Consider the following 72089-nt stretch of genomic DNA (forward strand, 5'->3'; position numbering starts at 1 on the left):
GGATAACAGCTAGCATCAACTTCAACATAAATCATTGATATTAAGGAATTTAATATAATCTGTCACCATTTTTACAAAAGAAACTACTTAATGTTTTAGAGTTAACACCTTTCTGTACTAAGTCACATTGGCTGCATATATTTCATGCTATGTAATTCTTATAAAATATTTTGTCTATTAAGGATTTGTTTTGGGTTTTTTTGGCTTGAGTATGTGTATAAAATTCATATTAGGAAAAGAAATTTTATTATGCATATAAACAAGTTTACTTGCAGAAAAAGTGTTCCTGACACTCTGTGTTGGTATTGATTTGAGCTTGCTGCTTGTGTAATGCATTAAAGGTAAGCAAAGCAAGCAAATTATGTGCCATAAATAACTTGTCATATCATATACTACATTACCAAGTATTTCCAAGCAATCTGGACACAAAATGATGAGTCAACAGAAAATTTTAGAAGAAAAACTAGATTCCATTTACTTATGCTGAAGAAATTACTGGATAAAATAGAAAATAAAAGATAAACCCCCAAGTTAATATTTTTCACTGTAAAAACCAGAGATTTGATTAGCTCTAACTTTCAAAGATGCAAAAAACTCAAAGCTGCATGGGTTTTTTATAGCTAAAAATATATATTTAAACTGTATCACTTTTTAGAGTGATAGAAATCATAGAAAACATCAAATACATAGAAAATATCAAATCCCTAAATATATTTTATTAAATATTTCTTTTTCTTTACTAGAAATGAATGTGTTAGATGTAGTTTTGTAATGTGAAAAAACTTATAAATGTTTTACACATTATTGAAAAAAAAGAAAAGAAGGAGAAAATTATAAATTTGTTTGCTGTATTCTACCTTAAACCTGTAATTTGGGAACATGCAAAGATCTCTAGGACTGATTTTTCTGTACCTTATAATTTTGATGTATAATAAAAATTATTCTGCTATGATCTAAAACTGTGTGAGGTTAACTTGCCTCCATATTTATTATGTATTGGATTACACATTTTAAGGAAGATTTGAAAACAAATACAAATAAGCTTTGTCATAGTATTTCATATTCCAACAGAATAGCAATAGCAACTGAACACTGAAGGAAAGACAAACGGAAGTAATAAAGTGAGACAATAAATTCAGGCTTAATTATTGTCAATGTTTTCTGTATGTTTTGAGCAAAGCTTTGTTAATGTGAAATCACTCTAGATAAAGTCGTTGTTTGGCCTTTCAATGTGAATTGGGAGGTCACCTGCAGGACATTATTTCTCTTAGTCAAACCAGAAAGTCATAGGTACAGATACCATGTGGTCTGGAGTAAGTTCTTAGGCCATTTCTTTTTAACTGAATTTTATCATTGAAACATCTTTCTGGGCAATTGCGCCAACAAGGAAGATATCTTAGGTCTGTCAGGATTTGGGCATGCTCCCTGATATCCCAGTACACACCAAAACATACCTGTAGCTGTACACCATCAGAGGGCCATAGACATGCTATGCCACCACCAGCCACCTGCTTGTGGTGCCAGCTTTCTTTTTGACTCATGTAGGTAAAATGAGTGCCTGCTGTGTTAAACTTTGTGGGACCAAGAAAAGTGTGGTGGGACTAACACAGATTGTAAGGTATCCTGTACTCATGGACTTATCACCTCACTTGGCATTATCCATCTGTTTCTTAGTTGCATAAAAAACTACACTTAATTAATAATTAGTCTTTTCACCTTTCTTTTTCTTTGATTTGGGGTGTGTTTTTTGAATACTTATTGGAAACTTCTCAGACAGCCCAGGTACTACTGGATGCATTTGTCTGCATACCTAATGTTTCCTGGTAATAAATGGACGCCAAATTCATTTGACTATACTGGGATCAAGACAAAACTTTGGTTTTTATTTTTTTCCGTTTATCTATATTTTGCCCTAGAAGTGCAATATAGGTGAGGAACACTTTTTGATTTTGACTAACCAAATGAAACTGCTATAGATTCTGACATATACCATCCAGCCACACATACCATCAACAACATGCTGATTTGTCAACAGAAACTTCCTTTAGCTGTCATGAAGAAATATTATGGTGTAACCAATCACCAAAATCCTATAATGAAAGAAGGATCAGAGAATGTGATCACAGACAATGTGCTTGTGATACTCAGGGGAAAATACAGGGAGTGACAAGAGCTGTTTTAAGGGAAGCTGAACTTAAACCAAAAAAGAACAGATGGTCACCTTTGTTTTAGTAAAATGTTTGATCTGGTCAGCTCACTGTGTAAATTACCTTAATGGTTTAATGTCTTCCTGAGCCAGCTGGACCAGCATTGGGGAAGTGTATTTGTGGCTCAGCCTGACACAGACTATAAAAGCTGAGCAGCCAACAGGATAAACTTTGAAGACAGGAACAGACTTGAGCTCCCATGTACTCTTTCAGTGACTGAGGGTGCTCAGCACTGTCACAGCACACGTATAGAGGTTGATGATGGGAGTTATACTTGTAATAGGATCCAGGTGAATATTGCAGCTGCTATATGTGCTTGCGTTAGAACCTCAGTATGCTGCTGCAAACCCTGCTAAATTAAAGTACCATGTAATAACGTCCAATATCTTCAAAAAAGTAAATTTGGTATTAAAACTTTAAACCTGCCATGTTCAGAGCGTCATAAAGAGTCTGGTCAGAGTGTTGGATCCTGACACCAGAGTGAAACCATTGACATATTTGTCAGCTGTAGCATAGGAGGTCTACTTACAGGAATGGTCTTCTTATGAGGTTGCTGAGAATTAGTCTACTTTTAAAAAGTCAGAAGACGTGTTTGGTTGGCATAGACAGTATGTTATTTTCAATGATTTTCTCATGAAACTCCCTCTATAAAATTGTTAAAGTACTGGATTTTGCTGTGCCTCATCAGATTGGATTAAACCATATCTGTATTTCCATTTCACATTTTCACAGGTTATTAAAAGCTACTGGACTGACCTTGCTCATCTACTTTTTTGACAGCATTCACATCTACATGCTAGTATTTACTTCTGATGTTAAGAATAATGGAGGGGGGAGTGGGGGAGAATCAAATTATCCTCTTTGGATAAAAGATTTATTTAAAATATATTGCATATAAGGGGTTTTTTTTTGTTTTTTTTTTTACATTTTCAGAATAGCAATTCTCCTGCCTGAGACTCACTTTCTGAATGGACAGAAGTCATAATGATTTCATTGACTTTGTTGGTGCAGAATGCAGCTTAATTTCCTGTTCACAAGGAGTATTAATGTCTTGGCACCAATGACTTGGCCAGCTCTGCAAATCAGAGCCAATACATTAATACCCAGCATGATGCTGTGCCAGTTAGAAAATGCAGTACAGGATCTGAGCCCAGGTGGACAGTGCCCAAAAATGCCACCTGTTGGTGTTGCTAATTCTTGGCTATTCACAAACTGGAACACACTGCTGGTCCCTTCATTGCCAGTGTTCTACCTTAACATATTCCCACTACTGAGACTACGACAGGAGTCTTGGTTGTCTAGATGAGCTTAGTTCTGTCTTTCAGTAAGGCAAATTCTGGGGAATGTTACCCTGCAGAAAAAGGAATAGAGCAGAATATACACATTACAAAATTGATTTATGTGATATAAAAATTTTGAGTTTTGTCAAGATTTGATTTGATCAGATTTAATTTTTATTGTTACCACTCATCCCCACCACTGAAAACCTCCAAATAGTAGATGTCTATTTTTTGAAGTGTAAAGGCTATTTGTGTTTTTATATCCTGATGACTTAACTAAAGGTTTGTCTTTTTTTAATAAGAAAATTCTTCCTTATTTGTAGTACACAGAGATGTGTAGGACTAATAGGACCTAGTTCCATACTTTAAAATTTGTTAATATCCAATGATTTGTGAGGGATTTTTTGGGCAGTAGAAATATTCATAATTTGGCAAAAAAAAAAGGGGAAATTAAAAAAAAAAGACATATGAGTGATAAAAACAAAGTCACTTAAATTAAAACAATAGCTAAACTATCTGTGACTAGAATGCAAACAATTAGTCCTAGTACAGCTAGCCATTATATCAGAGCAAACTAATTTTACAAGACAATTTTTCTAATCATATTACAAGATTTAATCTGAAATATTCAGGAAGCAAAAATCATACAGTTCACAGTAATGATTATCTATTCTTCCAAATATGAAACAAAAATAGGCTGTAAAAACAGGTTTAAAAGAATCGGGATACATACAGGTTTTTGTTAATTATGGAATTCAGAAATAATTTTAAGTCTCAAAAGAATTTATTTTCTTTTCTAGACATTTCTGTGAAGAAAGTGACCTATTAGCTCGTCATGCAGATTTTTGTAGACATCAGAATGAATGCAAATACATAAATTATAGACTCACAGACATTCTGTGTTGTGGCATATATGTGCATAACAAGATACATAGTTTAATTGCCCGGAGACACCTGAAAATGTGATTTTCAAAGTAGGAGGAAGCAGATGCAACTGGACTGGTATTACAGAAAGTAGGGTCATAAGTTACCAGAAAAAAATCCTCCACCACCACCACCATCATTTGGGAACTTCTGTTAATCAAGACAGAAGGTTGGACAGCAGTACTGTATATTACATACTTCTAATATCTCTCTTGGAAAACAGGCAGCTGCCACAAATACGCAGTTTGAACACTAAAACTAGTTTGGGCCGGATGAGACCATGATGATACACACAGAGAAACATTAAATTCTGAGATCTTTTTCACTATGCAGTACTACATTTTTCACATGTTCCAGGAGGTCCATGTCCTTCATTCTGCTAGTTTTGATCAGATTTCCTATTAACTGGAAGCTGAAGAGGTGATTATTTGGCACTGGTTCTAGAGTTGTTGATGAGAGCTGGTATTTTCAGCATCCATTCTTTGCTTGACCTGTGTAGCCTGTATGATGCATATGCAGTACCAGTGTGATTTTTCAGAACCCCATAGTTGATTGTGAAATTGTAATCTACTTTAAACATATGACTTTCTCATAAAGGGACAATTTTTTAAAATGACTGCTAAAATAGTAATATAATAAATAATTAAAGATCTTTCTTGATATTCTACTAAATCTTGTTTATATATACTCAAGGAAATGAAAAATACATGACATTGTCTCACAGAATTTTGCAGAAAGAGGTAAGATCCTGCCTGTGCTTCACAGAAAAGCACAGAAGTAGTTCAAGAGGAGGAAGTGTGTTACTTGCGTGTAAAGTACATAAAATATGAAAACTAAGCCCTTTGAATAAAGGTCTTTGAAAGTCCGTGTCAGTTTTATGTGAAGTTAATGACTAAAACCAGCTGATTGGATGCAATTGAGGAGATAGGAGGGATGGAGTCCTTTCTTGAACCAGTACACATTCACAGATGAGCAGCAAAACTCCTGACTCAGAAGTAATAGAGATCAGAGAGAACTCATAATAAAATCAGAGTGGAGGAAGGCAGGCTTTGCTCTGTATTTTGCAGACTAAAGTAAATTAAATGCATTGAATAAATAAGAAGTAAACAATGACTGTAACGTTGCAGAACTTTTCTTTCTAACAACAAGCTAAAGATGACACAAAAATAATTAAGTCATGAAGAAAAGAATATCAAATTACATTCCTTTCCATCAATATTTTTAAAGCAAACAAAGAATTCTGAGGGCTACATCCAGTGAGCATCTAAAGTCTGCAGACATCAAATGGATGGCAAAAGCAAAAAAAAAAAAAATTCCTAGTTGTGCCTTGCTCATTGCTTGAGGTAATCTGGTTAATGAAAGAATGCTACTAAAGTTCTGTGTAGAAATCAGCACTTCTTAGAGTAGAAATGACCTTTAACATGTATTTTTTGTCTCTAGGAGAAATGCTTAATTTAATACAGGAATATTTTAGTAACAAGAAAAGCTATCACTAGAAATAGATGTGTTTTTGTTGTGTTTGGTGTAATTACTGTGATATGCTTGCAAAGCAAATTTGAGAACTAAACATGCACTCAGGCATTCTAATGAGGATGTTAGTCTTTTTATTTAGGTACTGTAAAAACATACTGAGTCATCTAGCCAGAGAACCTGGCTAGTCTGCATCAGGTAAACCTGATTTTTTTCTTCTGTTTTAGGCTGAGGATTTGCTTTCCTATTTAGATTTTGCTTCAAAGTTATTTTTCCATAACAAGACAAAATCAGAGCAAGAATGGCAACAGGTAAACTTAGCATAGTGTTACCTCTGGTGGCAAGAAGCTTTGGTAAACAAACTTTGTTACAAAAACAATTGTATTTTTGTCTAAGACTATCTAATTGCCTATTTTTTTGCTCAGCATTAGAAATGATGCTTCTCTCTTTGTATATTAAAGAAACTGTAGTGATAATGTGCCCTACATGCCTAGGTGTTTCATCTCAGTTAATAATGTCTATATTCCTGCTGTGTCACAATTTGAGTAATAGTCAAGAAACCCAGATCTCTTAATTTTGTATTCACAATATTGTTACGGAAAAAAAAGAAACCAAAATATATATTGTCAGTAACAAAAACAGTTAAAATCATTATGCATACATGTTTATGTGTACCCTTGTAAAGCCATGTTACATTTTCATCTGTATTTTGTATTTTTCATGTACATCAGAAAATTGGTTTTTGTTTCTTGCCCAGGTCCCAAGGCTGCATTTCTCTAACCGAGCAGTTGGGAGCTATTTATAGTCCCAAGGTTGCCTGTGACAACCTGTGCCTTTGTCTGGGTTTTTTTTTTTTTTTTGTTGTTTGCTGTTTGTCAGTTTTCTTCTTCTTTATTCATCCCATGTTTACAGTTCTCTGCAATATGCAGAGAAACATATCTGTCTGTATATGCAATAAAAGCTGAGATAATTTCTCTACAACCAGGTCACTTGAAGGAGCAATTAGTAGATGAAAATATAACGATATATTTTACAGTCTCTCAGGACATCAGGGAAACTCGCACTGCAGCTTAAATACTGTCACAGCAAAGCTGCTATAACCTTTACAGTGACCTTTCTCTGTTGCTTAATAAAAAGCAACTATAACTGGATAGAAAACAACATTAGCATGCACATAATAATAAGCAGTATAATGACTCTTTAGTTGCATAGGCTACATTAATATCTTGCAAGAAGATTTAACTTACATTTAAATTTCACAACTGATGCAGAAGCCAATGTCATTACCACAAAGCCAGACACAAGGAAGCACAAACATATTGGAGTTTATATTTTCAGTATAGCTCACTAACATACATTGAACAGGAGTTCATAGAAGTCTATTGGAGGGCTATAAAAGAGAACCTATGCAAATACTATGTATTTTCACTTGAATTTAAGGCATATGTTTTCACAAAAAATGCATTTTATCCATTGATTTGCAACTTTTTCTTTGACGAATACAAAATGCTCACTAAATGAGAAAAAAAAGCCTGGTTGATGTGGTTGAGCTGAGTACTTATATGTTTGTGTGACAAGTACAAGTAAGCCTCTAATATTTCTCTTATTGATGGGACTCAATGCATCTGAAACTAAACTAGATATTTGTTAACGGGAGAGTCTACAGAGGCATCACGACTTCAGATAGTATTTTAGCTTATTTCTTTCCAATTCTTTTATTTCTACTCTTCCCACAGCCTTCTGTATTCAAATTGCACACTACAGAGCTAATGGGAAAAATCAAAATACTACACTTTCATAATTTTCACAGACAGTAAGCCAGTAAGCACAGAGTTATATGTCTCAGTCCTTAGAAACAAATTTTTGCAAAATTTGTGGCCTTGTAGTGGTACCCAGGTGTCAAATAACTAGTAACATTGCAGTCAAATGCACGGTAACAAGTAACCAGGCAGTTTTCTTCAGAAGTTCCTTCTGCCTGCATTTGTGATTTATCCAGAAAAGAAAAAGAATAGATTTTTTTACTTCTGGATGACAAAAGTACCTATTTCACTGTTCATGACACCTTGTTTTAGAGGTAATTAAGCCTGATCAGTCAAGTGAACTTTTCATCTTCAAGTAAAAAATTGCAACAGACTCACAGCTGTTCAGATATATATTTGCTAATATTTTGGACAAAAGGCCATCTGAGGAAACTAACATTTGTCACCATAAGCTATAAGAATATGTTACAGGTGCTGTAGTAAAGGAAAATATTTCCTTCTTGTTTTGTTTCTGAATATATGTTAGTATTCAAAAAGTCAATGTATTTCTTAAATTTCATCAGAGAGAACCTGATCCTCACACACTCATTGGGCAGACTTCCTGCTGTCCTTTTGTTCCACTTACCTCTACAACCCTTCTAGGGGAAGAGACCATCTTGCTACAAAGACATTAATTCTTCAAGTTAAAATTTTCACTGAGGAGATGGAAATTCACTTTTCTGACAGAGGGCATAAGGATGGATTATTCAAGATGATGGGCTTGTCATAAATGGGACAGAAGACATGAAAAATTACCATGGTTTAACTGATAAGGTAATGTTAGGTCACAGGTTGGACTCCATCATCTCAAAGGTCTTTTCCAGCCTAGTTTATTCTGTGACTCTGCAGAAATGAAAACAAAGAGGAAATCTTTATTGAAACCCTTAGATCAGAAGAAGGTAATGGTGTTTCTGAGAAAAATGATGACCTAAAAAAGGAAGGAGACTTCAAGAAAAAGGAATTTTGAAAGGTGACATAATCTTGTACATATATTTGGGGTAGATTTTGGTGTATATAATATCATCAGAAATATTGAAAATACAAATGGAATCATCTTGTATCAGAAGCAAACAGGTAATGTAGCCTTTATCCATTTCAGCTTCATAGCTCTTCTTAACTGATACAGGGAGAAAATCTGCTCCTGCACATGACCTATCATCTGCATTAAAATGGCATTACTGTACCATGCCTCCACATTGATATTTCTCATTGGCAATTCTTATTTAAGAAAAATAGTGTTTACTCCACTTCTGCCTCTTGTTTGTTTCTGACTTATGTTCCCCACTCAATTGCTTTGAATTGTGAGATGTGTGTGATTAACAAAAGAATAGAATAGAATAGAATAGAATAGAATAGAATAGAATAGAATAGATTGTTTCAGTTGGAAGTGATGTTATAATGATCATCTAGTCCAGCTGCTTGACTAATTTGGGGCTGACCATAAGTTAAAGCATGTTGTTAAGGGCCTTGTTCAAATGTCTCAGACACTGATAAGTTTGAGACATCAACTACCACTCTAGGAAGTCTCTAACCAATATTTGACTACCCTCTCAGTAAAGAAATGTTTCATAATGTCAACTCTGAACCTCCCCCAAAGCATTTTTGAGTTCTTGAACTCAAATAGAAGAGTTCAGCACCTCCTTCTCCACCTCCCCTTCTCAGAAATTTTTATTGAGCAATGATGTTTCTAGAAAACAGTTTCCTTATAAAATGGCTCTGCATCTGGAAAATTGTATTTTATGCCAAAATGCATGCAGAAGAATGTTTCTGTGAGAGTATGAGACTGATGTGCAGCTCATGAGAGATCCTGACCTGCAATTAAATGCAGTGGGAAGCAACTGGTTTGAGTGATATGCAGATGAGCGAAGTTTGTTTTTATAGACACTGCCACACTGTTCATTTTACAATTTGAGCATAATTTCATCATAGAGCAGCTAACAAAAGGTTGCTGTAGAGAATCATTACTATCCCAGCTGTGTTGCAGAACAGTATGCTATGCCAGCTTTGCAAATGCTTACACAGGAATATATCTTTGATAACATAAAAGTGGTCTTGTCGCCTTGTCTTGTCACAGATTGCATGAGATCTCATAAACCAATATTTATATAGCTGGAGGCAGAAAATGAAATTTTCCCATACATAATTGCAGAAGGGTTTGAGGAGCTGCAGTGCTGTTCAAAATTTCATATACTATCCACTGCCTTTGCAGTGGTAATATGTGGACCAGAAACTCTTCTATAATATTTTGGACTGATTTTAGACACAATTATTTTAATCCCCCTCTTCCCCAGCACTGTGAAAAAACCCCAAAAAAACCTCAGCAAATTGTGTAACTGCCAAGCATATCGTGTAATCTGCAGGCTCATTTACTGTAACCAATACTTTTACACTGTCTAGCTAGAAAAGTCACAGGTGCAGTGATTTAATTACTGGTCAGTCATTTTGCATTGATTCAGTCAGCAACAACATGTCCTTTCCAGGAACTGCTTCAGAATTATTTTAAAGCCATTGTTCCAGCTGCCCTGGGTCAAGTGCTGAGAATCAAATTTAAAATTGCAAAGGCAGACACTCACATAGAGAAGAAAATTTGCATGAAAGAAGTTGATGAGTTTGTTTCTTTGGCAAAATATTGAGTGTGGCAGGCCATAGTGGATGAGAAAAAGTTATGGTTGTCAATTATTAAAGTAGAATCTGACAAATATATTTTTTAAATATTTTCTTATTTTCTATGAAAAAATAATGAAAAAACCACACCATTAATTGGTATTGCCTCAAACCTGAAAGAAACAGAAGAGTGTCATACCCTGAAAACACCAGTCTGGTTGGCAGTAACACATCATGGGATTCTTTCAGATACTTCATCTGTAACAACCTCCTCCACATGCATACAAAAGAGAGATTAGGCATTTTAGGGGCACAGTACCTTTTGAGGTCAGAGGGAATATAAAGCTGAATTCTAGACATAATTGCTAGGTAGAGCTAATAATAAGTTGTATCAGTTGTCTATTTCATTGTTTCAGTACCATCTGAGTATTTCTGATCCTTTCAGATTGATTGGTTTGTCCATTGGTTTGGGTGTGGGGTTTTTATTTTTGTTGGTTTTGTTTTTTCTTTAATTTCTTTTCCATTTAGGAGCATCAGTCTATCTTGAGAGTTTATATCATTGAGTTCATAGCAAAACAATCATCTTCTCTTCAGCTCTCTTCCATATTTCTGACTAATACCTTTTCTGAGTTCTCCCCAGCTCACAGCATGCAAATTCCTTTTATGCTAAAATGTACTTTTGTGCACTTCTGTTAAATTTTTTGGTTATGACATGAAGCTCCTAAGCATTTGAATAGACCCTGGAACAATCAGCCTTAAATTAAAAATGGTCTTTGTCTTACTGCAAAATTTGCATCACTTTCTATTGTTTATTGCTGATATTTTTGCATTGTATTTAATGAGGATGTTTTAAGACTTTCCAGGTTAAGCAAAACTTCCCAGGCTGATATCAGGTTGAAGTTTATCCATAATTTTCCTGTCTGTGTGCAAAAATTCTTCCCCACACTTTTCTTTTTTTTTTAACCAGAAATAGTGGAATATTATGTAAGACACAAACTACAAAGACAAAAGTAAAGCAAGATTTTTTCTTTTCTGTCAGCATTCAGTATAGGTTACCTTATAAATAGGACAATGCAAGAGATTGTGACCAAGCCACCCAGAAACAGTTTGTGTGTAGCAATATCTGATATCTCATCAGACACTCCAGCTGTCCCTCCCTTTACTCTACTCCTGAGACTTGAAACTAAAAAGTTTTACCTCCCTTATGTTAAAACCTTATTTCACACCTGCTTTTCAGCTTTATTAATAAAGCTGCATTCCATCCTGTTAGAGTATGAAGAGATTATTGAGTAAGAAATATTCCTGCAGAAAGGCTGCAGTGACATAGTAAATAGTAATCTCTATAAATTCTGTCTTATGGTCATTGCATGTGCACTTATTATACTGGCAAAGTATTCAAAGAATAAGCATGTTTGAGGTAAGAAAGCTGCTGAGCTTCTTTTTGTAACTGCATTGTTGAAACCTGGTTTGTTCTTGAGCTAGAACCCAAAGCAGATTAACTACCATACTAGAGTAAATTTTCAGGAGATGTAGTCGTAATTGGCTTTAGAAGTTATGATGAAGACATAAACAGGCATTTTATTACTAAATTAAAATATGCACTAGGTGGAATTGGTATATATAAAATTCATGGGTGAATAGCATGCTTGGGGTAATTATAGAAATTCAAAAGGTGAATAAAGTGTATGTGGATATATGTTGTATAATATAGGAATGTATATATGGTACAGTGATTTTTTTTAAAGCATTGGGGTTTTTAAACTTAATGCCTAAATAAAAAGACCTGTTATGACCTTGTGTAGGTTTTAGAAATCATTTTGGAAAATGCTTTACATATACACATAATTAACTTAATGAATCAAATTTACTGTTCCATCTCAGAGGGACACTGAAAATTCACCTCTGAGCAAGTGAAGTGTTTTAAATGCTGTTCCATCTATAATTTCTTTATGGATTTAAGGCCAATGGATGAGGCTCCATGACACAAAATAGCCATTTGACTAACTGCCAATATTTGAGGCTGGAAATGTACAATAATTTCACGAGGAAAAAAATTGATTTAAAACAGAACAAGTGTTAAAGTTGATTGTATTTTTAACTAGCAATTTTTTTTTTGTTGGTTTTTTTTCCTCTTGAAAATGTTATGTTTATTTCAGCTGGGCTATATCAATGGTAGGTGTTAACAATAACCTAAAAGTTGCCCTTAAAATTCAGCTTGTCTGTTGCTGAATTGACCTATGATGGTGTGGAGAAAAGATGCAGCTCTGGGGATTCTGCACATAAAAGTAACCTACTTTGGAGCTCTAAATGTCCTTCCACAATGTGTTATTTTTCAGATATTGTCAGCTTGTTAGTTACAAGTCAGAAGAGGAAAAATGTGTGACTTCAACAGAAATGATTGGGTGTTTCAAATGTGTATAATTTATACAAAAAGATATTATTTTTAAAGGTTTACAAAGAATGGATACTCTGCTTTCAGTAAATGGGAGTTTTTGTCTGATCTACCACAAAATCTGTGTTATCTACAGATGGCCAGAGTTTTCCTTAAAATAAAAAGAATTAGAAGCAAACCTTTCTAAGGTAAAGGTTGATGAGAGTAACCTTACTGCTTTTTGAAAAGCTAAAATATGTCTGGAATTTAAAAAATATTTTTGTAAATATTTTAAAATAATTTACAAATATTTTAGTAATTATATAATAAAACCTGCTTTGTTTTGCCAAAGGTTTTCCTTTAAATTATATTGAAAATATTACATGGAGAATAAAAGTAAATTTAGATTGCAGTATAAAATTTTTTTAAAAATCAGAATTAAAAATTGTTGCCTGGTCAGCTCTCTTTTTACAATTTAGCTAAATAAAAGATGCATAAGGTAAGTAATCTAATAGTGACACTGATTTTGCCATCTTATGCTTTAAATGAGGTCCATCAAGTTTTTATTTGTTTGCTTGCTCTTTTTAAACAATTCTTAGGCTTATTTTAACTGCTTTTCATATCTACTTCCTCCAGATTTACACTCAGTTCTAATTCCTAGATTTTGCATGTTGTCTGTTAAAAATGCTTTAAAATGCTTTTTATTAGATACTCTTTTCTGCTATGTGCATGTGCATGAATCTGTGCTGCAGCATGATTCAACCTTGTGCCTCCTGTAGAATCATCAGCTCACATCTAACACTGAGCTCACTTTTTGTATAATGTATAAGTAGTTTATAGTCAAAACACATTCTCCAAAGCCACTCATTCAACTGTCAAGACTGGCTAAAACACATTTATTCAAAAGCAAAAAAAAAAAAAAAAATTATTATATTAAAGAAATTTTATAAATCTACCAATCACTTTAAATATTTTTTCACTAATAGAACTAGAAAATAATTTCTAGACTGTTAATTTAGATTGCTTCTATTCATTCAAGTTTCAGCATTTCTTAAATTTCACTGTTTTATGCAATGGAAGCAGGCAAGAGCTATACTTTGCGTTTTCAGAAAGCATGCTTTTTCTTAATGTGTTTTGCTGGTTGGATTTTCTTCTTTCCTTCTCTATAATAATAACATTTAGAAATAACTCATAACAAATGAATCCCCAGGCTTAAATTGAATCAGAGGAATACAAATTAATATTTTTTTTTACTTCTGTTTTAAACAGAAAGGTCAGTTCTTTTGGTCCTATTCCCCTTGCAGTGTTGTAGACATGCACATAGCTGTGGGTAACTTCACAGAACAAGGGCAGCAGCACAATGTGACATTACTACACAGCTTGCTGCAAACCTTTCATTTCAACAAGAACCAGCTGCTTGATTATTCATGTTCTTCCAATTCAGAAGCCAAGAGGAATTATATTCTGAGGGTTAGGCACTGCCAGAAGAGCTCTCATGGAGAGATGGGTGTTTACTGACAATATTGACTCAGTAGGTATTGTCCTGCTTCGATTAGACACAAACAGAAGGAGTTAAAAATGGATTTTAAAGCCCGACATATGAATCAGAAAATGAAATTTAGAGTTACAATAAAAGAGCCAATACACTTAGTTTTTAGGCCATCTAAGGAAATTGAGATTAACAATAGATGTGAATTCATGGGCTCTTCATTTTTTTCATAATAGTCAAAGTTCTGGATTACATGACGCTAATGAATGTTATTTATCACCTCATAACGCTATTTTTCACCTGTGTGGGACATTTAATTAACTTTCAAGTGCTTCATTATCTATTGCAGTCTCATGGCATATCTGGTATTCAGACAAATAATCTTATTTTGTAGAGCTTGAGTGATCTAAAGAAGAATGTAATTTGAGGTAAAATAATACATGAGAGAGATGTGAAAGGGTCATACAAATAGTAGAGTCATCATATTTCATAATACATTTAGTGAATAAATTATGGGCTTAATGTATTCTTCTGCTCCATGCATTGCATTCCATCTTATAGTGAGAAGTTGTATACAAACCCTAAATAAATGAACAGAAAGGAAAACAAAAAGAGGGTTACCTTAATTATGCATTACATTCCCAAGTATTAACACACATATAATATGCAAGGTAAAACTAGCCATGCAAATATACTGCCAAATTAGACCATTTATCAAAGATACTATCTTAAAAATAAGAAATTGGGGAAAAAAGCATCACTAATTTTAAACTGAAAGGAAATAAAATTATCTGCCAAAGGAAATAAGTGTGAAAGCAAACCTGAAATACAAGTGTAAATGAATATGTATGTGCCACTTCCTCCAGTCTCTTTATAAATGGGCACAATAAATAATACCAGTAAAACAAGACTGAATGATCCTTCTGTGCTGTGTAGAGCACTTTGGTACCTACTCGGTGAAGAATATTCTTAAACCATAAGGTTTCATAGCGTCCAAATTAACAGTAGTGACCAAATGTGATTGCTTCATCTTTTGCACCAAACAAGTTTCTGAATCATGTGGAATATCTATTGAAAAATTGTGGAAAACAGACATGAGTCTTAGAGTAAAGGAATATAAATGAAGTATTCAGAGTTATAGATTATAGAAAGAGAACTCAGTGCCTAAATTCAAAAATTAATGCCACAATGAATATTTCATTGAAAGAAAGGTATTTCCAGATTTCTGGTTGTACTCACTTCTGTTTGCAGCAGGGAGAGAAGCTTAATGAGTAGGTCTTAAAAGGAAAATATATAGACTTCCCGTCTGGACTGCAATATATAGGACAATAATCAGAAATAAATTTATAGTAATTTCTAAGGCACAAATATATATTTTGTTCAGTAGGAGCCTTTGGAAGATTTTTTTTTCAATTTATTTAACATATATAAGTAAGGACAGAGATTCCAATGAAAATTATGGAATATGAAGCAGAAGGCATTTGGTGATAATCCATAGAAGAAGAAAAGAAGGTTTTACATATTTCATGAATCCACATGATCAAAATGCATATATTGTATTGTGTTCAAACTTAGGGTGCTTTCCATCTTGAGATGTTTCATGATTCTAGGATTTGAAATGCATGAATTTCAAAAATAAGTAAAAAGTAATATTTATCAAAAGTATTAGGAATAAAAAAATAAAATAAAACCTAATAATATAGAAAATAATTAAAAAGAGATATATAGCTTTAAACAAGAAAGAAAGGATTTTTTAAAGAAACATCATAAAGGCTGCAAAAAGTTAAAAGAGGCACAGAAAATATTCAGAAAGAATGCAAACTGGGCTGGAAAGTAAAATAAAACTCAGCAAGAAAGGGAAAAAGATAAAACTGAAACAAAACTAAGTAGGAAAAGAAGGCAGCAAATAATAAAAATATGATCCTTCAGAAAGGTTCATAAAGACCAGAAAACCAAGGAAAATTCTTCCTTGGATGATTCTATATGCTTAGAGATAAAAAAGACAGTAAAAAAGAAAAAAAAAAGTACAGAAATGAATATTTGTATTCTTCATTGCTAAGAGCTAACTTAGCTATGGGGTCCCAGAAAGGTCTATGCAGTAACTTATGATATTCACTGTATTTATATAAGAGAGTGAATAATGACCTGCCAAACATTACAGTTGAGAAACACTTTTCAAAGTGAAAAATAGAGATGAATGCACAATATTATGTAAGGAACTTGTTGTATTCAGTGATAAAAAATATAAATGATAATACAGTGCTCATAAATTTAGTGCAAAGCACACATGTAATTATCACCCTAACTGAAGACACAGATGATGATCTTTGAATTAGGGACTACTATTCTCAAAAATTGTCTTAAAATAATTCTAAATAAGCAAATATCTTGTCAAAAAATAAGAGTGAAGGAGTATAGAATGAAAATAAACAAAGAAAAAATACCAATATAGAAATGGATGTATATGCCATGCTGAATAAAATGTGCTAATTAGCACATTTAGAAAAAACCAAAAAGCCCCTCAGGTTTAGATTAAGTCCTGAGAAGGATGAAAAGGATGATCAAAAGCATGAAATTGCTTACCTATAAGGTGGCACTGTGGAAGAAATACTTCTGAGTTTAAAAATAAGCAATCTGTGGAAGATAAAATGGAGGTTCCATAAAATTGTGAATGGTTTGAAGAAAGTAAATAAAAAAGTAATACTCACTTTTTATCATATATGAAAAAAGAGAAAAAATACAGAAATCAATTGGTGTTCCATTGATGGCATAGGAATTTAGCAGAAAATAACCCCCCTTGTGTTCCAGCTGCTCCTCAGAGATCGGAGGGGCTGGCCATGGCTGGGTTTAATTGTTGATTATAGGCAATTTAGAATTATAATGAGAACAGATGCACAAATAGTGCATTTTTAAAATCTAATACGATGGGTCTGATTGCCTTCAAATAAGGATCTACACAATCCAGATTTGTGGATGCAGATTTGTTTATTGAAACAATAGGAGAACAGGTTCAGGATTGCTGGGGATGAATCCACTTACTGCAGAGTATATGTTGCAACAGAAAGTACAGTAAGAGAGATCTTTAAAAGTTCTACATATATATATATATATAAAGAAATATTCATGTGTAAAAACCAATTTGTACGTATTATGAAAAATTGGAATGCAGTGGGAAAAAAGAGTTGGAAGAAAGCAGAGGAAATTGGGCAATCAAAGTAAGCTTCATATAACTTCTTTTAAGTGTTTTTAAATAATAGGAAAATTAACATAATGTAGATGGATACTATAGCAAATATTTCATTAATTCTTCATAAATATTAAAATTACATAGACAATGAAAGTCATCTGATTGCAACAGATCAATGTTTTGACTGCATTTTTAAAACTTATATTTAGTTTTTCTTTATAAATTAAATACTGCAGCAATGAGAGAAATCTCATCTTGGCCATTTTAAACATCCATGAAGATTAAGCCATTATTACAAACACTTAAACACTTATCCATATAAAAATCAAGCTTTTAATCACATAACATAATTTTATATCCATTACACCATAAAAGCCGAAGGAATTGGGTTAGTTAAAGCATGCAATTACAACAGGCTGACCTTCAGAATTTGACTCATAAAATTATGAACTAAACAGTGCCTTTGTCATTTAAAAGCTTATAAAAAAGCATAAGAAACTAACAAATTATGAAAAAATTATGGTCCATTGTATTTTGTACTGATCTTCATTTACTTGAACAGTTTATTTCATCTGCTTAATTTAGTAACAATATGTCAGATGAATTTCTCCTACTGAAGGTCATCCAATCAAGCAGTACCAACCTCAGTGGTAAAAATCTCTTGGAAAATAAGATTTCATTGGTACAGTCAATAAACAAGCTGCCATCAATAAAAACAAAATACACTCTAATCAAAGAGAGACATGTGTGCATGATTATGCTTCCAAAAACTGTGGGTTGTGCTCCTCTGGATGAGACATAAAAACCAGCAGATGGTCAGGGGTGGCATAGGAACAAGTGGGTTTATTTCTTCTATTCATAATACTGAAATTTGATCATTATGCTAAGAATAATAGATACCTAGGTTTTTCTAATTCACTTTGTAACACAGGGAGGCATACAACAGTTTGCAAGTTCCTGCTCTAACGATCTGCAATTAGACCAGATTATTTTAACAGATTATAAAACATTAGTCACCCCTCACATTCAAAGAAAAACAGTCAGATACTCTGTTAGAAACAACACTGAACACTATTTTTTCCTTTTTGCTTCCATTCCTGGATGCTTACAAACCTGTCCAGAAACACACTATTTATACTCTCGACATTATGCCATGTACATTTTTCTGGAGGCTTTTATGCCTTCAAATTAATGACAGTACAATTAAAATTCTATGCCACAATAAAGAATGAAGTAAAACAAGGCAGCACATAAAGACAAAAATGAAACCAAGAAAAATAATATTTAAACATTTCTACCCCTTTCTTTTGCTTACACTTGACAGAAAACTAGGGTCTCTCTCTCTAAGACATATTTATGGAAGGAATTCCTATGAATAGCCATGCTATTTCAATGTTTATGTTTAATGGCTGCAGAGGTGGGAATTTGGTACCTGATTCACTTGCCCACAGTTATTTAGACCCATCTGAGATGCTCCTGGGTACCCTGCCTTATCTCCATTTTCCTCCATGTCACATACTACATATGGCTTTAGATTCTTGTACATGGGCAGCTTAACAGAAGCCTCTCATAAAGATTTACACTGGTCAGAATATTTTTTTCTTCTTCATAATTCTCTGGAATCCAGTGTATATACTGACTAGAAGTCTCTTGAGTATGATGGGAGTTTAGATGAGTCTCATATTTGCATGTATACATATTTAGATCTTAAATGAGGTATATAACAAAATTACAAATCTTGTGCATGGTTTGTAAATCTTTCATGACAAGAAACTACTGCAGTGAAAGACAGAAACTACTTTCTTTGTGCAAGAAATTGCTAATGTGTATTTAGACAACTTCCTTTTTATCAGTTTTACCTAGCACAGAAGTTGGAACATTAGTGTTTCTTTTTTATGGAAAATCCAAGATAGACTATTTTAAAAAAATCCAAATAAACCATAGGATGAAACACATGTCAGGTGTAGAAATTAGAAATGTATCCAAGTATTTTTAAATTGTTCTTTCTTCCTAAGGGACTGAAGTCTCTCATCTTTCCATTGGAATTAATTGTTGCTAGAAACTTAATTGAAACTGAAATAGTTTCACTAAGTCCATTCTTCCTGCTTTATTTTTAAAAGGGAAAGATCATTACTTTTTTAGACCCAGTATTTGTAAATGAAACCTTGATAATATCTGGGCAAATCCATCATCTTTGATGCAGTTATATAAATTGAAAAGTAATTGTAAAAAATTACCCAAAATTTTTTCTTTACAATTTTTAGCATTCATTCATTCATTCATTCATTCATTCATTCATTCATTCATTCATTCATTCATTCTTCTTTGCATTCATTTAATAATTATGATTTTTTTTTCAGATCTTCTTCCTCTAAAAGCATCAATTAAACCCTCAAAACTTGAAACCTTCTTGAAAAAGCAAAACAAAATACCAATAAAAAACCCTATGAAAAAGAAAATTTCAAAGACAAAATAAATCTAAATCATAAAATGAATGAACTTTAGAAATAGAATAATTTAATATATAAATATTTTTAATATAAAATTTTCCTTTTTTTAAAAGTAAAATTGTGTTTGAAAGTACTTACATGAGAAATTTTGAACCAAATAAATATAATTCTGCAAATCAGCTCCTTTGGGTCAAAGCAGTTTTTTACAGTTTAACTGTGGGAAAAATTGTGATTAACTCCAATGGCTTCCAATTTTCTTAAAAATTGAACAATGAAGAATATCCCTCAACAAGTTTATACCTCAGTAAACACTCCAGACAAAATTGACCTGAAAAATGAGCAAGATCAGAGAGGAATAAAAACATCATTTATTACTTAAGTAGGCATCTATGACCTGAAATAATTTGATACAGTTCTGGCACCAAAGAACAGTATAAAAATAATTTTACATACATACAATTGCAAGAATAATTTCTTAAGTTGGCCCCCACCCCTCCACAAAATAAAGGATTATATAATGGGTTTATATATTTTTTTAAATTTATTTTTTATTTTTATTTATGGCTACAGTCATCACACTTTTCATCATCCAGGGGAACAACAACAAAACCATTTGAATATGCAGTTTGGATAAACTTGGGGGTTGAGGTTTGTGATTGTGTGAATTGCTTGTATTTGTTTGTTTTATAGTACGAATTGTCTATGTCTGTAGTAGATTGTTTTCAGCTAATTTCTTGCAGCTGTTACTAAATTACAGGCTCTGCTTTCCAAGGCCACTTAGGGAAAGGAAAACCAGTGCTGTTTAACCACTAATCTGACTGTGTAATGCTCTGAATGAAGAGAGGAAAAACATTTGCTATTTCTAGCTGTACAACATAGAATCTTTGCCAACTACTCATGTGACTGAATGTCTGCCATTAATTTACTGATAAGTTTAGAGGATAACATTTAAATTTCTTTGAAAATAGCGCATCATGAAAGACAAATGATGTGTCTAAAACATAGTAACACTGGTAGTATTAGAGGATGTGAAGGTCTGATTTTAGTAACTAGATTCAGTGCAGAAACTAACATACCCAGACAAATAAAATTCATATGAATATCCTCAGATTATTTCAGCCCCATTAGCCATGTCTTTTCCAATATCTGATTGTATGCAGTAATAGATTATTTTTAGAAGTGTCCAGAATGAAAGGAACTATCAGTCAAATCCTCCCTGAGTGAATGCTTAGTTATTTAACCTGATAATCTAATCTATAGAAATATGACTGCATTATTATTCTGAAGCAGAGGATTTTATATTCTCAAGATATTTGTTCCATGTTATTGACTGATAATATCAAAAATCACCATGTTTACTGGTTTGACATATATTTTCTCTGCTAAGAAGAAAAGGGATGTCATAAATATCTATGAGTATTAGTTTAAAAAAGTATTTCTGAGTGTAATTCTTATGAAAGTGATGGTTAACAATGCTGCCTTGTTTTTCTATTACATAGTGATGCTGCCGAATGTATTACTGCAATGAAAGTGTTACATTTTTTCTCTTTTTTTAATTTTATTTTACCTTCTTTTTTTCTTCAGCAAATAAGGGTTTTGGGCCCATAAATCTAAAGGGCTTTAAATAGAATTTGAATACTTTGTTCTAGATTATTTTGAGCCTAAGAGATATGGATAAATGTTTTTAGAACAGCTTTATTGAGTCTAAATTTTATTGAGTTTCAAAGGAAATTATTTTTTCAACACCTGTTTTTTCATCAGTTTCCTCATTTTTTCTCCTTTTGACCTATAGATCCCAAATGAGAATGGAAATACTTCTTTTATGTAAGGACAGAAGTGAGGGAGGAAAAGGCAGAGAAAAATAAGATAGTGCACCTATCTGGGGACTCTGTGTCACTTTGGACCATCGCTCACAGTAAATATTATTGCACATCTTGTTTTTCTCCATCAAAAATCAAGAAATAAAATCAGAACTAACCCACCTTACTCACCGTATTACAAAATACAGATGTTACACAGCCTTCATAATAGTGAAGTTGGTAACTACAAGTTTAAATCATGTGTCTCACACTATATTGGACCTGGTTTATTGGTGGTTTTGAGGACTGAAATTTGTTTTGGCTTTACACTACAGTGTACAAGAGAACTACTTCATTTATATATTCATTTCTCCATAACATTCTGTAGGCTGAAATTTAGTTTAAGGGATAGCTCTGGCTAGACCAGATGTAAGAAGTAATAGAAATTAATTGCTGTATCTTCTACCTAAGACTTAGTAACAGTTGAAGACTCACAGGTAATATTATTGAGAAGGCCAATAACACAATGACTGTCCATGAATACTATTTAATATGAGGCTCAGGCAATGTCTTGCAGATGGCACCTTAATTTCAGGATTTCACTCAAGTATTTCTGATGAATTATGTACATTATCACTAAAAATTAATAAAACTACATTCTGTAATTTTACAGACCATTGCTTCCTCTTGTTTAAACTCATACCTCTGTCAAAATAAATAATTAGGGAGCAAATGCAAAATAGGGACAATACAGCATAGATGTTACAGTGAAAATTAGTATGCATCTGTAGGCAAGGTTAGAGCTCCTTTAGCAAGAAACCTTAATTCAGTTCCTTATACAGCAGGTTTTCCTTTCCTTTCTGTCACATAAAATGGCTTTTAGCTCCCAATGCTAGAAAACTTTCTGTACAATACTTTTTGAAAATTTCATTTGCCCACTCTCCTCTAAATAGATCTACTGTTGCACTATCTGTAATTAGACAAACTTATTTCAAACTCATTTATCAATGATAAAAACTTTGTTGAAGACTCTGTCCTGAGCCTGATGTAAATGGCAATAATCCTCAATGTGTCCAGATAATTTCAGAAAATTATGTTGTTATAAAGTTGTTGCATTGACTCTATTTCTATAGAATTAATTTGTTCCTGCAGCAACAAATACCATGGCAAATTATGTACAAACATTAAAGCCTGGGTGAATGTTTGTAAGTGTTTTCCAACTAGAAGCATCAGTGATAAATATTTAAGGCATATAAGTTTATCAAAAGAACAGCTTGAGGTACAAGAAATGGTGAGCAGTTATAGCTGCCTGCCCTGTGATTTCCTCTTCCACATGGTTTGGCAAACCATGTGTTGTGCCTGACAGAGCGCAGCTTTCAACACGGCTGTGAGACAAGGTTCATATAATTATACCTTTCAATTTTATAGCTAAGCACTTGGCCTTTTATTTATTCGCTAAGGTAAACTGTAAACAGATGTCAGTGTTTTGTATCAGAACCCTAATTTTGGCTTCTCCCAGCCTGATAAACAGCCCTAGCTGGTGGACTGGAATATTTAAAAAATACATTCAGGGGGCTTGGAACTACTTGATCTTTAAGGTCCCTTCCAATCCAAGCCATTCTGCGATTCTGTGATATATGCTGCTCCTTCTTTGCTTCACAGGGAGACCTCACAGGTGGACTTTGATTGTCTTGGAATGTTTGTAAAGATGAATCTAGGAGCAATCTGTTTCTAATTTCAAGGTACATGACATCTATAGTTGTTATTTTAAAGCTTATGCTTTAAATTAAAATATCTCATGCTGGAAAGATTTGAAAGTTGTAAGAAATACACCTTTTATCAGGATATAATTGCAAAACTACATTAAAAATTACACAATTGGGTTTAATATTCATTGGATAATGAGGGTTTTTTTTTAGTTGCATTGATTTTATATTGAAAGTTTTATTGGATTTTTTTCATTGCATTTTTTAATTTAGAAAAATTAGGTCCTGAAAATACTAAATCAAAAGTAAAATTACAGAAAGAATAACCTCTAAATTACTTTCCCTAAGAGGTGTCAGAATTTTCTTTACTTGATATGATTGATACCAGATGTTCAGATGTTCCAGTCAAAGGAAGATAACAGCTGCTTAAGGTTTCATGTCATGGTATTTATCCCTTATTAAGAAATCAAGAAAAGTGATCAAAGAAAGGAGTGAAAATAAAAGTTACACAACATATCCATAGTCCCCATTTATGCTTAACAAGTCCAATTCATTACTACACTTAGGGGGTGTTGGGGAGGAAAGAGAGAGAAAAGGGACACATATTTCTCTACTTTGTTTATTGCTTCTCTTATGTTCATCACTGAGATTTCTTTTTTTTTAAATTATTTTAAAAGATCCTGGTCAGAGCTAGAATGGTTACCCATCTTTTCTTGACCATATAACTGGCTGAGAGACATCTGAATAATATTAGACAACATTAACAAAATCTGATAGTAGTATTAAGACTTAGTATGTTTTTAGCTACACACCACAGGAACTATGAGAACAACAAGTTCACCACTGAGCACTGTATTTTGAGAGCAAAATAAATCTCTATAAGATATTGACAGTTTGTTTGAGCATGTTTCATTGAGACACATTATTCAAAGACAAAATAAATGGTAATGAAAAAGTTCTATAAAAACTGAAATGCTGAGTCAGCTGACAGGTAATAATGTATTCCAGCTGACAGGCCAATAATGTATTCCAGCAGAGCTGCTGAACTCATACTACAAAACATCTTTTCTCTGTTGGCCACAGTGGCAAAAATTAATACCACTCTACATAATGAACAAGTTTAACTTTTCAGGAAATATTTAGGTGATATATAAAGGGAAAAACCAAACAACATTTACCTCAGGTGCTGCTGATTTCCTTTTTAACTATATCGGTGTAGATTTGTTCTAAAATTGAACTTTTTTTTTTAATATGGCATTTTTACAGGATTCTAGATTCTTTTGTTTGTTTGTTTGTTTGTTAATATACCCACATACTGTCTATCATCAGTGTGCAAAATTTATTCTCCATTATTTATATTCTAGATGTTATTCTGTATAATGGTTTATCTTCTGCAAAACACTGGATGAAATGAGGCTGTATGTTCTCTAGCAGTTTTACATGCTGGTATCCTCAGAATCCTCTCCTATTAGTTCTTGTGCACATTATTACCAATTTACCTAACCACATAAATCTTTTGAAGGATTCTTCATTTTTGAACATTGAGAAATGTGTTCCTTTGTTTACCTCTGAAATTCTGCTGCAAGTACTTCAATGAGTAACAAAAAGTCTAATTATAAAACAAAACTTAATTCCATTAAAAAATTAATTTTTGATCCTGTATTGTTGAAGACAATTATTGTAGTTTGATTTAATATGCCAGCTTTTTAAATACCCCAACTGTGTCCCCATTTTTAGCTTGTACATCTATTTAAAATGTAATCTTATATTTAATTTTTTCTCATTTAAGTTGCTGTCTTCTGTAAAAACTGTTCTTTGTGTTACTGAATACATTAAGATCTATTTCCACTTTCATTAACATTTGGAAAAAAATTTTTGAAAGTAGAAAGAAAAATATAATAGAACTTTTGTCATTGACAAACAATATTTCCACCAAGTGTCTGCAATGCAAAGAACATCCTGTGTAATTCAGTTCCTTTTCAAAATTTATTTTAAAAATTCCTTGTCATAACACCCTGACTTTGTCAGCAGATATACAGGAAGGACTAGATTTACAAGCCCTTAGTCAGTTCATTTGCTGTTTATCTCAGATGCTTTGGATTGCAGCCTCTCAGCACTCATGCATGACCTTTTCCCAAAGCTGCTGTTTTTGTCAGAGTTGATTTAATTGCAGAGATGAACTTTAACTTTCGAAGAGTCATAATCCACTCATTTGATGCACATAGAGTTATCTTTCTTGTACTCTACCAGAAAAAGGTCCTATTAAAGTTCAAAAATGACTGTTCAAGTTTCCGAGCTAAAAGAATGTAAAATGTTGTTTATTACAATGCTGTCTTACTTTCTATACTTAAGAAGGCATGCAGTGACAATATTATGGATGTCATCTTCTTGTATTGTATACATGCATACTGGTAACAGAAAATTTAAAACTAAACAGAGAGGTCTTGGTGTATGATAAGGTCACTTTTCCAATGTCTTCTATTTCAGTAAGAAAATGTAAATGACTTAAAATTCAAGACACCAGATGTCCTTTACTGGGGTGAGGGAAGAGAGAGATGACATAGGTTTCTTTCTGGCTCTGAGTATGAAAAGGCCAGACAACAAAAGGCGTAATGAAATAGTTGTTTAACTCAGATGGAGAAAAGAGAAGAATATAGGAAGCAAGTAATTGTCACCATCCTTTCAGATGCTGGACATCCCACTTTCATGCAGAATTGAACAGCCCCCACATGGATTTTTCCACACAACATTGTGTAGATTCTGTCTTTGGAGAGTTCCCCTCCAGTGGAGAGCAAAAAATCACCTCTTTTATGTGAGTATGCAAGTTTTAAGGTATTCAACAGCCAAAAGATGTATAATATCAATAAATGGAATAAGAAAACAAAAAGAATACCCATATCATATTTAAAAATGTCACCTCCAGGCAGTAAGCACATTCAGTGTCTGCAGAGGACTTTTAATCATACATAGTGGGACCATTTTAATTGAATTGACTGGCCTAAAGTACCAGAACATAAGTTGCTGAGTATTAAGAGTTTGATCCAATATGTTGATCCAGAGCTAAGGGTTTGACCAAAAAACAGATACAATTATTTTAATAATAAGAAGTACCACTTCAAATAATTGGGTGATTACTTGGTGACTCACACCCATACTTCTCATCCAAATAGTGCTATAGCATTTAATATAAAATAAAACAAAATGCAAGCAACTATGGCAAATGGAAATGGAACACTTACTTTTCTCTGTAAGGCACTCTGGAAGTCAGACACTTAGGAATGATGTATAAACATAAACATTGGTATCTTTTGCTGTTAAAGTTATGGAGGTATCGAGCTTCAATAGAGGAATGCAGCAGAGAACCTATAAATAGTCTTTAGCATTCTAGAGGGGGCAGTTGCTGGTCTTCCTGGGTACCACACTGTTGTGATTTAGGAATAAGATTATCCAGGTTAGTACTTCCACGTTGTATAAAACCTGCATTGCTCCTCTCTCTCTCCTGGCGAGGGGAATTGAAAGCACAAAAGGCAAAGATCACAGGTTTAGATAGAACAATTTACTGGAAACAGCAATATGATAAGGAAGAAACAACAGCAACAATACTAACGACAGAAGGTATTAAAAAAAAGGAATTAATTCAGATGAAATGTCCCCAGAAAACAGACAATAGCAGATGCCTCCTTCTGCTCACTCACTCAACCAGAAAGAACCCCTTCTCCTCAGATGAAAATCTGTTCTCCCTACCCTGTGACATGAGGTGGTATGGATGAAACTCTGTGCCCTCTCCCTGCTACTCCAAAAATTAACCCTGTCTTGGACAGAACCAGGATACACACTAAATATAAATTGGTATCATCTGTTTCTGCCTAGAATGAATCTTTATTAAGAGTACAATTTAAACTTGTTTAAAATAAAGGAAGTCTTTATCACCTCAATAATATTTTGAGGAACACTCAGTGAATTAAGCAATGAGTACAAGTCTTTCCTTAATGGAAGCATTCTTCAAGACACTGTCTGGCATATTAGTTTTAAGGTGCTTTGACAACATAATATGGGCTTTATTTATGTATTTTGATCATAATCAGCCTATAATCAGTACTATAAAGTACTATAAGTGTAACTTACTATAAGACAACACCATAAATTTTTTATGCTATGTATTAAAAAAATTCTCTTTTTTTTTTCTCTCTAAAAAAATGTCATGTCATCATAGGTGAAAAGCTCTGCCTGATGCCAGTTCATCTACTGAAAGTTTGCTGTAATTCCCATCAGGTTGAGATCTATTTCTTCTTCTGCCCGGTTTGTTGTTTTTGTGGGGATTTTTTGTTTGTTCATTTGTTTTAGTTTTTTCCTCATTTCTTAGTTGTTTTACTGGAGTCTGTTTTCAAACAAAGTTCTATGATGTACTCCCTCTTCAGTGATTTTTAACACCACTAACTGCTTGAATTTACTATATTTATGGTTCATTGATGAATCGATACTTTTTATTGCCTTTTTTACTTTAAAACTTGTTTTGTCAATCTTCTAGGTCTGCATTTCTTTAACCAAACCACTCCAATGTCAGCCTGTGTTCTTTATTACTCTCTGTTTTACTTTTTTATGCTGTATCTTGTGTCTACATTTTTCAAATTTTCTATTATCAAGCTAGGCTTGTTTTCCTCTACTGTTTTTATCTCTAATATCATTATCATATGCATAAATATTTCATTTGCACAGAACAACTACTCATTGTTACTACTACACTTTTTATATGTAAGTATAATGAAAAATAAAACAAATGGTAGTCATAGCTACCCAGTCTTTAAAAAGAAAAAATCTGTTGAAGATAAACCAAATGAGATCAAAGCTCCAGAAACATCAAGGAAAGTTCAAGCAAACCAAGCCTGACAAGTTTCACTCCTGAGGCCTTGCAAATTTTGTTAGTAGCCTGTTATTAGCTATGGCAATACAATCTTACTTGGCTAAAATGCCACAGATGGTCTCCTTCAAACTCAGTTTTGCTGATCATTGCAATCTGCTCCACACAAGATAATCTTATTTAGCATTCTGTAAGAGTGAATTGAGAACTCTCCTAGACTTCAGACTTTAATACTTTGATGAATACTTTCATCTGTGGACTGTTATCAATTATATAATGCATTTGTCCTTTTTTTCTGTTTAAATTTAGTTTCTAGGGCTACCTATGTGCTTATGCATATATTTGTGTGAATTTAAATATATATACTTGTAAAATAATATTTGGTTTTGCATAGACTTTGTCTTGAAATATACTGCACACAGTAGTGAGAGTCAGGCAACTTACAGGACTATTTTCTGACATCGAAGAATTTGAATATATAAAAATAAGTAGAAATATAACCTGATATTTCATTTCATGTAACTAGGCTTAAACTAGTTTTAACATTATCTTTAAACATGCTCTCAAATTTGCAATATACTTCTTTTGGCCATCTCTCATGGGTAGTTGTCACTTTACACCACTGAAATATGTTTGTGAATAAAAGTAAACATCAGATGTCCTTGAGAAAGGACATTCAGCCTAAGCTTTTGATCTCTGTGAGTGGTTGGCCATAAGAGAAATTAACCTAAAGGTCAAGGAAAGAGCTTACTGTGTCTACTTCAAAATGTAGTGAGAGGGTCTGAGTAGATGTTTTTCAAAAAAATGAAGCAGAACATTATTTATTACCAAACAATCAAATTCAGATCTTGGTAAAAATGAAATTGTGTGGGCTTTACAGAAAATTGTTAGACCTTCTCTCAAAAATATCTGTGTTATTTGTACAACTCATTGATACATTTAAACAAATACATATATTCATAAACATATATCTCTATATGTATATATGTATATAAAATCTGAAATCAAGATTCCCTTATAATAAAATTTAGTGTGTATTCAACATTAACAAAATCTTAACCTTTAAAAAGATTATTCATTTTACAATGAGTATATTATTCACAGGAGTTACAAAAATATTCTGTGGAAGACAGAATCAATTTATGTAAAGTGTAATGGAACTTGTACTCATCAACAAGCTCCTGAGGAAGCCGGCCCTAAACTAGCCCTAAAAATTGCCTCCGTAGCACTCAAAACACTAAGAACCAGGGTTATCTTCTTATGATGATACAATTTGCCATGGAAATAGAATGGCTGTTTATTCTGCAGAGGTAAACAGATACTCTCTTCTGTAATAATTAAAGTAGCTGAATTTTAAAAGATTCTCCCTCCAAGGGAAGTTCTTTAAATTATTCTTCTTCTGTATAAATACATTAATATAAAATATTCCCAAGCCTCCTCGTTGAAAAGTATTCTAACTATCAAATTTGATTTTTTTTTTCTTCTCTTTTATGGTGGCAGGGGTATATACAGCAGGTTTGAATCTACTTAGATGATGCCTGAGGTGACAGAAGAACAAGGCAGCAGTTCTGTGCAGTTCAAGGCGCAGAAATACCATCATCAAAATCCACAACTCTGCAAACACACAGTAAGTGATAGACATGCTCTATCATGGTGACACACCCCAGTTGTTCATTCCCATATTCAGTTCCACTTACAGCTAAACAACTTATCCAATGAGGAAGAAGACAAACAGATTTAAGATTAGTTGACTGGAAAAGAACACAAAGAAAAACCTGATCCAAAGTTCTTCAAGCTTGTACTAAACCCAAGGAAAATATGAAAATCTGATGCTACATGGAAGTAGGTCAGGACTAGATTCTTCAGAGCATTCTTGCCTTCCAGAATTTATTGCAGAAGAGACATAAAGGGACTGGAATCTTACATAATGTCATACTTAGTACATGCAGGCAAAGGAAGGATGCAATGGTAGCAAGAGGAAGTAGCAACAGCAACAATCAAGGGGTTTTGTCATTTTATTAGAATAGAGCTTAGGCAACCATGACTTATCTTTCAATTGACAAAGTCCTTCAGAAGAGTTGTTTATGAGAAGAAGAGCAATGTATGGACAGAAAATTTTTTAAATAAAATTTTACCAGCAATGTAATACATATTGTGTCCATACAGTTGCAAAACAAAAATATTTTAACTGGTTGAAACTTTGTTGTTCAGGTCCATGGTATTCTGTGATAAACTAAAAGCTCTTGTTTAAAACATGTATTTTTCCTAACCTTTAGAAAATTATATTTGTCTTAAATTAACTGAATTGGGGTTTTAAAGATAACATTACCCTTTAAAACCCATGATAGAACAGGTTCTTCTCTGACCTATGGATCATCAGTCACCTGAGAAAAATTTTCAAAGGACACTGACCTGAAATTATTTATCTCTTTCCAGCTAATAACTCCATTTTGAAGATCAGCCTGAAAAATGGAGTAGACATTTTATAGCCTGTGATGGAATTTAATTTCTTGTGTATTCAAAATGATGATCATGACATGGGGCTTTACAAGAAAGCATTGGTTAAGAGAAAACATTGTTTTAGAAACAATAAGAAAGATTTTTTTTTACCCTAGATGCTATTTCTAGATGCATTACTAATGGTAGTTAAAATTTTGTCAAATGAAAGTTCATAAGGATGAAAGAAGTTTCATCATGGTAAATTTTTTTGGCTAAATATGTTCTCCATTATTTTCATGTATCAATACTAAGGACAGTGTAATTTTTTTTCTCTTTCATTTTCTCTTTCCTTAAGTCTCATTTGCTTCTTTTGGAGGGTAGGGACAAAACAGAATGTAGAAGTATTGTACTTCTCATATCATTCAAGCAGGGATTTTAACTTCCTTTTTTCTCTGAATGTAACTCCAACAACAATTTTTCAATCAAAGAAGTATTTTAATCTTTATTAAATATTTTTAAAATTATAATTATCTATTATTTATATAATATAACTAATTATAAAATACTATTTTATTTGAAAATAAGGAAAAGTTTATAATACCTTAATTGCTTTTCTTTTAATCTTCTGTAGAAATGTGATTTTCAGGATTACCATGTTAGAATACTTGCTGATTTTAGGGATTCTGTTAATTTAATGTTTTACTATAATGTTTAATTCCTTTTATGTTAGAAACATCCTGGTTTATGTACTTTGTGCTGTATGAAGAGATTTGAAATGTTTTCAGTTCTGTGAAATAACTACTGATAGGTTATTTGTATTTTTAAAGAAAAAAGGAGGGAGGGAGGGAGGGAGGGAGGGAGGGAGGGAGAAAGGAAGGAAGGAAGGAAGGAAGGAAGGAAGGAAGGAAGGAAGGAAGGAAGGAAGGAAGGAAGGAAGGAAGGAAGGAAGGAAGGAAGGAAGGAAGGAAGGAAGGAAGGAAGGAAGGAAGGAAGGAAGGAAGGAAGGAAGGAAGGAAGGAAGGAAGGAAGGAAGGAAGGAAGGAAGGAAGGAAGGAAGGAAGGAAGGAAGGAAGGAAGGAAGGAAGGAAGGAAGGAAGGAAGGAAGGAAGGAAGGAAGGAAGGAAGGAAGGAAGGAAGGAAGGAACTGTAATTTTGAAATGTTTCTGCTTGGGGTAGAAGATAGCAGTCTAAAGATCTTTTATATTTATAATTTCTTGAACTCTATCCTAACAGTCTTTAAACATTTATTTGTCTATTCATCTACAGTAAAAGAACCAACAGAAGTTTCATATCTTTCACTAGACAGTTTTTCACTGTGCTTATGACGAAAGAGTTTGTTATGGCTACATATGGAGATGCAATGATTTCTTCATGCATTTTTTTGCCAATATGGTAACTTAGGCATCACTGCCTCTGCAAGACACTGTTCTCCAAAAGAGCCTTAAACCTCTTCTCCTTTAACCATCTGTGAAATCTATTCATTCCTCTTAGCACTATCCATTATTTTGTATGTACTTGCTCTATTATTTGGCATGTCCAGTAATTCTGCATGTTCTGCCCAGATATTCATGGCAGTTCAAACAGGCAAATCTCAGTCCAGGGCTCAGTTTTCCACCTGCAGACCTTCACAGAGGCAAGCACGGTGTTCCCAGTAACAGATAGCTCTCAGAAAATATGCTGCCAGTGTGTCACTGTCTCATATTCTGATCTAATGATAGAGCAAAGAAAATTTAATAAACATGTCCAAATTTGTTTAGCAGTTTCATAGCCCTGTATTTTCCATATCTCCTGATTTATTTTTTTTTATAGCTTCTCTTTCCAAATCACCCTTTCTTCTGACTTCTGGTGATTTCTCCATTACAACAATACTTTCTATTATTATAAATATGGCTTAGAGAGCAAGGCTCAAAGCAGCTCACAAGCAAAGTAGGCAGGAGGTCACAGGAGCAAGCTACAGTGTAGACAGGCTGTCAAATAAGACATGAGATATAAAAGAAGAGAGCTAGACTGACAAAGAGTAGCTCACCTTGCTAACTAAAGGTTCTTATGGGTCATCAACTCATCCTAATTTTTTCAGTCACCCAACACTTATTCAGGTGTAGTATCCGTATTATCTTAACACCTGCAAAACTGCCACTAACTCCTTTCTAACTGTATCTGCATTTGCCTCCAGAGCACTCTTACCCACTCTTCCCAGACTATTCCAGCACTACCACTCTACATTAACTCCCTTCCAGTGACCCCTCTTACCCTAATGTAGAACCATTACGATCTTATCACAAAACTAAATTTTACCAACAAAGACACACAACCTTTAAGTGTCTCTGAAACCAGGGATAAAAATCATGGATTGTCCTGGAGAGGTATTTTCACATACTGAAAATCTAAGCCCCTGATTGTGGCAGTAAAATGCCCCTGATTCATTGCATTTGATTAATTCTCTCATTACAAAAGAGCTCTCTTCTTGGACCTATGCACAAAAAGTGCTACATAAGGCCAAAATGTGCTGCCACTGAGATATTAGACAGATCATCTTAGTGTATATCAGAGTTTTATGTAATATACAGTGAATAGTGTGTCTTCTGTATTCTCTTTTCATTTTTATTTTGAAATAAATTATTAATTATAGGAATGGACAGTTCAAGGTGCAGTAATAGAAGACTTTAAAAGTGACTGTGCAACAGTTTCTTATCTGTATGGGATGTAATATTGAAAAACAATAATCCATGTTGATGGTATCTTGCCTTTGATGTTCCCCAACAGATTGAAAACAGAGTAATTCTACTGCTGGCCACTTTGCAGTGACAGCTGGGTGAAGTCATTGTAAACACTGAAGATAACTTTCCATATGGCAAGAATTCCTAACATTATTTGGCAATCACCAGTGTATGCTCATTAAGAGCCAGGGCAGCATTACCTTATTGAATATGACTGTCTACTTAGAAATTCTGTTGTGTTGAATTTGTTTGCAATACATTAGTCATTAAAAGAGCCCAAGTCCTACCTATTCAGACAAAGATTTTGGTTATCAAAGGGGGAGTATTTATGTATATAATATTATATTTATTATATAATATAATATTTATGTATATCCTCTTCCCCACCACCCTCTGTCCTGTTCCCCCATTCTCTTTCAGAAATGGAATAGGAAAAAATATTTGGATACAAATAAATTTAATTTTTCAGTCAAACTCATCTTCAGCCAGTAGTCAGAGTTTTTCCACAATTTCTGTTGCTTGCCGCCTCACTGAAGCTTTCCAGCACAGGATTACCAGTGGAAAATTTACTAATTGAAATTCCACATTTTCCACCTTCTCTCAGCCACTTTCCCTGGATGATACTCAATATCTATATTTAGATAGGCTAAATCAAGTCCTAGATTTCCATTTTTGAATATTTCATAACAAGAAGTGATTGAAGAGATAGAAATATCTATCTCTAAAGACATTATAATATTTAATCAGGATGTGGCTTCTCATCATTGTTTGCTACTGCCTAAAACTAGATTATAATATTTAATAACATCATTCAAAATGTGTAACTTTCTGATAAAAAATTCAGAAACAAGATGTCAATATTTTGGAAATGTAAGTGAAAATTGAAAGATTTAAGATCTACATTCTCCTTTACAGAAACTCAAAATATGCTGATTTAAAGGGATCCTCAAGGGATCAAGTCCAGCTCCTGGCTCTGCACACCACCATCCTCCACATCATGTGCCCCAGAGTATTTACCAAATATTTTTTGAACTGTTAGGCTTGATGCTGTGACCACTTCCCTGGGGACCCTGTTCCAGTGCCCAACCACACTCTGGTTGAAGAACATTTGTCTAATATCCAACCTAAACCTCCCCTGGCATAACTTCAGGCCATTCCCTCCAGTCCTGTCACTGATCACCAGAGAGAAGAGATCAGTGTCTGCCCCTCCTGTACCCCTCACAAGGGAGCTGTAACTGCAATGAGGTCTTCCCCCACTCTCCTGGTCTCCAGGCTGAACAGACCAACTGACCTCAGCCTATACGGCTTCCCCTCCCTGCCCTTCAGCATCTTTGGTGCCCTCCTTTGGACACTCTCTAATAGTTTAATGTCTGCCCTATATTGTGGCACCCAAAACTGTCCCCAGCACTCAAGGTGAGGCGGCCCCAGCGCAGAGCAGAGCAGAGAGGGACAAACCCCTTGCCCAGCTGGCCATGCTGTGCCTGATGCCCCCCAGGACAGGGTTGGCTCTCCTGACTGCCAGGGCACTGCTGTCTCACGCTCAACTTGCCATCAGCCAGGATCCCTGGGTTCCATTCCGTTCTATGGCACTGCTGTCCAGCCTCTCCTTCCCCAGTCTGTCCATACATCCAAGGTTGCTGCATCCCAGGTGCAGAATCTGGGACTTTCCCTTGTTGAACTTCATAGAGCTGGTGATTGCTCTAATTTGTAAAAGTCTCTCTGCAGGGCCTCTCTGCCTTTGAGGGAGTCAACAGCTCCTCCCAGTTTTGTATTGTCTGTGAACTTGCTTAGTGTCCCTTCCAGTCCTGTGTCCACATTATTTATAGAGATGTTGAAGGGTACAGGACTGAGGACAGAGCCCTGCAGAACCTGCTAGTGACAGGTCACCAGTCTGATGTCACCCTTCACTGTAACCCTTTGTGCCTGACCCATGAGCCAGCTGCCAGTTATATCAACTGACTTCCCTTGATCAAGTAGCTGTGTTACCCTGTCAAAAAAGGAATTCAGGTTTGACAAGCAGGACTGTCCTGTCATGAATCCATGCTGGCTGTGACCAATGACTGCATTGTTTTCCATGTCTTTTCCAATGCCTCCCAGAATAACCTTTTCCCTGATTTTACCAGACACAAAAGTGAGATTGACAGTCTTGTAGCTTCCATACTCCTCCTTCCTGCCCTTCTTGAAAATTGGGATGTTTGCCAACTTCCAGTCAGCTGGAATGTTTCCGGATTCCCAAGATGGCTCAAAAATCATCAAGAGAGGTTTTGTGATGACATCAACCAGCTCTTTGAGGGTTCTTGGATGAAGCCCATCAGACCCCATAGATTTGCAGGGATCCAACTGCAGCAACAGACCCCCCGTAATTTCAGGATCAGTGGAGAGTTTATCATTCTGCCAGTCATGGTCCTCCAGCTCAGGGCACTGAGACCCTTTTGGTCTGCCATCCATGCTGAAGACAGAGGCAAAAAAAGTTCTATACACTTCTGCCTTGTCTCTTTACAAATAATTAGAATTTTTTATTATAATTGCATTCCTAATGTTTCAGAAATATGAAAGAACATTAAATATTAATTGTCAAATGCTCTTTTACAGTTTGGGATTAAAACACTTTTAAATATAAAATATCTAGAAATTGTAATATTACATTGTAAAATATGGAAATTTCACCAATTCTACTATCTTCAACCAAATCCTTCCCCTTCTTCCCCCACTAAAAAAATAAAAACCTGTATGAAAATCCTTTCTTCTTTTCATGAGGGCTCATAGAAAAGAACAAAGGCCAAAATTTTCTTTTCAAATTGCATTCAACGCAGTGCATAAAGCCTTTGAAGAAAATTGACTTAATTAGCATATTTCTAATCTCATTCTATGCCACACTCTGTACATAAAATCATGGGTTTATCAGTTTCTGGTTTTGCTAAGAGTAGAATGTTTCATGCATTAAGGAAACTGAAATATACATAAATATTCTGCTTTATATAAATATTTATGCAGCAAAAGTCATATCTTTTATGTCAGCCTTTTTGCTCTGCATTAATCAAACACCCATGGGTTCTTTTTGCTGGAGCTGACATTATTATTCTAAGAACTATAGAAAGTCTTTGGTAGGAGTGATCTTTGAAGGTCACCTAAATCTGACCTCCTGCTCAAATCAGTGTAAATGTCAAAGCTTAGCTCAAGCTGCTGAAGATTTCATGTGGTTGAGTTCTAAAAATCTCCAGGGCCAAATGGTCTGCAATCTTACTGGGAAACCTGTTTTCAAGAGTAGAAGTTTATTTCAGCAATTTTCCTATCTGCGTATTCAGAATTTACAAGCCAACAGTTCCTATTTTTTCCTGTTAGTACAAAGAGTAGACAACTGTGACAATTTATAAGTATAAATGCTGGCAGTTCACTTAGATTAGGCATCTTTTAAGCCTGATGATTATGTGTTGTTTGAAATGCTAGTGAAAAGAAGCAGACATTTCTGGGATTCATCTGGTCTGATCTTATAGTGCCAACATCAGACCAGCCAGGTACTTCTTAAAGATTCTGACAGTGCCAATTTTTTAGCTTTTATTATAACAAAAAAAACCCTGAAAATTACTTGCTTAGAGATATGAACACATTCTAGTGTCATGTTAGATATCACAAATCTTAATCTTGGTGCTTCAGGGTATTTTATAGAGGACTTCTGTACACCAAGTTTTACTTCATGATTAAAATCAGTCAGGCAGTGGAGGCTCATTTTGAACCTCAAAGCATGCTCAGCACTTAGGCATTGGCTTCCAGTATGATCAGAGAATCTCTTTAAGCTTTGTCATAATTCACAGATGTTTAAATCCCCAAACCAATTTTTATTTTAATCCTTCAAATGTCTTTGAATTGGACTATATCCACAGTATGTGTATAGATCACTGAATGCAATAAAGAAAAGTTTTGTGTTAATTTCAGTTAGACCTTTTGGAAAAAAAGATTATCACATTCAAAGAAAAAATATACAATATTGCCTAAACATTAGAATACATTTTACTTTAATTAAAGAGGTTTTTATTAATATATCATTGATGTTTATAAAATATCTAGACTAGATCTAGACTTTTTAAACTCTGCTATTAAGCATGAATTACTAAATGAAAAAAAAAGTATAAGAAAATGCCTGGGATAAAGTCAACTAGTCAACTACCTATTGCTCACCTAGAGCTGTGCATTAGTCTCTGAAAACCAAGTGCTTTTAAATCCTCTGCCTTGCTCTAACTAGCTAGGCTCTGCTCTTGGCAAGGTTGTACACCATAGGCTGTCTTTTTTCAGAGAGCTTGCTGTTAGAGGGGAAAGGGGGACACCCATCACACAGAATGGAAGCTAATATGAGACATTCAATATGTACCTATGATCTGCATAGGACCTGTTTTGGGAAAACAAAATTTATTATATTTTCTACATTTATTTATCCTAATCCTTATACTTGTGCTGTCTCAAAAAGCAACACCTTTCTTTGCTCTTTTTTTTTTCCTGCAGCTTTTTCACAGCTTTAATAACTTTGTTTTTCCTTGTTATCAAAATAGAAATTGAACATATGCAAGTGTAAAAGATATATGGTGCCATCTGTATAGTACTACATCAATGGTTTATGTTATAGTAAAAAATTTCTGTTGGAAATCCATTATCATGTGCAAGGAGACAGGTATATACACATAGACTGATAGAGATGTAATGGAAGACCAAAGACAACTGAAAAGCAAAAAAAGACCTTTTCTTTCTCTTTCTCTTTTTTGGATATTGCTTCTAGATCCTCTGGCTCAGAAGCTTACTTTCTCCCTTTCCTTTCTGTAAAGACATTGTTTATTTACTGACACAGCTCTTGACTCTTTAAAAAGAACTTTGGTGCCTTAGCAGGAGTTATCTCAGGTAACCAGGGAGCACATCTTTACTTTGTGTCTCATGAAGTCATAAATTGAAATGACAACTCCATTGCAAAGTCGTTACATAGAAAGCAAGAAACTTTAGAGGTCATCAGGCAAGTCCAGGAAAAGAGACCAAATGAGCTGAACAAAACCTCCACAGTGGACTTCAGTTTTATCTCAGAGAACTCACATCCTCAGAACCAGCTTTATGTGTCCCTCATTTTTCCTGTCCCCAATAACTGAATAACCAACATGGATTATTAGAAGCAAAGTTGCTCTTCTACTGCTCTTGTCAATTTTTCCTCCTTGCTCCATGTCTAAAACGTATAATTGAGAGACTATCAAAGGCACTGATGTTACAAATATGAACGAGGCCAAACTTTCTGAGGAGAAAGAGGTTCTTCTTTATTTAAATAGCTACAAGGAATGAAGTGCCCAGGATAGCCCCGAGCACTCATGCAGCGACTCAAAAACAGAACAGAACATTATCCCCAAATGTACTGGGTTCTCCACAGGAAACAAGTTTCCAGAAAAGAGGCAACCCAATCGAACTTCTCCCTTTTATAGCCCCCTTTGGGTCCCGGATTGGTGGATTTTGCATCCTTGCGGTGATTAGTCCATTTCCAGGCTTCTCATTGGTATTTAACACCATTCATTCTGGATCAGTCATTTCTGCAGGGCATTGAATGATTGGTCAGATCTTCCATCCAATCTTCTTCAACCTCACTCTGCCCCACTGGACTGCCCCTCCACCAAACCCTGGACCCTTCCTTCAGAACATTCTAACAACTCCAACTCATAACATAACACAATTAACACAACATAATTGAACTCTAATTTAACATAACTTTTACTTATAACACTAATGCTGCATCAAATAGGTACCAATTTGGGGGTTTTTTAGGATTCTCATGGTTAGGAATTGTGTTTTTCAATTTAATATTCCCACAGATACCACTCCAAAACTTGGGCTGTTCACTCACTCCCCCTCTCCCTCTCCACCACTCTCTGTAGAGGGACGGAAAGGGGAATTGGAGGCGTAAAAGGCAAAGATCACCGGTTCAGTTAAGAACAATTTTCAGGAAACAGCAATGAGAGAAGAAAATGAACAATAACAGCAACAATATTAATAACAAAAATGTATAAGAGAGGTGATTGATTCATATGCAAATGTTCACCATTACCTGACCATTGTCATGTTACCTCTACCTGGAGAAGACTTCCTTCCCCCTGCCCCTGGCAATGACCATGCTGCCTCCTGGCAAAAAATTAGCCCTGTTCTGGCCAAAACCAGGACAAGGGCTAAGTTCATTTCTTGAGTGCATGTAAAGAAAGTTTTATATATGTAACATACTATTAAAAATAAAATAAATAATTTTATGTGTTGACTGTTACATCTAATAGATGAATACTCAGGGTCAGGCATGGATAATTCATTCATTAAGAGAGGGGTTATAAATTGCAAATTCTCAGGACAAGAGAATAATACCGTAATGTGATTCCACCAGCATAAGGACATAAAAAATTTAAAATCATGCAGATAAGAACTATAGTCAAACTAAAACAATGTGCAATACCTCAAGGGACTGTCATTTGCTTTTCAATGCAAGCATATAAACTGACTCTCAATCCAGACAAAGTGAAAATCTCATATAACCTAATATTCCTTTTCCATACTCCAAGGAATATTAAATCAATGCAAAAATCCTGTATACATATGCTTATTCAGAAAAATGTGTATTTTATATAGAATATTTTTTGAAATAACTTCTCTAACCTTTATTACCAAATTACCCTTTATCAAGGAATACTCTGATGGGATAAACTACTTTTATCAGTACTTCAAGTTGCTGGCTAGTTTTACTGTTAATTGTGTTTCTTAGTAGTAGATATTTTTTCTCATGTGTGTTCTGTGTTTTTGTTCCTCACCTGGAGGAACACAGTTTGCATAGTAATATACTTTATTTATTGAATGATATTTGAACAAGATACTTCCTTGGAAAAAAAATACATGCTACTTAAAGAAAAAAAATACTAAACAGCATGTTTTGTGTTAGGCTCTCTATGTGTTTGTACAGTACATTGATTCCATAAATACATAGATATGAAACCACAAACAGACCTCCCATTCAAAATTACATTTCAAAACCTGCCAGTTTTGTGCATGTGGTTTGTATTATAATGGATTGCACTAACATGAATTGGTTTAGAATAACTACTAATTAAAGCAATAAAGAAAGGTAATACTAGGCTTTTAAAATGACATTCATTTAGAAGCCTTGCTAAAAAAATAAAACAGAAAGAGATAAAATATTTCCTGGGGTTTTTTTCCATCTTCACTTGTAGTTTTTACACACAATAGAATTCACAGTATTTTGTTTTATTTTATTGGCTGTAAATGTATGAATATATGATACCATATTTATAACCACGGTATGTATTGGAAACGGGAATGTCTTATTTCCTATAATGATTTTTTTAAACTACTGTTTCTACCCTATTTACATCTCTGTCATCAAGCCCTTTTAAAATATTAGCTATTTCTTTATGTTCAATCATATTTACCCTGGTACTTTTATGGCTTTCTCAAAGGCTGGTCTTTCCTTCACCAAGTTCTTAATTTGTTTTGGTATTATTGTGTCATGTAAGATACGCATAGGTAATGGTCCTTATCTTCATTTATATCATATTCATTAGACTGTGATTTGAATCAGTTCTGAAGAGTAAAACAATGTTATAATTTGTAGATTGTGCTACCTAAACGAGAGACAGATGTTTAAATTTAAATTATATAAATTATACTCTGCATATATATAAAGTATTGAAATATTACACAGAATTCATATTGCACAACTTCTTTTCAATGAGGTCTCTAAACAGAGGAACAATTCTAACATCTAACATCTTACTATCTTTTAAAAACATCATGACACTTTTACTTTATGTGTGAAAATAGAGAAGAATTTATTTATTTATATTTACATTTATTTATAAAAGCACTGCATTATATCAGTATTTTTGCAACATTTTGTCATTAATATATTATTATGCTAATTTATGTCATAATATTATACATTATTGTTATCTAAATCTTGGGTTCTAAAATATATCACCAAATGCAGTTCAACTGCATTATGAGAAAATGTCTATTATTTGTGCAGTTAGGGAACATAAGTAAGTTGTAGATATATATATATATATATATATATAAAATTTAATATTTTTCATCCCTATTATATAGATACAATACAATACATTAAGTAAGCAATATTTTTTATGTATTTGAATAATAATTTCTTTATTGAATTTGATACAGCAGTATAAGTGATACATTTTTTGCTTATGCAGCAGCAGATTTTATGATAATGTCCAAGTATAAAAAACACAGGAATGTTATATTTTTAATGTCATTTTAACTTGAAACAAATTATATTTTTGTGCAAGATATTCTTTTAATAAGTATCTTTAAAAGAAAGGAGTACTAGGAATCAACTCTTTGTTTTCAAGAAAAAATAATAAACCATGTTCTATATAGTTTTGAAGTTCTGCGTACTAAAAAACTTGACATAACCTGTCATCAAAGACTAGTCATACTTTTTCATGTTTTTTTCCCTCTGTCAGGAAGGATATCTCTTCTTCAAATAAAGTAGCATTTGAGACCTGATGAATGCTGGGCATGTGACAAAGAGGCTCTTGCAGGGCTCCATGAATGGGTTGGACATGAAAATATTGAATATTACCACACCTTATATTAGGGAAAATTATTTACAGGTGAAATCAATATACAGAAGGGCAGGGCTATGGGTAAATTTGGCATTTCTGGGACAGGACCTAGTGGTCTCTGGGAGTTGATGTGGAGTCCTGGGCCCTGGGCAGGGTGAGGGGAATCCTAGGGATCTGGGCAAGAACATTTAGGGCTGTTCATGCCATCAAGGACATGACAGTTTCACAGTGCTTGCACAGCAATTAATGAAATAGAACATTTAACATGTGGATTCTCAATATTTTTAAAGTATGAAACAGTCGGTCAACTTTTCAAAGCATTAATTACTTCAGGTCCTCAAGCCTTTGTAGAGACACAGGTTTATCAGAAAGGAAAGGTTTCAGCCCTATAGCTGGACATTTAAATTCTGTTTGTTACAACTGAGCTTGACATCTAGCCTGCAATAATAGGCCCTAGTCAATAGTAAGTGGGATGAGAAAGCTTTAATCCAAAGTAAGCATCTCAAGTTGATCATCTAAATGTCTTTAAATCCTTCTAGTTATACTGCCAGAGTATGACAGACACTTAAATTCATTCTTCTCTCATAATAATTGATAAAGCCCTGAGATGAATCAAAGTTTCCATACAAATAAAAACCCAGTCTTATTTTCACAGAAGTCAAAAGGTACTTTTCTAGGCAAGATATACTGTATATATAATAGCTCAAACATACATAAATTGGTATTCTAGATTAATCTTTTATTTTCCAATAGATGAAGGATAAAAGAAAATGATATAGCAATTTAACAGGCAAAGAGGATAAGTGGGTGGCTAATGCCATACATAACTAATGACAGCATAATTAATTGGGATAAATATTAGTCTTTAATGAATATTCTCTTTTGTATATTGAGTGCCAATATTCTATGGATAACACTTGAGTTGTGTCATTGAATTGTGTCATTTCAATGAAATAAACTAAGAATTTGTTTTAAATTTAATTAGTACTTCATGTATACAAGCTGTAGTTAGTCAGCAGTGAGCTTGATACTAATTAATTAACCAGTCTGTTGAATGTTGAAATTCTCAAAGAAAGAAAATAGAAAAAGAAAGAAAAAAGTATCATGCCAGTAAATATTTCCTCTTTTAGGGTGAACCAAATTAAATTTACTTGGTGTTTTACCTGGTCATTACTGTAGCTCCCTAATGAATGCTGACAGAAAATTTAGCAAAATAATTGTATATGTAAAATATTATAATGCACATAAATTCTCTTAAAGTAGGAGAATGTGTGTGAAAGCATATTATAGATCTTCATTACATCACTTCTTCACTACATCACATCTTAACATCCACACTCAAGTCTGCAGAATACTGCCTAGAACTCTAGAGGCCATGCCACAAAAAGTTTGTAATATTCAAATATAAACATCAGGAACAATGATATGTTAATTCTGCTCATCTCTTCTGAATATGTTTTAGAAGGAAAAACGTGTCCATAGCTGGAGTGATGGATTAGATACAGAAAAGCAGGTGGAAAGCTTTAACAGTGAAGATATTTTTCCATTAGTAGCTAACTCAGTACCACTGTCGGCAGCTGTGCCAAGAAGGCAGAGGAATCCAAGAATTCTTGGAGGAGCACTGTCAAGAATATCTTTCTGGAAAAGGACCCTTTTTTTTTTTTTTTTTTTTTTGCAAATAGATATGTTTAGCTGAACTCTGACTACAGTGGCTTCATTGCTGCTAGTTCTACCAAATGGGTAAAAGGAAGCTCCCAAAGCTCCCAGTAAAGCTACATTTTCTCTGGTAGCTAGGTCAGAATGATATTCTGTGAATAAAGTATGAGATATATACAAGGTAAATATTTACGTTTGATCACATGAAGAGTTTCTGTAAAAACAAGACAGCAAAAATAAACAGATCAGGTAGAAATGCTAGAAAATAATCTTCATTGCTTGCCTTGATAAAGAGGTTATATAGTACAAACCTTTCATAATGTACTGAACTCCCATAAATCAATTTGAAATTAGTTTACTGTCTTGTTGATAAATCTCATCTTATCGGTATACCTTGAAGGTGATTTAACAAGTATTTTGCAGTGTATAATTTCTACCATGTTAGGGAGAGATAAGAAAGCAAATGTTCCAAACCAATAATCATTGTCATATTCATTTATAAATTCTGCTATGTTAAAGGTTTGAATAAAGTTTTGAATAAAGCTTTTGGGTACAGCTCTGCATAATGATGGTTCTACTGTGTGTGTAAACTCTGAAAACTCTTGAGTTAGATAAAAATTCAATGTATTCTATACTTTTCTGTATGTATAACCAATTTTTCCTAAGACTGAAAACAGAACAACAGTTAGTGTAAGTATGAATAATCCCAAAAAGCATTACTTGTTTATTTTTTCTTTTGGCTTTTACTGCCTGTGAAAATCTCAAGTAATGGAAACCCATGTGCAGGAAGATATTAAAATTTCTTTCTGGAATTGTCCATATTGAAGAACAGAATTGATAATTTTTTCCAAGCAAAAAGTTTCTTGCCTCTTTTAATTAAAAATAATTGGATATTATATAGCTTAACATATATATATATATTGCAACATATACACTTTTGTATAACTGGGTTAATTAAATTTAAGAAGCAAAATGTGTGCTCATTCACAGTGGATACATAGGTGAGTCCCCATATCATGTGTAGTCATGGTTCTTCTAGCATCCAAAAATAAGCTTTATGATATAATGAATTATATAATTACATTTCAGAGCTACCCACAGAAACTGTACCTCTCATTCTTTCACTAAATGGAATAGATGGTTTTGTCACACAATAAGAAGTTGCAGCTATTTTATTCAAGGCAGGCATTTATTTCAGCATCTGTAAGGGGATATCCAATACTCTCTACACCTTAAGATGGATATAAACAGTGTATAATGATATGCAGTGCAGGGATTTCCAGTCTCAGCCATCTGAACTACGTACCAGTCCAGTGTTACTGCAGAAATTAACCCTACTGGCAGTTAGCTGCATTTCTGCAAGGTTCTTCGTTTGGTGGGGAGAAGGTCACCCACCCTGTGTCTACTGTTGTACCATGATGACCAAGAAAACCAATATTGCCAGTTGCAGACCAGTGGTTAAAACTGTGCTAATTTGTTGAATGTTAAATCTATGCTGCTTTAGCCTTGGTCAGTCAAGTTGCTAGAATGCTAGCCTGTGTGAACTGGAGTTTGGTATTGGGTATATCTTGTTATAATACACAGTTTATGTGTGAGATAATAGTGCAAGCCTCAAAAATATGGGTGCAAGCTGGGGAAAAAAAATCACTACTTGCCAGTTGGTCGATAAAGGGATGAGCTTGTGAAAGGACTGCTTCAAAAGTTAGAAGGAAATAAGGACTAGACAAGTGAAAAAGCCTATAAATCAGTGGCAGCAGCATAACAATAGCTCAGCAAGAAGCTGCATGCAGCCCAGCCTGCCTAGAAAGTCCACACCATAAGAGGAGAAGCAGAAGGAAGAGGAGAGGGAGATAACCACCACAGGAGCTCTGGTTGCAGAAGCACTGCAGGATGGTGGGACCCAGGCAGGTGCTCCCAGGTTGCCTGCTAGTTATGGGCTCTGTTTTCCTTTCTTCCCACTGCTCATCTCTTTCCAGAGTGCCCTTGGGGGTCTGGGACCTGCCTGGAGGTGGTTCAAGGCTGCACCTGATACTGCAGTTGAACACGTGAATTTTTCCTCACAAATCCTGAAGGATTTTCAACCCAGCTGAGTAGTTATGATTTTGAGCAACAATTTTACACTTCAAGACATAGAAAACAGTCTTCACCACAGCCTGTAATACAGACAGCATAACTGAAGCAGTATACTGTTTGATAAAGTACAAAAAAAAGTAATTAAAAATTAAAAATAAGTGTATTTTAAAAATTAATATCCAGGCTAGAAAAACAACGGGTTACTCATGATTATGGCTTCCTCTGGAGTTACTAGATGGCACATGGCTTAGAACCATGAGTATCAGATTCTGGCATAGTTCAGCATTTTGCTCCTGTGTTATATTTAAATACAAGGGCACAGACTTATGTTCTGTCTTATGTCTTAATAAAGTCAAGTCATACATCATGACAAAATATATGCTCTCTCTCTTTAATATCTATAATATATTATACAGACAAATATGAAGGCATCAGTTACATGTGACTTTCACATCAGCTGATGAAATTTAATGCTAAATTTGATTAATTACCACTCACTTTCATTAAATACTGCATTAAAATAACTTTTTTGCTTTATTGTAATTTCCTACACTTTTTAAAAATGTATATGTTTGGAGAAGATTATCACTGATATTGAAAAATTAAACAGAATACAATAGAAGAATGTTTGAAATATTTCCCTTCACTATAACCATCTTAAAATCTGAAAGCAGTAGAGACAATAGAAAAAAAGAGAAAGGTCATCCTACTTGCAGTCAGCTGGGAAAAATAAAGACATCAGAGATATATCTGATTTGCGAAGATTATGAGAAAATTAGTTTACGTGGTGTTAATTAAGTAGCAAATACATATATAATTATTTTTTCTGCCTATTGTTACAATCTTAGAGACCTAGATTATTATTGAATTTGTAAACATATTTCTAATATGAGAAAGAAGTCTCTCTGGAGACAAACTAGTTTAACACAGAAGTCTGCTCAATTTTTTCTCATAATTTAAGTGTATTTTGGCAGGAAAATTAAGTGTTAAACTTCATTTAATTTCTTACTTTTAAATGCACTTTATACTTGCTCAAGATCTCGTATTTGTTTTCTCCTTCCATTATTGCCCAAGCATTTAGAAGAACATGAAGTCAGTTTTTCACTGTAAAAGGTCATAAATGAAATGGAATGCAGCAATGCTGACAACAAACACTTTGCAGATCTATCTGGGGCCATTTAAGGGCTGTTTACTTTTGGATGAAGGATTACCTATTAAATCTGAAAGAGGTTGCAAGCTGAATAAACACCATCTAGTAGGGTCAGTTATCCTTATTGTCATGCAGTAGAAGTAGCAAGAATGTTCTAGGTCAACTGATGATGTACCATACATCTAAATCACACTGAAAGGATTAAAGGGTGGTGAGGTGAAATGGCATTAACAGACATGGCAATTTGCAAGAGATTTTTCCAGAAAGGATATGGTTAAAAAACAAAAAGGATGATTAAAAGGATGATTAAGTCTTTTCATGTAAAATAAACACCAGCCACACTCTCCAAGGGAAGGGGTAAAGGCAACATGTGATAAATATAACTCAAAGCAACTCCCTGGGTGCATTTGTAGGTATGTGACTGTAAAAGACTAGTTCATATGATCCTCTCAAGTCATTTTAGTGGAGTAACATTAAAAAAAAGCATTAAAGAATTTTGTGTTACAAAGATTTTTTTAAGCCATGTCCCTATGCTATACACATGGGGAAAAAATCAAGTATGAAGGAAGGATGAAGAAATGGGTTTGCAAATTGGTATTAAATAAGTATGGTTTTATAGTCCTGATCAAGAAGGATTTATTGAAATGTGGCATGCTTTCAACAGATCTGAACAAGGTCTGAAAAATGCAACCTGCAGGGTGTTTTGCATTAGTTGTAGGATGAATGCCAATCTCAGACCTCTAAATTAATTCCTGGTCTTAGGAATAGAATAGAATAAGTGTCAAAATACTATCCTGTCTTCTTTATCTGACTGTGGCATAGACTATGAGTATACTTGAGATATCAAGGAAAGTGTAATCTTTATCATCACTTATATGAGGAAATAAAATACATCATTCTTGAACTAGTAAATACTTTTTTTTTTAGAGAGAGCAAAATCCAATGCATATTTAGAAGTAATTTGAGTCAATACGCTGTGAGCTTTTTCTTGTTCATGACTTCCGAATAAATTTCTGGGGTAGCATAATGGATAGAAATTATTAATTCTCATTTCACTGATTTATTGCCACTGAGATGAGAATAATTGTTCTATAGCAGACCTTCAACTCCCTTCCAGTGCACTACACTGTGGAATACATGTGCATTCCAGTTTGCTCCAGCTATTCTGGTCAGTGTTATAAATAATACAGGATATGCAGTAATAAATATTTGAACTGAACTGTAGATATTTTACATACTGTTAACCTGAGCTTCTAAAGAGCTTTTGAAAGTCAAATCTTTGCCTTGGCTGTGGGTGCTGAGGGTGGAAGTACCCAGCTAATAAAGTGAGTAAGAAATAAGGTTCATTGTAATATAACACTTTCTTGAAGGCAAGTGTATGATTAATTAACCTTCAAAACTAGATCAATGGTGCCAGGTTATTATCCATTTAGACTGTTTTTGTGTTTGCTTTCTTTATCAACATGCTATACTCAGTGGGAAAATTAATGGTAAATAGAAAATTTATTTTCCTTCGCTTTGTGCCAAGAGGGTTTAAAATTAGATAATTGAGATAGATTAGACATCTGGCATCAAATCTGACCTCTTTCCCCATTCTGTTTGAATGCATTATACAGTGTATAACATCAGTGCCCTCTGCTAGGATAGGTTTAAAGTTCAAAGCAACAGAAAAATACTGTTCACACATTATAATACAAATTCTTAAATGTAATCCCTTAACTTCTATTAGTTGACACTTTAAATAGCATCATGGAAAATATTTCAAGCATTTCACTGGATTTGGGTCCATTTGCTTTTACTAGATTGAAAACAGGAGATTGTAGGTCATGCTGGATTATCTCCTGAATTCTGTTCCAAAATATTTTAATCTTTTCATCACTGGCAGATTGCAGCATCACAGAAAAACAGAATGCCTGGTTAAGAGTCTATTTTTTCCCTACCTATGACTTATGTATTTAATTTTCAAAAGCCTTTTTACTTTTAATTGCTAATTAGATTTGTAGATCCATATGATAAAATGTCAGATTCTTTATCTTCTTCTGATTATATTTGAACATCTATTTTTATTGAGAATGGTGAGATGATTACATTTTCTACCAGTGATTTTAACTCTATTAATCTTCAATTCAGTCCTGTCATTGATAATGCCTTAGCCTGCAGTTGAGCTCTCTGTTGACTGTATCAACATGAATTCTGTTGTTTGTCACCTAATTTATTTCAATATTTTCAAGATAATAACCTGTTCTTCAGAGAGAATGAAAAGCTCATTTGTTCAGAATTGGACATATTTTGGTATTCAGAAGTTCAATTTCTTTTGGATATTTTAGGACTACTCTTTATATTTTCTTGAATGCAGTTGCTCTCTAACTTTATGTAACTCAACCTAACTCATGTCAAAATGGGGACAATCCACCTGTATGGGTGGGTTGTCCCCATTTTAATGTCTTTTTGCACCTCTTTAAACATAAATTTAGTAATATATTCATCTGTTACTAGATATGTTGCTTTCCCTTTCACACACGAATAAAACCATAAAATTATACTCCACATAATCAATGGTACATGATATGTGTGGTATGTAATGAGAATTTAATTTGCTGTTGCTACATTCTATTGCTTTCTGATCAATTAAGTGACAACCTCATGCACCAATACATGCCAGGGGTGGAGCAGAGGTGTCTGGAAAGAGATGAAGAGAAGGGATCTGGGGCTCCTGGTGAACACCAGCTCTCCCATCAACCAGCCATGAGCCCTCGCAGAAAAAGCTGCCAACCACCTCCAGGGCTGCATTAGGCAGAGTGTGGCCAGCAGGTCAAAGAGCAGCTCCTGCTTTGTTCAGCCCTGTGGAGACAAGTCTAGAGTTCTGGGACCGGGGCTGGACTCCCAGCAGAAAAAATACATGGATTGATAGAAGGAACTCAGTGAAAGGACATGAATGCATTGCACAAAAGGAAATTACTGAAAAATCAGTCTACTGTGTAATGAAGAGCAGTCACTAAAAATATAGCCTGTATATATAATTCTCTATCTGTGTCTCTGTGACTCTATGTCAAATATTCTCAGTTCTACCTGTGCTCCCTTCTGAGTTGGCCCTTGCTTTGAAGACTGACAATTTCAGACCAAGAACAACTGCTATATTGTAACACTTTAAAGTGATTCTTTGACTCACATTGCCATATCATTTGAAGAGCTCAACTCTCAGGACCCCAATTTTAAACTGGATCCTGATGCTCTCACTGGATTTTCCATAAAACTGCAGAGCTGTGATCAGTTTTACCTTACAAATGAAACCAAATGAGTTTTTCAGATTTTAAAACTGGGCACTTCATTTTCTGTAGACTTTTACACTGTAGGATGGTCTTAGAAAATCTAGTACACAACAATAATGGTACACTATTACACATTTCTTCTACCAAAACAGTACTAAGCCATCAAAAAATAAACTGATATATGATGAACAGGGGGGAGGAGGGGACAGGAGAGAGGGAACAGACATAGAATTGTCAGGGAGCTGACATAGAATTGTTAAGGTTAGAAAAGACTTCAAGGGTCATTGAGTCCATCCTTCTCTACTTTTGAAACTAACTTTGCATAGACAATTTGATTTTAGGTGTTAGGAAGAGAAAGAATATACAAAAAGTAACATTATGTCATCTAGTGGCAAATTTGCGATCAAATAATACATATGTGGATGGATTAATGAGTCCTAGTCAGATTTTTAAAAGTCCTACTTTTAAAGATTCATTAATAAATAAAAATTAGGATAAGTTAATTAATCTGTACTAATATCTAAGGGGGAACACCTGCACTTCTTAAATATAGTGGCGGGTCTACTTTGTGTCTAAGTCTGTTACTGAGAGTTTGCATTCTTGATTCATTCTAGATTAACATTTCAATGTTCCAACCCCAAGAGGGATATTTCATTCCTTAATATGAGGATAATTTTCTGTAATTCTTCACAATATCTTTAAAATATTCTCTACAGGTAAAAATCAACAACTCGGTAATTAAGGAGAGATCAGTTTTACTTAAATGGTATCTAAATAATTATATGACTTTTTTTTTTTCCTTTTTTTCACCAAACTGTGTAATGATTCAGACTGTGTTTTGTTCAAATTTAGATTTCAGATATAAGCTTCCATCTTCTTAGCTGGCCTAGAAATTGTCCTGAAAGCCAAAATTCTACATGATCAAACAACATGCAGTTTAAAAAGACTCTAGACTGGATTCAAATTGACTGAGATTTAAATTCAAATTTAAATCTCTTCCTGAACATATACTGAGGAAAACCAAGCATGTTTTAGGTACTGCAAGATCTTCTTACACATGAATTTTACAGCCCCCAGTGCAATTCAGACATGTTCTTCCAGCTTCAACACACACCCCCCCCAACACAAAAAAAAACCAAAACCAAAACCAAAACCAAAAACAAAACAAAACAAAACAAAACAACCAAAACCAAACAAAAAAAAACCCCTACAACACCACGAAGTTGATAGTTTTGTATTATGTATATGTCATTTGAGATGTGGAGTAAGAGGATTTCTTTAGATATTTGCAAAACCGTTGCAACAAAAACCATCTTGTTCATGACATGCCCCATAAAATGTTTCAAGATAGATCCTTTTCCCTGTTCATTTTACAAGATCAGGTCATTTTCTGAATATTTTTAAAAATGGATGTCACAGATAACCTAAATGGATTCAACGAAAAGAAGCAATTCCTTTTTAGGTCACCCTCCCAGGCCTCTCTTCTCTCCAGAATATTAAAGCAGGAACAGCAGCAATGTTAAATTCGGATATTGCATACTTGCAGCGGTAAGTTTTCTCCTCTGGAAAAAAATTATCTTCTGGGGATTTATGTTCACAGAAAAGACTCTTGGAATTGTCCAGCAAAAAAGAATGAAGTATTTCCATTTATAGATCTGATCCTAGATATTTTCACTTGTATGGCTGTAATCATGATTTCTCCAAAATGCAGTCTCCTTTTTCCTATCTTAATAGTTATTTTTCTATATAGCTAAATATAATTAAATTTTATGTATTTTTGATCTGGAATTTTATGATGATCAAAAAATCTGAAGACAAAATAAATACAAAAATATACTTAACTTGGATTAAAGTCTGATAGGATACAGTACACTGGAACGTTCTTATATGTTTTGCAAAAGAAAAGAGAAACAAATGAGAATTGGATACAAAAGTTGTTTGTTTGAACATCATTTCATTGTAGCTAATACGGTAAAAAATTAGGAATATATTTAATTTTAATTATTAATTATAGTATGATTAAGTCTTAACATCAAGTTATTGGAAAAAGCCATGTTCCATGAAACTAGAAGTTTTCATTCAGTTGAGGAGAAGAACCTATTTATAGATCATTTCCTTTTAATAACTTCTCTGAATTAACATTTAGACTGAATCTTGAAGAAAAAAAGCAATTCAATTACATCATTTGTTCTTCCCAAGAGCCAGTGTATGGAGAGAATAGATACCATCAAGAATTTTGAGAAGGTAGAATGATAACTGTGGCTTCAGTCTTAGATGCCCACAAAGAAAGTAGAAGGGTGGGAGTAACATGTGAAAAACTTGCATTAAGCCATTGTGATGTTAGAATATTTAAATAGAATTCTATCCAAATAGCAAAAGTCATTCATGAAATTAGGCAGAATGGTGAGTAAATTTTATCCTTCAGTGTCTATTTCTGAGACAGGAAAAGGTCTTAGGTGGCATGACAATTTTCGTGACATGCAGTTGCCATCTTGCCTTTTCTGTTTACCCTGTAAAATACAGCAAAACTTAGTATTAGGCAAACTTTTCACAGAAAAAGAAAAATTATGTTGATTTGGTTGACAAGAAGTTCAACACAACCTGTCAATGTGCACTTGCGGCCCAGAAATCCAACCACATCCTGGGATTAATCAAAAGAATTGAGGCCAGGAGGTCAAGGAAGGTGATTCTGCCCCTCTGCTCTTTTTAGGTGAGACCTCACTTGGAGTAATGCATCCAGCTCTGGAACTGCGTATAGGGTTTTGGTATCACAGAAGGTTAGAAGGGTGGCTTCTCTGAGGAGCTTCCATAAATTTACTCCATGTCTGACAGAACCAGTGCCAGCTGACTCCAAGATGTACCTGCTGCCAACCAAGGTTGAGCCCATCATAAACAGTGGAAGCAGCTCTAAGATGATGTCTTCAAGAATGCAAAAACAGTTATTGCACAGAAAAAATTGTGGCTAGACAAGGGCAGAGTCAGAATATGTGAAAGGAACTCACTTTACATTATATGATATTGAAGAATCAAGTCAGAAAATTCCTCTCATACCTATATAACAGGTAGGCAAGGGAAAAACAACTGGTGGTGTGTAATGTAGATCCCCAATTTAAAGCACAGCTTTTTCACCTCAAATATTTTTAGCTGAAAGCAGTTGCTATAGAACAGAAGATAAATACAAGAAGCTGCTACTTCTGCACTGTATTTAAAAGTATTATTGAGAAAGGTAATCCACACTTCTCAGCAAGGCTTTTGGAAATTTTTGGGGGACTTGGACACAAATATCAATTTCACCTTAATGACTTTCTATTTCCAGAAACTCTTATATCTAGGGATATATTGCTTATATTTTTCTCTTTCTACTTCATATATATAAAAGAGTAAAAAGTGACATGCAGTATAAATGATTTGGTGCATGCAATCCTGAAAAAAAATATTCCCAGAATAATGGAAAAAAGAAAAGTATATATTAGGCATTTTAACTATGCTGGTGTTTTATGCTGCACTGACAGAGGAAACAGTTATGGTCACTGGTGAAGGGAATATGTAGAGTATGAAGGAGGAAAAAAATCTCAAAGATATAATGTACTGTTTTGCTTTTGAAAGCTGTTTCTTTTCTCTACATGTTAGGTTCAAAAATGCCATGGAACTATTTGGATTCAAAATTGAGCAATTTTGGATTGTCAGATCAAAAAATGAGTATTATAATATATTTAATTCTTTTAGAAGGACCTAAAAGTAATAAAATTGGTGCTTCTTACTGAGCGCAGATAGTTTTTAGACTCATAATCTGCACTTTTAGCATCTAAGAAATCTTTATAGGCAGTAGTTTAAATTCTACCTATTCTTCAATCAAAGAAAAAGACTCAATTTAAGGAAAAATAAAGAACAATGCATTTCGTTTCAATAATGGAGAAAAGAATGTGTGAATCTGTATAGTCTTGTGAGAGATTTCTGTCTGGAGGTCTGAAGAAGTGAAGCTGCAGAATAGAAGGCAGGTAGGGAGAACCATTTGTGGAATCCAGGCATGCCCAACAGATATGAAACATAAAAATGTTTTATAGAGACAATAGATGTGAATGTACTAGAAATACAGCATCAAAATAATGTAACAGAAGAACCCTGTGATCCATGCTTCAGAGCAACACTTAGGCTGTAATTTTGTTAAACTGACATAAGAAACTGGACTTGACTTTGAGCATAAATTGATGTGCAATGCTTTATTCTATGGTGATTAAAATAACAATGTGTTTTCACATTTATGCTGCCACTTTAATTCCTTAGAAACTGTCAACGAAAGGCTTGTGCAGAACACCTTGATTAAATAATATGTGTAAACAGACTCTTCAAACAAAAATACATAAACAAAGCACCCTTGCCCTTTTATGTACTCTTTCTGTTCTTCTCTGTGGATGAAAAATATCACATGGAGATGTTCATTCTCTCCTTAGACAAAGGTTTTGATAATGCATCTCCAATGGGACTCTGTATGTGTATAGAGATTTTCTTAGAGCAGATGGAAGGTAAAAATATCATGGCAGAATTTTTAATATTTATTCAGAGATCCTGTCCACATTTTATTCTCAGTGTTGTAGATATTCAGTCCATGCTCTTTGCTTTATCTGATATACAGTTCAAGTTTGCAGGGGAGTACATATATAAATGTATTTATATATTTTTATATATTTATATTTAATGTCAGTGACAAATGAAGGCTGGTTGTATTTAATGACCTGATTATACACACGTGAAAATATTTTTTCCTCTGATTCCCTTCTGTGTTCCATTTGCTGCAGTTTTCCAGTATTTCAAAAATATGATACAAAAACCAACCAACCAACCAACCAACCAACCAACCAACCAACCAACCAACCAACCAAAGGAAGCCACAAACTAAATAATAATAAAAACCCTAACTTGATAAGATTAAATGAATAAAAACTTTCTGAGGGGCTTTGCAAGAGTGGTTTTGGAGCATTTTTTGGCAGGGAGAGCTTAAGATTTCTGTGACCTTTTTAATTCACACAACACTTGTAACAGACTAAAATAATCTTCTGTTATTCAAAAATACTGTTTTTATTAGATTAATATGAATTGCTCTAAATCACATTATTAGATTACATGTACAAAGTCAGCCACAGGAGCAAAGAATGACAGAAGACAAATACCAGAGGGAGAAAAGAATGATCATTTGTGCTTTTTCTCTCAGAGGGAATGACCCTTGATGTGTTTGAGAAAACTGTCTAGCAAAAAACTGACATCATTAGCTACATAGATGATTTGAAAGCAGTTTGAACCAAAGTTTTATGCTTTATGCTTTATTTGTGTGCTTTTTATTGACACTAAATTTTAGATTCAAACACAGATAATATTAGAAAGAAATGTGAAGTTGCCAACAAGAATTTCAGGAAAACTCTACAGAATAAATGCCAGCTTGGCTGCATTTTTTTTCAATGCTTTAACAAGCCAAATAGTTTTCCTATCATTTCTAGAGGAATAGAATGTGGAGACCTTGGGGTGCATTCCCTGGTTTAGGGAGACACAAGAAACTTACCTCAAAAAGCTGTTAAGACCCCATTGGCTCCTTCCCCTGTTCCTGTGTCTGTTCCTATGTCCCTGAGTCACTCTCTCCCTGTTTCCTGCTTGACCCTCATCTTTGTACTGCCCTGAGACCAGGGTCACCCCCAGGCCCCTCAGTGACACCCTCCATGTGTGGCATCTGGGACCTGAACATCTCACTGCGTGGCTGAATAAAACATCTGTGGATATTATGCAAAGGCCCTTTTTGCTTCCTTACCCTGGACTTTACTAGCAGCAATTCAGACTGCCACAATAGAAAATGTCCATTTTATTGTGAAAAGGATTTTTTTTTTTGAGGGGGGCTATGCTTTTGATTCCTTATCCCAGATGATCCACAAACAGGGACAGAATAATCACACTACAGAGACATTTCTCCCCATCCAGAGTCTTGTCTAATTAAACATAGAATATCCTCAATAACCCTGTGGAACAAGGAACTGCCAAAGATGATTCTCATTATAGTCCTGTTAAAGTGTCCTAAAATGTTGCATGTAATCTGTCTATAATCTATTACAGGCTCATGGTAAGAGAAGATGCAAATATAGTTAAGTGAGTGTCATCATTCTTTATGCTAGGTGTCTGGATGAAACCTTTCCAGGGATTACTGTTTGGAATTATAAAAACATTTTAATGCCTTCCCAAACAAAGTATTTTAGGCCGTAAATATTAAAATGAGATATTTTCCAAGCTTCATGAATAATTTCTGGGCTTTGAAAGATGTTTATACATTTAAGAAAGCAAGCAAGAAAGGAATTGCATGAGTCATTTAGTGTCAAAAAGTATAATTGGAGCAGGAACTCACTCTCATATTTTATGACTGTCAGAGTGGTAGTTTATTGTATAAATCAGACTAAATTTTTTCTGCCCTACATTTTTTGTCATGTGGAAAGGTTCTGCTATTTAAGGATAAACCAGAAACGACCTTCATCTGTTTGGTAGAAACTGGGCTATTTTGCCAAGAATAACCTATTAAGCTTAGAAGGTAGCAAAGATGATTGGTCATTCTTTACAGAGTTTGCTTAGAGTAGGTACCCACACCTGATTTAATTTTCAATTTCAGTATTAAAATAATTTCTCTCAATACAGTTGAAGTGTTATGTTCTCATGTCACATACATTTAAATCTTCCTCCAGAACAGTGCATATTTTGTTAGTTTCGAAAAATACAGATATTTTTACACAATAAGGGAAAAATTTGGTACTAAAGTGTGGACATCTAAATTTAGATGTCTACATGAGACTCATAGCTGATACGGTGTGTTGCAGTTAACAGAAGGCAGTAAGTGGAACAGAAGAAGCTTTCACATCATCCTGAAGGTGCTTATGCCTGAACAGATGGAGAGCTGTCTAGATTTAAATTAACGATTTTTTTATTTATTAATCATTATTTATTTATTTTTAAAATTAGATTAACTAATTTTTTATTATTCCACTATTTACAAAGGGAGCTGATATCTAAACACTTGTATTTATGTTCCTACAACCTGAAACATTGAAGACATTTGAGGAGAAATGATAACGGAATGGAGAAAATTAATTAGAAACTCCATTGCAAATGTTCATGAAATATACGTGTATTGGATTTGTGTGACCAGGTTTTGGTAGTGAGTGGGTTATAGGGGTGACTTCTTTGAGAAGCTGCCAGAAACTTCTCCCATATCTGGCATGAGCCAATGGTAGCTGCCTCCAGGATGGGTGTGCTACTGGCCAAGGCCGAGCCAAGCAGGAATGATAAAAATCCTCTGTGATATTTAAGAAGGAAAAAAGTTATATGCAGATATATTTGCAGCCAGAGAAGTGCAGAGTGAGAACATGTGAGAGGAACAACTCTGCAGAAACTAAGGAGGGTTGAAGGAGTGTAGGGGGATGCCCTCAATGAGAGAGGGACAAACTAGCCTTTGTCCCCCAAAAAAGGAAGGAAGCCCAGAAGTTTCTCCCAATGATCAGGTGAAAAGACACCTTATAGGACCCCAGAGACTTCACTAAAACCTTGGGGTCACCTAATTGGATGAGAGCCAAAAGATCCCGCCTGGGCCATCAGGTAGAAAAAGAGAGAACAAAAGAGCCACGAGACTTTTGTGAAGGTGTTTTACCAGGAGCAGACCTCTGTACCTGGATCGGATTTTCTGTTTATTGTTTTTCCTTTTATTAAACAGTTTTGTTTCCAACACTGCAGCAGAAGCCATCCTGCTCATTATTTGCCTCCAAAGGTAATAGCCAAGCTATCCTTGGTGTATTAAGTTCTCTTTTAAAGGCTCATAAAACCCTGGCCCGACAAAACAGAACTTAATAGAGGGTTTGGCAGGAGGGGAAGAAAGTGCTGGAGATGACGGAGCTGGGATCCCTCTGCAGAGTGTGGTGAATCCCATGGTGAAACAGCTGTTCCCCTGCACCCCCTGGAGGTCCACAGGGATGCAGAGATCCACCTGCAGCCCAGGGAGGAGACTGGTACCAGAGCTGAGGCTATGAACCCGTGGGAGCTCCATGCTGGAACAGGCTCCATGCAGGAACTTGTGGACTCATGGAGAGAGGAGCCCACACTGGAGCGGGTTACCTGGCAGGACTTGTTACCCTGTAGGGGATCCACGTTGGCTGTCCTTGAAGGACTTCACCTTGTGGAAGAGTGACCCAATTTGGAGAAGTCCATGGAAAACTGTCTCCCATGTACGCCACGCTGGAGCAGGGGAAAGACCTTCTCTCTAAGCAGTGGCAGGAACAACATACAAAGAGCTGACCACAACCCTATTCCCTGTCTCCCTGGATCACTGAGGGGAGGAGACAGAACATGGGAATCAGGGAATGTGTTTTTAAGATTTATTTTACTTCTCATTAATCTGCCCTGATTCCAATTGGTAAAAAATTCAATTAATGTCCACAAGTTGAGTCTGTTTTGCCCATGATAGTAATTGGTGGCTGATCTCTCTCAGTCCTTATCTTTGCTAATGAACCTTTCATTATATTTTGGCTCTCTTTTCCACTTGTGGAAGGAGTGATAAAATGGCTTTTGTGGGTGTCTGTCATTCAGCCAGGGACAACACACTGCAGTCTTTTTGGTGCCCAAAAAGCAGATGAGGTTTTGACATAAGGATAGCAATTGGGACTCATAATGGGCAAAACAAGCAATAAAAATTGAATTTTTTCCTTCAGCTCTGAATGCAAAGCTAAGTTATATAGACATATTTTTCTCAATGAGTATTTCTTTATAATTGTCAATTTCTTCATGCTGCTTTCTTGAGTCATAATATTTGAAATCTCACTCAGTAGTTAATTTAAAATAGACAAAACAGTTGTAATTAGCCTCTAATTTTTTTTATTTTTTTTTTTTGCTAGTCTAAGTTAGGGCTTCATTTCTTTGACAAACAAGCTTTAAATAAACTCCTTGGGTTGTTCGAATTTGTATTGTGCGTGGCTATGTTCTGCAACTGCTGTAGTCAAAGATGTACCTTGATCTTGGAGGAACTGGCAAGTACCATGATTTTCTCTCAGAGAAGCTAAAGCGGAAAGTCTACAATAAATTTTCTCCCACTCTACTGGAAAAATTAATGCAAACCTCTGATTTTTTGTTTAAATTTTGGGTTTTCTGTTGTTAATTCTCAGAGCCTGTATCTTTGTCACCTAGGCCTTTCAATTCATTATAGGGAAAAAAACTACACTTTCACAACAAAGTGCTGTAGCTAGCACAAGGGTTCTCTGCCAATATCTGATGAGCCACCCTACCACCCAGTCTTCAGAGAGAACATTCAAGGCATTCAATGTGCTACTGTAGAATTGGGACTTTGAAATGGGTGGCACGGGGGAGTGGTGCCATGCATTGGGATTTCTCAGACCTGAAAGGACAGTATTCTTTCCTGCTATCCTGTCTCAAATAATGAGAAAAAAGTAGTACCTAACTAACTCCACATATCTGCAGGAAGTAAATACTGAATATCTAGGAAAGGCTTAACTGTTGGTGTTCTGCTCCAGCTCTTGAGGAGGCTGCAGTTAATGTTGTAGTCTCTAGAAATGCTTGTTTATAAACTGAGTCTAGCTTTGCCATATCAGATAGTACTGGATGGAAATTCATTCTGACCATGCTAGACTTCTGATTTGGTCCTACTGATGCAAGCAAATCACCATATTTGACAATGAGATTAATAAGTGATTGAAGGGTAATCAAATATTTGAATGCTAATTATTTTCTTATAAATATAAATTCATAGCAAGGAGGAAGACTGGTATACCTGTTTCCTGACTTCCTCTGCCATGCCAATCTCTCTAAACCCCGACTCTTGTTTCCCTGATTCCCTTATTTCTGGCTTTGTGCCACCCCTGTACTGGAGGTACCTCTACTCTGGACAGGTATGTTTCAGACAGGATGCAGAAATGTAGTGGCTATTGCTGTTTCTCTATATGTTTTATAATACTTTATGCATTATATACCCCAAGTTTAGCAAACATATATGATGGGCTGTTCTTCACTCTTTGAAATGAAGTGTTATGTTCTGATGTCAACCTACAACTATATATCCAAGAGTAATTCAACTGAGGTAACTGAGGTGAACTTACACTAAAATTATCAGAGATCTCTTGGAGTCGATTACAAAACTGCATGAACCTTCATAAGATATGCAAGTTGGGAGAAAATGAGTTGGGAGAAAACATGGTGGAACTGATTTAATTAAGGGATTTAATTAAGAAAAATTAGTTTTTCCTTAATATTTTTCTGTTTATATTAATGTTTTATCTTAGTTGACATATAGAAAATGGAGAGATACAAAAAATAATAATAAAAAGAATTTATTATAAGCCATAGGAAAAATATTCTTTATTGGTCTGAAATATTCACAGAAAATGTTTCAAGATTTTTAATTTGTCTATCATATATTACACTAGTCAAGAAGTTTACCTCTTTTACTGCTTGATGGTTTGCATATTTTCTTTTGATTTAAATGCAAATGTAGTACCAGAATATCCTTATTTTTAATCGGTTTTCCTGTTGGCAGCAGAGCTGGCCAAAATCCATAAAATGGTAGATTTTATTTAAACAGAGTCTATCTTTTTTGCTGTATTAAGAAACCAGGAACACTACCCAATATATTTAAATTGGAAGTTGTTACTACTTAACCAGAGTAAAAAAAAAAAAAAAAAAAAAATCCAAAAAAAATCATAGAATGGTTTGGATTGGAAAAGACATTCAAAGTTCATCTTGTCCAACCTCATTGCCATGGACAGGGATATGTTTCACTACGTCAGGTTGCTCAAAGCCCTGTCTCCAATTTTGAATACTTCTAGGCATGAGACATCCACATCTTTGGACAGCCTCTTTTGCTACCCTTATATTTAAAAAGAAAAAAAAGAGTCTAGCTTATATCCAGTCTAAATTGTCCATTTTAATTTAAAACCATTGCCCCTCATAATGTCACTACAAGTCTTGGTTTCACCAAAGAAGAAGATAGGGCTGGAAATACTACTCTTTAGAGGAAAGTGGTTATGTTACAAGATCTTGTGCAAACAGAGTTCATTCTTCACTTTCTTCTCCTTCCACAAGTAGGGTAGAATAATTGCACCTTGTTTTAAACAGTTTATGATGTTTGGTGTCTAAAACCGGTCTTCAAGTGAACATAAATTTCTGGTGGCCTAAACCAGATACTGTTGAATAAAATATGATTTTTTCATCAGTTTCAAAGATTTTCAATGAGTCTTTATGCAATTGGAAGGAGAGGAATGTTTTGTCTTCAGTTTAGGAATCTCACGTTTCAAAAATTCAGAATTTTTAGCAGGAAACTAAATAATTGTAGCTTTTTCCTCAGCGCTTTTTATATTACTTTCCAATTCACACTTTCATAAAATAACAGTGCACAATAAAGCTGTTTCTACACATTAGCAATGGGATGAACATTCAATAAAGAAAGATCAAGACTGTTATGTTACATAGTAAGTTTATATTCTTCATCTTGTTTTTATAATTAAAGTAAGCAGCCCAACATCAATATTTATAATGAATTAAGTTCTGTTCATTTATTAAACAGTGAATGATTAAAATAAATAGAATTTCATCATCTCATTTGACTCTCTCTTGTCTGACAAGTCTGAAAGAAAGTATTTGAGTGGAAGTGCAGTTTATTCTGGTTTATAAAAGGTAGTATCCTGATGCCACTTCAGTTTCTTTCTCCTTGGAAAGTCAATATTGTGAGTTTCACTAAAACCCAGCCCTCCCCTTTCCCACTCTGTGCTCAGGGGCCTGTGAAAGGCGCTTTATTCAAGAAGTTGGTGATTTTGGACAGACTGTGTCTGCTGTAATGGGGCACCCACTTAGAGAAACCTAAGAAAAACTTTCTCAAGCATGTGTATGCAATTAATACAATTTAGAGTACCTTAGACCGTTTTCACTGAGATCTGGCAAAAACCCTGCACTGGTCTACTCTGACCTTACTCCCTTGCCAGCACAGAATACTTTTACCAATATTTATAGCACCATTTCAAAACAAAAGTGTTTGCTAGAATATGGCAGACAAAAACTAAATTTTTTTCTGTGATTACACTCACCATTCTGATCTGGAAGTGTTTAAAAGTAATTTTTCAATTATTCCATGAAGGAAATTAATTAACAGAGAGACTTAAGTTGTTAAAGCTTTTACAGACAATAAATTTATGACATCTTCTTTTATCTCATTTCCCCAAATGCATATAATGTGCCTGTGAAATTCTAACTGTGCACTTTTAGTTATTACCAGCTTACCCTGACAAGGTGTCATTGTTAGTTTACTGATTGGTGAAGCAAACCTGATTACAAAAACAGCACAAATAAAATCATTTTATCTAGAGGCATCGTCTGTTTATAAGAAATCTATAATCATCCCTACTTTTTACCTGTGACACAAAAAGCTTGCTTCATAATAAGATCACAAAGTACCACCTTGCTTATATATGAGCAGGTAATATTTAATAGTTTGGGACATTTATATGCATCATTCAAACAAAACATGTTAGAGGCAGAATGAGTGACAATTTTGTAATGAAAACCTTATTTTCATACATAAGGAGCTATATCCTAGATGTAAATTTAAAAATAGGCAGAGGCTCAACCCTGCTTGATATGGTAGTTTTTTGTTATTTGTATGTGATATTCAACAATATCCTGACAAGAATCCAACATGAATACTGAAGCTTTTTGTACCATGTAAGTAGGCCTGGAAACTGCTCATCTGATTCATGATGGAAATGAGCAGAAATTACTCTCTTGCTATTGAAGTGACTTACAAGCTGAATATGTGGAACATAATATTTCTACTGGACAATAACTGTAACTAGGAACTCCAGGAGCGCTTTCAGTCTCTTACAATCCCACACATACCCTAAGTGAGTTTTAGGATAACACCAGGCAACAGCTATTGCGAGATGACAGCTATTCACTACAATTTCAGTTATCACGGGAGAAGAAGCTAAGCATGTAGACAGTGATAAAAAAGTGAGCAGTAAATCTTCACATCCCAGAAAATGAGTCTGCATGCAGTCTTTGCCATAGGAGGATTAATTCTTCTTTGGACCCTGCTCCACTCCTGTCAGCATGGCTTGGTGTGTTGTCATGCTATTGAGGGCAGCACAAAAGAGTCCCCAGGTTTTTTTTTGCCACCTTTTTAGAGCCTTAAAAGGTGAGTAGGAAGGCACCTGCTCAATCGCAGGGCATTGCAATATTTACTGTATGATCAGGTAAATATACTGTCTTTTCTTTTTAATTTTTTTTTTAAAATTAAAGTTTGGCTGAATTATATCATTCAGTATTCTATTTTATTTTATTCTCCAGTGTGTATTCAGACATAGAAAAGAAAAATAAACATCTGACTTCTTACCTTATCAACTTACTTTTCCCTTTTTTTTTTCTCTCCAGTGGAAGCAGAGTTGAATCTAGAGATGAACTAAACATATCAGTGAAAACTGTGATCTAGTATTTTATTACAATATAATAAAATTTACTTGAACAATAATTTTTGGTGGTGTTTGTTTGGTTAAAAGTGTAAAAATTAAACAAAGTTTTTTTTAAAAAAGCAGGAATTTAATCAGTATGCAAGGATCACTGGAAATAATATTTCCATTAAAAAAAAAATCAACCCTACCAGATGTTGGAAGTTAAATAAGATCAGAATGATATTTTGATAAGAATGGATGTTCCTCTAGTTCAGTATCTTGCATAGAATCACATCCAACAATATATTGGGGCAAATTGTAATTAAAAACACAAGGAGCATATGGAGAAACCACCCACACTGTCTAGTCATCTATGGCTCCAGAGGCTTTTTCTTCCACAGTCTTCATCTTTGCCATTGATAGTGCTGAGTGGCCTGTTCTTCCATGAATTTTCCTGACAGCTTATGAAACCGATTGAAATAATTTATGCTCATTGCATCCTGTAGTAATTTGTGCCATGATGAAATTATACATTGTGTCATGGAGTACTGCATAATGTAAGACACTGCTTTGAGAGTGCAGTGTAGCCACAGAGCTACCACAAAGGCAGATGTGAGATGGAGTGGGCTGATCCCTGCCATTAAGGCAGAATCTTAGTGCTGAGACCAGGTCGAAGAACAAGGAGTTGTGCAGAAGCAGCCCCCCTTCTGTGAGAGCAAGGATATGTGTCAGATATGCACTCAGAACTCAGTAGGGGAAGCCTGTAAGGGCAGAACTGATTCAGGCATTCCTTCCTCTCAGCACAAAAACTAAAAGTTACTAGAGAAAGTATGGTAAGCTCATCTCCAAGAGGCTTTTATTTGTATTATGGATTATCCAAAGCTTAATAATAAATTAAAAAAAAGTTTATTTCTGAAACTCACATCTATGATCTGTACAGATGTGTCTGGGTTTTTCACTCCAAATTATACTTTTTAAATTTTTTTTAATTTGAAAGAAAAACTAAATTTAAAAAAAAACAAAAAAAAAAAAAAAAAAAAAAAAACCCAAAAAACCCCAACCAAACCAAAACAACCAACTTTTGAAATAGTACCCACAATTAATTAGAGGTTAAAATGAAAATAACATTGATTTATCTTGCAATATGTAGATCTCGGTAGCATGAGATGTGTTGATTGCCTTTGTGCTTTAGTTTTCACAGTGAAGATCATATTTCAAGATGTGAATCACTATGGAAATTAAAATAGGCATTTCTCTGGCTTTTTTTGTCATTCTTGGTTAGCCATTCATAATTACTCAAGTCCCTGCTTAACTTAAATGCTAAGTCTCACAATAATGTACTTTATGAAGAACAGTAATTAAAGACAAAATAATTGAGACTCAGATGAGCAGAACTCAAATAGCAATCCTAGGAAAAAAGTAAACTTATAGTTCCGTGAAGATGCCTCTAGTGGTAGACAAACCTACAGTTATTCCAAAAAAATAATTTATTTATTTATTTATTTTAATTTAGAAATTATGTCCAAGGGTGAGATAAAGATTTAGTGTTTAAAGAAGAAAAATAATAGATTTTATGTGCTGCTCCTATTTGACAGTAAACTATTGGATGTGTCATTTTAGAGTCATATGTACGAAACACTGCTTTTCCAAAGGCTGTGTTTTTCAACCCCCACTAGTAGGATGCTGTGTCAATGGGGTAAAACAACTTGAACAATGTCTTATTTGCAAAATTACCAGTGGTCAATGAAGAAGGGTGTGTCATGTTGCTTTTGGTGTTGAATAATGCTGAAACCCATCTGATTCATCAATCCCCAAGTTAAACATCCTTATAGTAAGGTGAAGAAGAGGTAGACCTGATAAAATACCTGGATAAACCATCAAAAATTACACTTCTGATAATTTATCTAAAGCTATTGATCTGATATAGCTGGCCTGGAGACTTATAATTGGCAATCAATTATTTTATACAACAAAAACAGTACCAAATTTTTACAAGGTCTACTGATATCCTCCCTTCGAGTGTATGTGTGGAGATTTCTCCTTTGTGGGGGACACTCCTCAAGGTTATTCTTTGAGGCTGAGTGAAAGACATTTGTCCACAGCTGGCAAGGGTAACATTAATTACTAAATAATTGGGTTTGCTAGCTTTAATACAATTGCTTTAGTATAATTATGTCTTGGTTTGAAAAGACAGGTGTCTGCTAAGGAAGGCTGGAGCCTCCCTTGAAAAGGAGAATGTAGACCCCCCTCCCTCTGAATTATTATCAATTTGAAATTAAGGTACTCTCAGGCAAAGATATGGGAGTAGGAATAATAGTTCTTTATTTAAAAAAAACTAAAAGTAAAATAAAAATGTAGCAATTCAAAGCAACACTGACAGAGTCAGAATATGACCTGACACCCTGTTGGTCAGTGTGCTGGTAGCAGTCCAGTTGGAATGGTGGCTGCAGCCCTCCTGGATGTCAGGTGTGGTTGTGTTGGAGCAGTGATCCTGTAGAAAGGGTGTAGTCTTCCTCTGAAGAAGGTGGTGTAGATGGGCCTGGTCTCTGTCTCTGGGAATCCAGTGGAAAAGGCTACCTCTGGTGTTCCAAAACCTGAGGCCAAAACTGGATTCAGCCACACCTAGGCTCCTCTCTGAGAAGTGGTTAGGTAAACTTGAGTGTTCTTTCTGCACCTTGTGACTCAATGGGAGGGCATTTATAATGAACTTTGTATGAAGCTCCCACCCTGTCCACAGCATTCCCTGCCACAGGTTTTTATATTTGAAGATACATCTGCATAACATTTTATAAGCAGTCCTGATCTGGGCTCTGAATCAAAAATGTGATTATCCAAAAAATATAATATATATATCCATATTGGCTGTATTGTGTCTAAGTTTGTAACAGACTTGAGCTTCTGAAACTTTTAATTTGTAAACAGTAACAGTGATAAGATATTACAGTAAACAGATTCTGGATTCAGGCAGATCTGGATTTGGAAAAATTAAAACATGGTCAGAAAGTATAAAATATAGTGCAGACATGGACACTGTTGTGGTTTGATTATTTGCATATACCTCAATTTTCATTCCAACACAACTCAGGAAAAAGAAAATTTTTGTTGTAATGGACTTATCTAGACATGGGAGTTTTCAGTGTAAAGTCATCAAAAGTATGTTCTGAAAAAAACACTTTGAGGAAGAAAAAACCCTAAACCCTAAGTATGCAAGAGCCTTGTAGCCAGAGAGAGAACAAAGGGCTTTAGGTATGACTTAGATGCTCAGACAAGACTGTAGGGGTTGTAAATATACATGACTGAAACCTTTAATCATCAGGTTTTCTTTTGGTTCTCAAGGACAAAAATCACTGAAGCAAGAGGGAGGTTTTTTGCACTTCTCTAATTTTCTTCAATTCTAGTTCTGCTGAATGCCCAGGGCAGAAGTGCCATTTTGCATGTCATACTAAGTGGTTAGATAGCTGTTGTCTGTTGTTGGGAGTTAAGATTTGCAGTTGTATTTCCTAATGCTCTTTGCTTGTAATTCATGTAATACAACATTTCATTAAATGTAAATGTCATGTAAAACACTTCAGACGTTCAACTGGAACAAGAATTTCATGTCTTTGAGCAACAAGGTGGTATGCAAGAACAGAAGAAAGATTGTAAAAGGCTGCTCAGATCACCAGAAGAATAAAATTATATCAGAAGTATTATAAGATACAAAGTCAAAGTCAGTAATTGCTCATGAAGCAGAAAGGAAATAATCTAAATTCATCCATTACAAATGAGGATATTTGCAGGAGATCTGTTGACTTAGTAAAACCATTTTTCATTAATATTTAAATTGTTTGTGTGATAAATTTTTTAGTCTGAATAAATAGATACTTCTCTGATTTTGTTGAATAAGAACAACTCTGAATATTACTGTATTTTGTGACATACTACACATGGATGAAACTGTCTTTGCTGATACTTCACATGATGAATCAATTTAATATGTTGTATTTTTTGTTAGGAGGGAGTCAGAGCAACTAAATTAAAGTATAATAAAGGCTTCTACATTTTACAATTAACTAAACTGATTGCATTGAAAAGTGTAAAAAGCAACTCACAAAAGACATTGCAAACATCTAATCGGCAAAGAAATCTGAAGAGCTGATACTAAAGACAGATTTAGTATCAATTTAGATGGTTTTGATTTCATGAGACAGTAAATGCATACCATCCTTAAATAAACTGTATGATTTTTATATATAACCCCATTCTTCCCTAAGCCTAGATTTTTCAATTTATTTGCTGCTCCAAAGTCATGTAAATGAACTGAAGATGAATTTGGCCAACACCCTGAAGGGGGAGTTTGTGGACATGAAGCTCTCAGTAGCAGCCACTGGCAGCAATATGTCTGGGCAACGGGGGAAAGAGAGCTGCTCTGCCCATCTATCACAGGAGGTTGTGTTCTGTCGTACCTTGCAGAAAGTTGGGGAAAGGCATAGAAGTGATATTTTCCCAAGGGAAATGCCAGTGGACATGTTCCAGGCATTTCTTGATCTTGATCAAGTAAGTACTAGTGCTTTTATTACAGAAATTACACTTTTGAAAAAAACGAAACCTCATTTTGAAAGATCAGAAAATCATGGTGTGTCAATAACTATAAAGAAGCAACAGGTCTTCCTGGATAGTCTCCCTAGACATACCACAAGTGAAGGGAAGTAGAAAGGAAGCACCAACTGTTGTCACCCACTGCTTCCTTTCAATGGTAATGGTCAGTCCATGCCAAGCTGGCTTGGAGGCCCACCTCAATTGGACTTGTTTGTCTTCCTTAATAATTAGGCCATTGCTGATGCTGTGATTGGTGAAATTTTTTCTTGTCATCATAAGCTTTCTGTTCCCACATCTTTGAAGTATTGTTCTGCCATTAAGCTCTTCTTTCATCCTTGGATTATGTGACCAAAAGTTGTCTCCTCTTCAAAGTGTCTGTGAAAAGTGTCACTCTCCTGTTCAACATTGTGGTGCCATGCAATCTGCTCTCTCCTCCTTCTGTACCTCCTGCTGTCCAGAGCAGGAGGGGCACCAGGCACCCCTGCAGTCCCAAGCCTAGGTGCAAGCATCCACCTGTGGAGCTCCTTCCAAGTCAAAGACTCCAGTTTGCAATGGGCGCTTTCTACACCTGGCAAAGAATGGAGGAATGGCCACAGTCCATCACCACTTCAGTCACAGAGTCCCAAACTGTTCGGAGCAGAACTTCTAGACCCTCTTCAATCCTCTGCCCTGCTGGTGTTTGTGTTGCCTCTCTCATGCACATCAGCTAAACAGTTTTGTCTCAAAGCAGATGAAGAACAGCCTGATGTTCCTCTCTCAGCTGTCTGTTACTACTGCTGTTCCTTTTTTATCAAGATATCTTCAGGAAACAGCTACTAGAAATTGCTAGCGGCTGTGGTCCCTAGGGGTTTCCAGAAGCAACTACAAATAGGATCCTGATTAAAGAAAAACACAGATGAAGAAAAAAAAATTAAAACAGAAGGATTAAAATAGTATTATTAAAACAGCAAGAGACAATTAGGAAAAAAAGATTCTATAACCTATATTTTGCCTGCCTTCTTCAGGTCATTATGAAACATTTCAAGTACATTGCCTATGTCTATCTGCACAACAACAATTTTGGTTTTCGGCTTCAGGTGGAAATGAAAAGAGAAATCTATATGAATTGAAAGAGAAACAGATTTCTGCTGTCCTTTCCTAGAAACACAACAGTTATAGGAGATCATGAAACTTTGGCTTCTCATCTTTCTTCTTTATTTCAGTCTTTGGAATATACTATGACAGATAGTTTCAAACCAAACAAGCAAAAGGTTTCTGATGATTGTGGGAAAAATAAATCTCTATTGAAAGAAAAAAGAATACTCATAATTCACTGCTAAATTTTTTGTCATTTCTAAGTTGTTAAAGGGTCAGAAGACCAAAAATCAATGTGAGATCAAGGATCTGACCATATACATCATAGTAGAAAAAATCGTCAGAGGAAGCAGGTTAATAGCCCATTGAAACACTCTCATTAGTACAGTAGTTCCTTTATTCTCCTGACATTTGATCTTCACTTCATCCAGTCTTGGGTGATCAAACATTTAAATGCCATTCATATTTCATTATGCATTAAAAAAAGTCCACCAATTTTGAGTTGGGAAACTACAAATCTCCCAGATTAGAAAAAGAGCTACGGTAATTTTAAATAATTTCATATTGTCTGAATCCACTTTCAAACTCGAGTACTTATAAAAAAAAAAATGTACCTTAATAATTTTACACACCTCCATATGATGGGTAACTTGAGCTCTAATCTTTCTGATGTACGTTTTCAATGCTGAAGAACACATCTTAATTTTTTAAGCACAGAACTTAGACGCAGAGGAGAAATATAGAAATTTGAAATCTGTATTGAGTGTAGGCCAATAAGAAATAAAAGATGCAAGATATCACAGTCTGTATGTATCAGTTAGGAAGGTAGTCTCAGTTAGCATGACTCCATCTGAATAGTTGAGAGTTTTAAAATACCAGGCATCACAAGGCAAAAGTAAGGGCTTGCAACATCATCAGGATTCTGAAATACCCTTCTAGTTTCTATATATACTATTTTTAATACCCAGTAAACTAGTAGGAATCAGTTCTTAACTACTGAAGGAATTAATTAGTCAAAGTTGTGGTGCTCTAGCTTAAAGCTCCTCTATTTAGGAGTCTCTGGCTATTACTTTGGCTTTTTTTCTCTATTCTCTTAATGATGCTGTGGCTTGCTTGAAAAGGCCCCCTATTTTTCTAATAGTTCTAGTCATATTTTGCAAATTCTCTGAGAGATTAATTAACACTGATTCTTTCCTCCTGTTAAGTACTTAGTAGCCAGAAAGTGAGGAGAAAAAGAGGATAGGCAAGAAGATTTCTGTTTGAAGCACTTGTATATCTCAATAACAGGGTTTGTGGAGTCTCCACTGTGTTGCCTATTAAATTATTACAAAGAAAGGTATTTGGAGCTCAGTCACTTGTTATTGCCATTGATAAGAACCAAGCTGAAAAAAAAAATTCTAAACAAGGTAAATTTTTAATTTGTAATTAATCAGTTTTCTTCTATTTCTCCAAATTGCTATTATTTAGAAAGTTAACACTTAATACACATTTGTTAAGAGTCAGATCTCATCTGAATTTATGCTTATGTGCTAGAGAAAAAAAAATATATGTATGTAGCAATGTTTTTATCACACTGGTAGATGTTATCTAGTGCTTTGTGCCATGTAATATTAGAAAGAGAAATTAATTCTTAGTACAGAGATTTTTCTAATTATATAATGCCTTGTGAAGGCTGACCTAGAATGGAGGCTAGACAGAGTTAAAGAATAAAGTAGGTATTTATTAAAAGGCCTCAATGGATACACCTTGGGCAGCACAAGAGCCCAGCCAGGGCTACACCCAAGATGAACCCAAAGTGGTCAAAAGATGGACAACCGGTCATGGGGTTTCACACTTTTATAAGTTCTGGTCCATTTGCATATTGGAGTTAATTGTCCAGTTATAGCTTTAGGTTATGAAATCCCATCCTTCTTGTTTTTCTCTCTTCAGTCCACATTGTTTATGCTCTTGGGCCTGAAATTTGGGTGGTTGTCCTTGGTCCCAGTCTTGGAAAGAAATTATTCCATCTAGCTATTTTGTAGAGATCTCACTATCCCTTAATATGAAGTGCAGAACCACGCACTAAAGCAGTACAGAATCTGAAAAATATAAAAGTTAAATCCAAGGCATCAAAACTGATATAGTTAATTATACACTCCTTTTGCTGCTTTTAAAGATAATTTTATCTTTGAGTAGGATGAAATGTCCAAATTTGAGAGCAAAAAACTGTTATTTGTTTGTGGGGCTTTTTGTTTGCTTTTTTTTTCTCCTTTTTTTTTTCTTTGACAGCTGAAACCTTAGTGATGTTAAAATAAAATATTATTCCCATACATCTCTGCAGGGCTTGATTGATCTGGACCAAAAATAGGCCATGGCAATTCTAAAATTTTTATCAATATTATAAGATTTCTAGATCTATACAAAAGTCTAATGTAAAGTTTAATACAAACTATAGACTATATATATATATATCTGCTTTTACTCTAGATGCCATAAAATGAAGGCTGGTATAACTGTATGATGAGCATGCTGTTTATTTACAGAAAGGAATCCAAGAGTATTTGCCTTTCACTCCTCAGATACAAAATTATCTCCTAGAAATCGTTTTAAGACATAGCTAATTTCATACAGATTCACATCAGTGTAAAGAAAAAAGCTAACAGAAACTCAGTACTATGAATGCTAATGCAAGCAGACGAATTAAGGAAACAATCAGATGCAACTTACTCAAATGCAGTTTTCTACATATAATTTAAAAGCATTCGTTCTAATAAAACTGAAAATTTTATCAATATACTTGATATTACCTCCTCTTTCAGAGCACTTTTTAAAGAAACTAAGTAATTAAGCGGTGTTTCACTTCCTGTGAAACCTTTATCTTCTCAGTAGCTTTCTTTCCTTAAATATTTATGTTTTTCAATTTGATTCAGAAATAGTAATA

At 34.6% G+C, this 72089-nt stretch overlaps 1 long non-coding RNA gene across 2 annotated transcripts; it reads left to right on the forward strand.

The window, feature by feature from the left end:
* Nucleotides 1-20327: 20327 nt before the first annotated feature.
* On the forward strand, nt 20328-39995 carry LOC135295249 (uncharacterized). 2 transcript variants are annotated; one of them, XR_010357284.1, is made up of 7 exons: nt 20328-20429; nt 21574-21696; nt 23243-23322; nt 25973-26098; nt 27500-27558; nt 29645-29771; nt 39135-39995. It is a non-coding gene; the product is annotated as an uncharacterized LOC135295249 (long non-coding RNA). The 2 variants fall into 2 exon arrangements; XR_010357285.1 differs by lacking the exon at nt 27500-27558.
* Nucleotides 39996-72089: the final 32094 nt, after the last annotated feature.

Source organism: Passer domesticus, chromosome 2 (genome assembly GCF_036417665.1).
Source record: "Passer domesticus isolate bPasDom1 chromosome 2, bPasDom1.hap1, whole genome shotgun sequence".
NCBI classification, from domain to species: domain Eukaryota; kingdom Metazoa; phylum Chordata; class Aves; order Passeriformes; family Passeridae; genus Passer; species Passer domesticus.